At 39.3% G+C, this 72,089-nt stretch overlaps 1 protein-coding gene across 3 annotated transcripts; it reads left to right on the top strand.

Moving 5' to 3' along the window:
• The first annotated feature begins 17,762 nt into the window (after window positions 1–17,762).
• Window positions 17,763–68,366, top strand: U2SURP (U2 snRNP associated SURP domain containing). 3 transcript variants are annotated; one of them, XM_089509101.1, is made up of 27 exons: window positions 17,763–17,866; window positions 22,357–22,404; window positions 24,073–24,171; window positions 24,552–24,666; window positions 25,287–25,420; window positions 26,232–26,299; window positions 30,429–30,523; window positions 30,603–30,635; window positions 30,725–30,807; window positions 32,243–32,408; window positions 35,286–35,497; window positions 36,987–37,030; window positions 41,801–41,905; window positions 42,700–42,766; window positions 43,521–43,684; window positions 44,068–44,230; window positions 44,676–44,755; window positions 45,923–46,010; window positions 48,095–48,217; window positions 49,397–49,556; window positions 51,238–51,333; window positions 51,528–51,594; window positions 52,666–52,828; window positions 56,532–56,642; window positions 58,783–58,901; window positions 63,644–63,820; window positions 66,158–68,366. In XM_089509101.1, the coding sequence occupies exons 1-27, from the start codon at window positions 17,822–17,824 to the stop codon at window positions 66,294–66,296; spliced, it is 2,964 nt and encodes a 987-aa protein (XP_089365227.1). In that variant the 5' UTR covers window positions 17,763–17,821; the 3' UTR covers window positions 66,297–68,366. The 3 variants fall into 3 exon arrangements, with proteins under 3 accessions (XP_089365227.1, XP_089365226.1, XP_089365228.1); XM_089509100.1 differs by having other exon boundaries at window positions 25,284–25,420; XM_089509102.1 differs by lacking the exons at window positions 17,763–17,866; window positions 22,357–22,404; window positions 24,073–24,171; ... (6 more) ...; window positions 32,243–32,408; window positions 36,987–37,030 and having other exon boundaries at window positions 35,363–35,497.
• The last annotated feature ends 3,723 nt before the right edge of the window (window positions 68,367–72,089 follow it).

Genomic DNA, 72,089 nt, shown 5'->3' with positions numbered 1-72,089 from the left:
TTTAAAACAATGCTTAAGAAAATATAGTAATAAGCACTGATGTAATTATTATTTTCCTTCAAGCTGACTCCAATTTCTGATTACTCTATCACAGGGTTTTCTTGGCAAGGTTTATTCAAAGGAAATTTGCCATTGCCTTACACTTAGGTTGAGAGAATGTGACTTGCCCATTTCGATGGCTGTATAGAGATACACCCTGGTGTCATGGAGTCCTAGTTCAGCACTCAAGCCACTACACTATACAGTCTTTCACTGAAGCAATGCTTAAGCAATGTTTTACAATTACATAAGCAACACTTTATCAATATATGAGGCAATGCCCAAGGGAAGTGTGAAAACAATGCTAAGACAAGTCAGTTCCCTGAAATGAAGGCCTGTTACAGACTGCCAAAATAAAGCTGCTTCGGGTCTCTTTGGAGGTATGCTATTTAAATGATGCATGGGTCCTAAGAGTCTGGAGGTCGCGCCAAAGCCACACTCCATTCCTAAGCACTGGAGTGCAGCTTTGGTGCAGCTTCCGGATTCTTAGGATGCATGCATCATTTAAACAGCATACCTCCAAAGAGACCCGAAGCAGCTTTATTTTGGCGGTCTGTAACAGGCTGAAGAAACTCTTCTTGCGAGAATTTTATTGTACAATGCTAAGAAGCCATTATCTCAGTTCATGACTGCTAATGGATTGAAAATTTTGAATATATCCAAATTCAGCAGTATTTCCTTCCAATTTTTCTTTGAAAGGTCTTTAAGAACAGCTACTTGAAGAGCATTGATTATGTTAACAGGAAGATTGAAATGTTTTGCCATTGGTTTGAGGATATTGCCATTTTTAGTATCATACTTGTTTCTGTTTATTCTTTGGCATAGAGAATGTCATGTCTGTCTGGTTTAGACTATAGAGAAGCATTGCTGACAAAGGATGGCATGATATGTATGGATCTGGGGAAGTAGACCAAGTCTACAAATGCTAATCCAAGAACTTCTTTTTCACAGTTAGTCTCAAAGATGCTACAAGATGCCTCTGCAAAGAATGGGATGTATCACATTGGAGGATGAGCAGGTAATTGTACACCTGATATGATGGATGACATTATTAGGACCTATAATGTTACTGCCAGAGAAGATGTGGTGACAAAGTTGGTATCTGGGTTTATGACAGGGTCTTGCCTTGTATTGACATCTATGACTGTTATGTTTCCTGTTGAAGGTGAGTAGTTTAAGGTTGGGAGGCTATCTGTAATTAAGTGGAGGCCTGGCACCTAGAGCATATGAGAGGGAAGTATTCATCTCCAGAAATGGATGTAGTTTGTTGATAATGCATTTCTGTAGCATTGAGAGCTGTAGATGTACTTGTTATGTGGATTGTTCCAAGCTTTGATTGACGGTGGAGTGAAACTTGTTGAAACTGTAGCAGAATTTCTTAAGCGATTCCTTTTCACAAGTCCAAATGATAAATAAATTGACCTCAGGAAAAAAAAGGTTTTCTCAGTACAGGAGATGTTCCAAACCAGTCAAGAAGCTACTTGCATACTGTAGTACAATGTGAATGTTTGTAACATGTGATTAACATATGATATATTTTATTCCAAAAATGAAGTAATTATGAGTGAGTACAAAATGGCAGAATGTGGTGACTAGGTACGTTGTGGCCCCACTGAAAATGGTATTCTTGAATATTTATAGTCTATCCTAGTATGGGATGCTGCTACACAGGGATTCCACAGGAATGGAATTCCACAGCGGAGGGTGTTCTCTGGGATGTTGTGTGTTGAATGTAATTTCTTCAGAAAGTGAGTTTTATCTTTCACATACCTTGGAGTATTGCTGCATAAAGTCTGAGAATTGTATCCCTATATTCAGATGCCCCAAGAATAAGCATTCTAATGCTTGAGATAACTAGCCATTTAGGGTTGCCTGGATAACAAGATACCTGGTCAAGATTCCTGGGATGTGTCCATGTACATACTATAGGAAATTATTGTAACAATTTGTTCCTTATGGTTATTCATCAGTAGGTTTTATAAATAGTTCAGTAAAAAGGGGGAAACAGAGAATGGAATCCTCTGTTCAGTCTTTATTTAGGTGACTCTAGTACTGCTTTTGGGGAATCTGAAGCTGGATGTACAATTACATTTCTTTTTGAGGGGAGGAATCCCCTTGCCTTCATCTGGCTCCAGCTTGTAAATTTGCAAATAAATACACCATGAAGACACTTCAGGTTATAAGTACCTGTCTAACCTAAGGAGACAAGCCATGCAGTGGTGTCACTGCTCAATGTTGGGAAAAGCATTCAACAAAACAGTTGAGAGATTCATTGTAAAACAACATTTGCATGCTTGCATAATTCTCAGTGTTCCCTCCCACAAAGTATGTGTGCGCACACACTTACACCCACGAATAATGCTGTGAGGTAGGTTAAATTGTGCCCAAAGTCACTTGAGCAGTATGACTGAGTGGGAATCTGAACTTGGCCCTCTCCATTCAAGTCTTGACAGCATAACACAGTGGCTTGCATATGATTAAGCTTACCTCTTCTGGGAAGTAATGTGTATCAAGCATAATATCTAAATTTGCATAAATTTGCCTGATATCCCCTGCAGCTTGGAAAAATTACATTTTTGGAATATAGCTCCCAGAATCTCTCTTGTAGGAGCAGCAGCTGGTGGTTTTCATGTCAATTGACATGGTGAATCCAGGTTTTAGTCTGAAGTTTAATGGATCCATTCAAGGTGCTAAACTCTTTGCCCCAATAGATTAACACCATGGATAGCATATTTAAAATTCAGGCTAAAATCTAAATTGGAGGGAGCACCCCACAAAATGGGAATCAACATAACTGCCATTCTGCAGTAGCCCCCCAAAAGGAACTTTCCCAGGTTCTCTTTTTCAAGACAATTTGTTAGTTAAGCTTCTCTGAGTTAACTATCAAGTAAATGTGGTTAGGATCATTGCCAGATACAGCGTTTGCACTATAATTGTCTTACAACCTTTGCCAAGCTGACATTATAGATCAAGGTGCCATTAAATGCTTCTCCCGACACCCTGTTTTCCTGCAAGAATTCTTACTACTTAGATAAATATCTGGCTTAGGCAGGGCACAGATCATTATCTTATTGCTAATTTGACCAAAGGATAAATTTGGTTACAATCTGACAGGAAACCTATCTGCAGAACATGCCAACCTGTAATTTAAATCACCTACCATGGGAAGTTCTGCTAGATAGTATCTGTACTAATGCCTCAATTCAGCCTACACATTAGGCAAGTCAAGCCAGGCTGTATGCATTGTACACAAGACATTCACCCACACCACATCCCTAGGCTTTCCATACTTTGGGATCGTTCACATTCCCTTGTGAATATGACTGTGTTTGCTAACATCTGGACATTCGCTGCAATCTTTGCATCCAAAGAGCTTCAACACTTTGACTTCAGCTAAATCTGTGCAAGATGTGCCAGCCACTCTGTTAATAGATAAGTTGGTAATATGGAGGGACATTCTGTTAGTTTTATATGTACACATAAGTACGACTTACATGAATATACTGCATTTCTTTTTGGACAGAGTACAGTGAGCAATTCACTAGCTCTTCTCACTCCACTCAAAATGTCTCCCTGACAGCCATTAAGCTCTGAGAAGGGCCGCTGTGACTGCTTTGTTGTTGTTGTGTGCTTTCTAGTTGTTTCTAACATATGGCGACCCTAATGCAATCCTGTTACAGGGTTTTCTTGGCAACTTTTTTCAGAGGGGGTTTGCCATTGCTATCTTCTGAGGCTGAGAGAGTGTGACTTGGCCAGGATCACCCAGTGGTTTTTATGGCTACTTGTGGATTTGAACCCTGGTCTCCAGCGACATAGTCCACTGTTCAAACCTCTACACCATGTTGTCTCTTCTAAATATTACACTAGGCTGTAAATCTTACTGAATTCAGTGTGGGACATAGTTCTGAGCAAACAAATATACATAAGATTGTGCTTTATGAGTTGTTTCTTTGGATTTTTTTCCCATTTTTCACCAAGTGGAACATGCTTTCTGGTCTAGTAAACTATTGGCACATAGGCGGGATACAGACCGCCGCTTTGCGGCGGTCTCCCGCCGGCGCCATTTGCTCTGCGCGGGAGCTGCAGCAGCCAAACCGTGCGGCTCCTGTGCGGAGCAAAAAAGAAGCTCCATTTTGGAGCTTCTTTTTGCGGCGCCTTTATGACGTCGCGAGGCACCGCTGGCGCATTCGCGACGTCATAGGCGCCGCGACATGTCTGGACACTATGCGTCCAGTATGTAAACATGGCGGCCCCCATGTGGAAGGGGCGCCGCCATGTTGTACGTATTCTATACGTACTAGGGTTAGGGGGGTGCGGAAGCACCGCCCCTTCCTAACCCTAGTACGTATAGAATACGTACTATATGGCGGTTTGTATCCCGCCAATGTATATCATTAGAGCTAGCTAAATATTAAGGAGTAGAAGTAAAATGGTTCATAGTGCAGACTAGCACATATGAAGTCTTAACAATAATACCTTTCAAATCTGAATTTCTTGCAAACTTAAGTCTAACTGGGGGAAAAATGGCAATAGTTACTTAATTTAACCCCTCCCCCCCCAATTTTCATATATCAAATGGCGGTGAGACTTCTATATGAGTAACAGTTGCATGGTAGCTGATATTACACATTATTTATAATTAACCATGTTTTCTCTCTTTTATAGGCTTTTGGATAACAGCAAGCAAATACATTTTTCCACCTAAGGTGACCTATTTCCAAGAGACGTGTGTACCATTGATATTGATTCTTGTTCATAAAATAGTGAACCTTATTTGATTACTGTTGTATTCAAACCTATTGTTATTTGAGGAAATTTTATAATTTATCAATTAAATATTTAATTCTTTGAATGCTTTCAATCTATATTGTTCAGAAGATGAATTAGTTTCCACACATATCCTTCACATGCAGTTTTGGAGTACAACTCTCAGAATCCATCAGTAGGTACGAGGGAAAGAGTGGAGAGGCTGGAAAAGTTACCTTTTTGGAATACAGCTCCCAGAATCTGCCATCAAAGATTGCCACTGAATGGATGACAAATTGGAAAACAAATACAGGAAGTGCAACCTAGTAGATTCTCCTAGATGTCTTGGGGACCTTTGATGCACTGGCTCTGCATGTTGAAGTGTGTGAGGTACAGTGATAGGATGGTTGCACTCATACATTCTATGGCTCCCAAAAAATCATGCGCATAGACTGTCAAAAATAAAAAATAAAAATCCGCAGCCCGATTTCCCTTGGCAATCCTCCTCCTCCTCCTCCTCCCGATGCTGCCCTCCATGGCCCACTTCTCTCTCCTGGATCCTTCATCATCCTCCTCCTCCTCTTTCCGATGCTTCCCTCCATGGCCCCCTTCTCTCCCCCAGCTCCTGCCTTCTCTTCCTCCTCCTCCCAATGAAGGGAAGGGAATGCTCTGCCCACTGCCCTCCCTCTGACCTAAATCCCTCCCCTGAACTTGACCCGATCATGACCGGGGGCAAGTTCGTATTCGCAGAACCCAGGTTTTTCCAAAAGAGATGGCTTTTGCCCCGATTGCAAATGACCCGTGCTAAGGGGCATTTGCCATGAAACGCTTGTGCATGCCTCGAAATGGATTGTGACAGATTCGGGGTGAATATGAACTTCACATGCAAGGATCGATTCCTGATCCGGGTTAAAACGTAGTCTGAATGGCCCCTAAGTGTCATGGCTCCATTATAAAGAATCCTGGAATTGGTAGATTGGGGAGAATACATAGAACTCTTTAGTGCATCATGAAGAACTACAGTGCCTCACAAAACTATAAATCCTAAAATTCCATAAGACTGAGCTGTGGCAGTTAAAGTGGATTCAAAGTACTATGCTACTGTCAGAACAAAACATGGAGAAACAGAATGGTTCCCAATTGGCAAAGCGGTCAGACAAGGCTGCATCCTATCATCCTACCTATTCAACTTACTCTATATACTCATGTATAAGTCTAGAAATTTTAGTCAAAAAATTGACCCAAAAAACCTGGGCCGACTTATCCACGGGTCAATGTAAGAAATGTACTTTAATAGGAGCCATTATTTCTCTGAATAAAAGGCAAGAGCTTAGTCCATCCTGGGAGCACCAAAAAGAAGCATGAATTCCATCTACTCTCTCTCATCCATCCAGCCTTTAGGATTGGCACAAACAGATATGCCTGCCAAAATTTTCTAAGTTCTTTGACATAATTTTCCTTTGCATCATTCTTTACATCCTTTGTTACATGCCCCTAAGTTTTACCCTCAACTTATCCATGGGTCAAATCAAAATCCATAATTTTGGCCCCCAAACCTGCCCTCGACTTATACATAAGGTCGACTTATAGTCAAGTATATACAGTATATGCAGAACATATTTTAAGGAAAGCAGGCTTGGACACAGAAGAGGGAGGAGTGAAAATAGGAGGAAGAAATGTCAATAATCTGAGATGCTGATGACACCATAAGACTAGCAGAAAAGCTCACAGACCTGGAACAACCATTAAGGAAGATCAAAGAACAAAGTGCAAAAGCAGGCTTACTATTGAACATTAAGAAAACAAAAATAATGACCACAGAGAATTTACACACTTTCAAACTAGATAATGAGGAAATATAAATAGTAAAAGAATTCTCATATATGGGATCAAGCATTGGTCGGAATGGGGACTGCAGCCAGGAAATCAGAAGAAAATTAAGAATGGGGATAGCGGCTATGAAAGCACTAGAAAAGATCCTAAAATGCAAAGACATACAACTTGCACAAAAGTCAGAATCATACAAGCCACTGTATTCCCTATTGCTGTGTATGGGTGTGAGAGCTGGACAGTTAAGAAAGAAGATAGGAGGAAAATCAACTCATTTGAGATGTGGTGCTGGAGAAGAGTGCTGAGGATTCCATGGACAGCCAAAAGGACAAACAAATGGATCCTAGAGCAGATCAAGCCAGAAATATCTCTAGAAGCCAAGATTACAAGACTTAATACTGTCATACTTTGGACACATCATGAGAAGGAATGAATTTTTGGAAAAGGCAATAATGTTGTGAAAGGTAGAAGGAAGTAAAAAAAAGAGGAAGGCCACATGTTAGATGTATGTTACTTTATTAAAGAGACCATGAATATGCGTTTGCAGGAGCTGGGCAGAGCAGTAGAGAACAGGGGGCCTAGAGATGTCTCATTAGCAGTATCACCATGGGTTGAGATCAATATGAAGGCAGTTAACAACAACAACATAGGAAGGGAAAATCACATAGGAAGGGAAAATCTAAAAATAGTCTTCCAAGTGATTATTGATATGGACTTCTGCTTTGGGATGATACCACCATCTTGAAATCTTGAGTCCCTGGAGTGGTGGCTGCCTCTATTTTATTCCATTTTTTTGTTTATTTGTTTTTCACCAATAAAGGCATTCAAGGGGGTTAACCTTAATGAAACACCCTATTGATATTTATTTTTAACCATGATGTGTGTATTAATATGATGTCTTAATGGTCTGTTGACTGTAGATAAAGAAAATGATGGTGAGGATTGAAATACAGAGTTAAAACAAAATTTCATTCAAAACATAACATAAAAAACAAATTAATAAAAACACAGTTAAAGACATAGCTGTTAAAGACATAGCCAGCAGCATCCAATTGGTTCAACGTTCTTCAAAAGCAGACCAGTTTAAATTTTAAAAGTTGGTCTGGGTAAAAAAGTATTTTGGTAGAATATAAGTAGCTAAACTCTTCAAATGACAATAGTTAATACCTCTCTCAAAGTTCTTTTGTGTGGTTTCCTTTGGTTATGTCAGTCAGACAAGAGTGTACGCAAACCTGCTAAAAATTATCCTATCAGCAGAGATCAAGGAAAGGGCATGCCACATATGGGATTTTGTTTGTAGCCTGTGTAGTGGCATCCCTGCCCGGGGTGTCACCTGGTGTGGGGAGCTGGGGCTTCTGGGGGCAAGGGTTCCAGGGGCAGGGCCAAAAGGGCACTCCCTGTACCTTGCTGCCATGGTGCATAGAATGGTGCCATGGCAGCGAGGTGGGGTGTACTTGGCCCTCTCAGCAAGCCCCCCCCCCACCTTTTGAGTCTCACATGGCCACGACCGAGTGGGACCTGGAAGGTGGCTGCTTGCTTCTCCCAGAGTTTACTACCCCACTGGATGACACCCCCCTCTAGGGTGTCACCTGGTGTGGTCTGCATTACCGCACCCCCTAGTGACACCACTGGGGCCATGACGCATTGTACAGTGGGACCTTGGCATCCGTGGGGGATACCAAAATCTGTAGATTCTCGAGTCCCAATGGACTTCATCACACGGGAGGGAAGCATGCTTCTCCCATCATTAAATCGTCATTAAATCATGTGCCCGGGGGGAAGATTATCACATCCTTGTGCATTTTTCCCATTCTTGTCCCATCTGTAAACAGTAATTGACATGTCATTTGGTATTAACGGAAATACCAAAACAGAAACTCCTGTTAATACCAAATGAAAGGTCCATTACTGTTCATAGATGGGACACGAATGGGATAAGCATGTGGGGGTATGATAGTCTTCCCACTAATTGCATGATTAACATGATTTAATGCCGATTTATTGATCGGAGGAAGACACTTGCCTTCTCTGTGTGATAATCTCTGTTGTCCCCAATGGAGATGCATGCATGCGGCTGCACCCCCATTAGGGACAACAGGACTTCAGGTAAGCTCCCGTTGTCACCAATGGTGGTGCATGCACATGGCCACACTGCCATTAGGAAAACGGGACTTTAGGTGAAGTCCCGTTATACCTAATGGCAGTGTGGCCACATGCACACGCCACCACTGGGGACAATGGAGGCTGTCCCTAATGGTGGTGTGGCCAGGTGGATGCATCTCCATTAGGGACAACACACGCTTGCCATCCACAGATGCTCAAATCCATGGATGGCAAGTCCGTGGATACCAAGATCCCACTGTACTACACATTGTACCATGTGAGTGCATTTAATCACAAAAAATGGAGGAGGGTTCAGTTTTGACCTTTGATGGAGAATGTGTTGGATTATAGCAACAAAGCTGAAGGTCTAGACTGGGGTGGGGACTTTGAATTAGGGCAAATTGCTCTGTTGCAGCTCCCATTGTTGTTGTTGTTTTTGCTGTGTGATATTCCTCAACTGCAGCTCCCATTGTTGTTGTTGTCATTTTTGCTATGTGCCTCCAAGTCACTTTTTACTAATGGTGACCCTAAGGTCAACCTATCATTGGCTTTTCTTGGCAAATTTCTTCACAGAGGGGTTTTTCCCGTTTCCTTCCTGAGGCTGAGAGAGTGTGACTAGCCCAAGGTCACCAAGTGGGTTTCCACAGCTGAGTAGGGATTTGAACTCTGGGCTTCCAATGTTCTGTTCTGACACTCAAACCGCTACATCATGTTGATTCTCGTTATGCCCATCATATTGACTTGATCTGATCTGCTGACTTGATCTGACAACATCTGGAGAGCCATGTTTGCCCACCCTGATCTAGGTACGTGGCATTGGCAGGAAATTATAATCTAGTCCCAACAGAAGAATCAAATAAATGTAACAAATGCAGAAGATGGAAGTTTATGTAACTTGGGTATGTGTGGGTGAGTGGAATAAATACATTCATTTACCAAATACAGCTTTAAAGAGCCTTCCTCAAATGGATGCCCTCCAGATTTGTTGGATTACAGCTTCTATCACTCCTAAACAGCATATTGGCCTCTGCTGCATAAGGCTGAGTCATATTTAATGCAGCAATTTCCCCACAATTGCTGTCCTGCTTTATATTGGGAAATTGTACAATTATGACCAATGATATATTCTGACAAGCTAGCTTTCTTTGATTAAAACGTGAAATACAGGAACAGAATAACAATGTTATTTAGCATTTTTTAAAAACTCCATAGCCTAAACCTAGTGTCTCATGAAGCCTCTGTGCGTGATCCATTCCAGGGTCCTGGCAGAGTGTTATCACTCAGTGACTGTGACTTGGCTGATGATGTATACAAGAAATCAGCTGCACCACATTGTGTTATAAATAGCACAAATTTAGGGATCTGCTTCCATAAGAAATCAATTGTTAGAGAGGGATGACCTTTTGGATTCCAGCTACTCCCCTGCCCTGCTTTTCCTCTTCACTGCATGCTGTTTATAATTTGGCACAGATTATGAGAATGCATAGAAGCTGGAGGGGGGAAAACACCAGTTGGTTTTAGATAATGAGGTGGATAATTTAAAAAGATTAATAGAGTACAAATGAATGGATTGCGACCAAAGAGGACAGCAGAAAGCTACATAGCTATGTGCTCATCCTGATTTCTTTCATGCAGAAATTTTTCATTCTCTTGATCTTCCTAAACCAGAAATCTGACCTTGAAGATATTTCTGTCATAGCAGAATAATATATTCACCTACTGCCACTTAGCCTCTTGTTTCTCTGCATGCATTCACAATAGACCTAAATAGTTCATCCTGCTTTGCTTTTGACGTAGGAGTCTGATTGGGCCCGTGTTTGTCTTGGAGCCAGATCAAAAACAGAAGAGCAAAGCAGAGGATAAGAGAGACGATAATGTGTGTCAATTCTGTAGTGAAAAGACAGAGGGGCCACCCAGAAGTGATCAAACAGCTAGTGCAGTGTCCCAATTCCCTTGTTGCTGAAACAAGGATTCTGCAATAACCATATTATACAATAATTCATTAACCCAGACTGACTGGTTTCAAAGATTTTTAACCCTGTTCTTCAGCCAAAAGGATTCCCAGAGTAGCTTAGAGTTCAAGCAAAACCAATACGGTCATTCATCCATTATCAGAAAAATGTAACTATCAAAAACATTAAAAATTATCAAAATGTTTTTAAAAAGTTAAAAACAATATATGCCCTTGGGCTCATGATCTAAAAGACATGATACAAAGGGAACCAAATAGGGGGGAAAGGAGGCAGGAGAGCAAATTTCAGTCAAGGGCTTAAAGTTATTAATTTATGAGGCTCCAGGCAATGGCTTAATTGACCTCCTCTGGCCTGCCTGTGAATTATTTTCAGTAGAGAATGGCATGGTAATATGCAAACATGGTACACCATTAAGCTAGGATTTCAGAGCACCTGTTACCTGCTGGAAATGTGACTCTTCCAAGGAAGGGAGCACTGCAAGGGCTTTCCCTTGCTTGCCTCTGACACTTTGGGTGGGAATTGCATGTCTCCCCAGTATTGATGGATTGTAACTTCTATCAGCCCCCAAACTCTGGAACGACCTGCCGGATGAGATCCGTCAGATAACATCATTAGACAGCTTTAAAAAAGCGGTCAAGACGGATCTCTTCCGGCAGGCATTTCCAGATTAACCATCCCGGCCCAGGTTCCCTGATTCCCTCATTCCTCCCGTGGCCCCATCTTAGTGATGGTTGAGGATTAACAGAGGGACATCAGGGTTTTTAGTTTTTAATTGTTGTTTTTATGCTTTGATATTGTGTTTTAATATGTTATACTGTTTAATATTGTCTTGGGGGGGAGGGATAAAGTGTTTTTAATTGTTATATTTTATATTTTACTGTTGTTAACCACCCGGATTGGTTTGCCATAGGGCGGTATACAAATAAATATTATTATTATTATTATTATTATTATTATTATTATTATTATTATTACAGGAGGGAGCAACTCTGGGCAGTGGGCAAAATGAGAATGTTGTCCCCCCTACAGATTCTGCCCCACTAATGAAATTTTCCTTCTTCTATCCCTTAATTTTTAGCTTGTAAGATTCTGAAAATAGTTCACACCTTGTTGTTTGTTGTGAACTGCCTTTGAGTCATCCTTTAATCATGCTGACCCTGTAGATGACACATCTCCAAGTTTCCCTGTCCTCCACTGCTCTGCTTAAGTCTTGTAGATTTATGCCCATAGTCTCCTACTTGAGTCTATCCATCTTTCTTGTGGTCTCCCTCTCTCTCTAGTGTCCTCCACCTTTCCTAGGATAATTGTCTTTTCTAATGAGTCATGCCTTCTCATGATGTGGCCAAAGTATGATATCCTTAATTTGATCATCTTGGCTTCTGGGGAAATTTCTGGCTTTATCTGCTAAGAACCCACTTGTTTGTCTTTTTGGCTGTCCGTGGGATATCCTTAGCACTTTTCCTCAGCAACACATCTCAAAATAGTTGGTTTTACTCTTATTAGCTTTCTTCACTGTCCAGCTCTTGCATCCATTCAGGGTGATGGGGGATACAATGGCTTAGATGATCCTAACTTTAGTGTTCAGTTGTATATCTTTCCACTTTAGGATCTTGTCTAGTTCTTTGCATTTTCTTTCTTTTTTTACCATAGTAATCTGAGATGTTTTCCAGTAGTATCGGGTTGTCTGCATATCTTAAATTGTTAAATTGTTGAAGTTCTTTTCTCCCGTCTTTATTCCTTCTTCTCCATCTAAACCTGCTCTTCCTATGATATTTCAGTATACATTTTGAACAACTAGAAATCTTCTATTTGCTGTGTTTGCATTCCCTTGTTAACTTTGCCTGCCCCTTTTCTTCAGATCCCTAAACACTATTTCTCAATGCTCAACTGATGTTTTAAGTTTCTGAAATGCTAGGAGTGTGGGGACACAAGGAAAATTTAATTGGGAGGGCAATGCCCTTATTTTACCTCTCTTGTAACTATAACTCTGCCTATCCATTATAGCCATTAGTGATAAATGCTGGGAACTGCAGTCCAGCAACTTCTAGTGGGCTGCTCTTTGCCCATTGTTAGTTAAAATTGCCTTAGGTGGTACTTCTCTAAGTACCTTGGGTACACTAAGTGTCAATGTTTCATATAAAGAGAAAAGAGCATTCTTGGTTGTAGTGACCCAACTATGGCATTCTCTCCCCATGGAGTTGTGACTGCTGCCCACAAGGAAATTATTTTGGCATCAGCTTTAAACCTTTTTATTTACTGGAAGATGTTAATTGGTTTATTTTGTTGTATAGCATGCTGTCGGCTATATTTCAGAGGAAGGAACTGGCAAAAGCAAGTCTGAGTATTCCTTGCCTAAGAAAACCCTATGAAATTCATGGGATCGACAGGCAACTTGAAGGCACACACACACACATAGTGATGTCTTTCTCATGGTTATACCGTTTTAATTATTATCTGCACAATGCCTTGGTATCTATGAAGGCAAAAGGCTGGTTAAAATGATGTTTTAATAAATACATACCATTTAAAAACTGACTATTGTGTGGGTTTTGTTCGCTACAGAAAAACCATGTGTTGTCTACACCCTCTAGTGGTAAAGAGCCTCAAAGGACAAAGCCTTTAATGATTTCTTTCTGGGTTCCTCCAGACAGACAGAGCAAATGTGTTAGGAAGTTGCAGTATTTATTGCTGTAGTTCTCAGGTTTTTTTAAAAAAAGATATCCACAAGTTTCCTGGCAGTACAAACTAAAATAGATTATACAGTTATTCTTACTTTTGGTTATTCCTCCAAAACAATATTTGCTCCACACTGGTCATCTGGAGCCTAATATGTCATACAGTATTAGCAAGGTGGGCCTGTACAAGCAAAGGATAGATGATTACAGCCAACACATGAGGATAAACCTTTTAACAGATTTTCTGTGGAAAGACAAAAGATAAAAGAAATGATGGTAAAGCATGGGAACCTGAAAAATGGAGGCTATCATGAATGAACCTCAACTAAAATTCTGTGAATACTGGAGGGCAGAATAGCAATTTATTAAATCAATACATAAGATAATAAACCTACTGGGTGACCCTGAGCATTTGGCGCTGTCTCGGCCTAAGAGGATGACAATGGCAAATCTCTTCTGAAGAAACGTGCCAAGAAAATCCCATGATAGGTTCACTTTAGGGTTGCCATAAGTTGTGTGTATGGGAGCAGAAGAAAAATTAGCGTTCCTGGGCATGAAATGGCTAGCATCATCTCCCTCTTCAACTCTTTTCCGGCTTAACATCCAGCCTGAAAAAGAGTTCTGGTGAACCAGAAAGCTTACTCTTGATTTTTTTTTTGCCATTTTTGTTGTTGTATGCTTTTAATTAGTTTCCAACTTAAGGGGACTATAAGGCAACTCTACCGGTGTGTGTGTGTGTGTGTTCTTGGCAAAATTTGTGCAGAGGGCATTTGACTTTGCCTCTATCTGTGGCTGAGAGAATATGACTTTCCTCAAGGTCACTCACACATTAAGTTTCCCTGGCTGAGCAAGGATTTGAACCCTGGTCTTCAGAGTGATAGTCCAACACTCAAACCACTATACTGTGGGCCTTTGGTGTCCACTGGGGTTTGGTTCCAGGAACTCCCGTGGATATCAAAATCCGTGGATGTTCAAGTCCTATTAAATACAATGAATAGTAGTGGTGTCTCTTATGTAAAATGGCAAAATCAAGGTTTCCTTTTGGAAGTTATGTTTTTTAAAAACATATTTTCAATCCATGGGGGGTTGACTCTGTAGATGGAGAATCCACAGATACAGAGGGCCAACTGTATAATGCTGGCTCTCTCCCTTTTTAAAACTGCTCTTAATAAAGATTTTATACTAAAATTACAGTACAGTTCTGTAATCATCTCCATTACTGAAGGTGTTATTCACATTTGATCTTGCCAGTGCTTCCAGAAAAAAAGCTATCATTCAGATACGTGGTGCAAAATCTCTCAAGTTTGATGGAGCTTATTCTAAAATGTACACAGGACTGTAGCTTTAGTGTGTGCATATATATACCTGCCTGAATGCCATACTTCCTAATTTAATTTTTTTAATACATGCATCAATTTTATACTATTTGATCCCAGAATAATATGGCAATCTAATTATTTTAGTCTACATTATTCAGTGGTGTGGAGGAATAGCACACTCTCAATTTATGGTCAGGCCTTCGCTAGCAATCAAGACATAAATGATTGCTTTTCGATTCCTATATGATAAAAGATGTTCTGCTCTGCTTTTCTGGAGAGTTTAATAGTGGATTGGCAAATTGTCTCTTTCTTGTGAGTGAGTTTTGTATGAGATAGCCAGGTAAGTCTGTTTGAGCATAAAAAGAAGTGGAGTCTTGCAGCATCTTCAAGACTAATAGATTGATGTTAGCATAAATCACTTCCTCAGATGCACTGATAGAGGACAACATGCATTATTCTAATGTACAGCTGGACACATTTTGCAGTAGGAGAATTAAAAAGTGCAGTAGAAAATAGGCTTTTTTGCATTATCAATCTAATCTGCACTGCAGAAATAATGCAACTTGACACCACTTTAATTATGGCTAAAGGCTATGACATTCTGGGATATATAGTTTGATTTGGATTTCCTGCATGGCAGGGGGTTGGACTGGATGGCCCTTGTGGTCTCTTCCAACTCTTCTATGATTCTATAGTTTTGTGAGATATTTAGTCTTCTCTATCAGAGAGCACTGGTACCACAACAAACTACAAATCACAGGATTCCATAGCATTGAGCTATGGCAGTTAAGGCAGTGTCAAACTGCATTATTTCTGCAGTCCAGATTGGACTATATACTTTAATCAAGAAAAATATTTTTTCTTAAACTTTGTTGTTGTGTGTCTCCATGTTTGACCTATGGTAACCCTAAGGCAAGCCTATCATAGGGTTTTCTTGGCAAGTTTCTTCAGAGGGGGTTTGCCATCCTCTGAGGCTGAGAATGACATGTCTGAGGTCACCCAGTGGGTTTTTAACTCGAGCTGGGAATCGAAGCCTGATCTCCAGAGTCTTAAACTAGATAGGGGAAAAATAGAAAATTAAATTGTCTTGTTACTTCTCAGTCTTTATAACTTTATAGTAATAATATGCTATCAGGATGAACAACCCAACTGCTCCATCTGTCACCAAGGAAGATGCACCTGCCTATGGAACCAGTTGTGTTGCTGCAGGCATTGCCAACTACACCTGGCACACCTTTTGCCCCATGGCTGCAGGGCAGAAGGGCACCCAGAACGCCCTGCTTTTAATCAGCAGTTTTGTAATAACTTTCACCATTACATCCATTTCATCATCATCATCATCATCATCATCATCATCATCATCAATTTGTATTCTGCCTCTCCCTGTATTGGATCGAGGTATTAATTTTATTAATTATATTCTCTTCCTGCTAGCCATCACATTTCAGGGATGCTGCCAATGTATCTTGATTCTGTATCCCTGTCAGACTGCCTGTGTCACATTCTACAATGCATTGCAAAGTCATGCAAAAATAACATACAGGCACTAACCCTAACTGTTGGCACTGGCGCTCCAGCTTCTTCTGCAGTGAGGAAAATAAACCCTGGAGTATAACCTTCATGGCGTAGTGGTTTGTGTGTTGGACTATGACTTTGGAGACCAGGATTCGATTCCCAGCTCAGCCATGAAAATCACTGGGTGCCTTTGGGCAAGTCACACTATCTCAGCCTCAGGGTAAGGCAATAGCAAACCTCCAAGAAAACTCCATGATAGGTTTGCCTTAGGGTCACCATAAGTTGGCAAGGACTTGAAGACACACAACAACAAATAAACCTGTGAATCAGGCTGCATCTGCAGGACAGAAATAATCTGGGTCAATACCACTTTAACTGCCATGGCTCGATGCTATGAAATCCTGGGAATTGTAGTTTATTGTGGCACCAGAGCCATCTGACAGAGAAGGCTCAATGTCTCACAAAACTACAGTTCCCCAAATCCATAGCATTGAGCCACGACAGTTAAAGTGGTATCAAACTGGATTCTTTCTGCAGTCCGGATGCAGCCTCAGTATTTGGCGTCAGAAGAGGCATTCTCTGGCTATGGCTCCACTTCAGAAATAATGCAGTTTGACACTGCTTTATCTGTCATGTTTCAATACTGTGGAATTCTGGGAGCTGTAGTTTTGTGAGACATGTAGCTTTCTCTGTCAGAGAGCTCTGAGAGCCAGTGTGGTTGGACTAGGACTCTGGGAGAGCAGGGTTCGAATTCTGGGTCAGGCATGAAACCCACTGGGTGACCTTGGTCAAGTCACACTCTCTCAGCCTCAGAGGATGGAAATGGCAAACACTCTCTCAAAGAACATGCCAAGAAAACCCCATGATAGTGTTGTTCTAAGTCAGAAACGACTTGAAGGCACACAACACGATAACTGATATATATATATATATATATATATGAAGGAGGAATCAAGTCAAAGAGAATTTTGAAAACTGGATACTTGAAGACAGTTAACAAAGCATGAAGAAGGCGTAAAGCTGGAGTAGAAGTTGAATATTGTTAAGTGTATACACACACACATACAGTATATATATATATATATATATTCAATCAAACAGATTTGTTATAATCATATCCCAACATACTTTGCACCATTCAACTTCTACTCCAGCTTTATATATGTATATTATATGTATGTATATATATATAAAGGAAATAAAAGTCATTCAGTAAATGAGGGGGAAACCCAACAAGATCTGTATGTAGCCTGAAGGGATCAATTCTGTCAGGAGGCTGCCTCATCCTCTTCCTTCCCCCTCCTACTATTTTGTGCCAGGAAAGGAAATGGAGGCGGAGGAGTCACGCTGGCGGCGAGGTCAGAGAGAGCGTCAATCTCGCGCTCGGCTATCGATTTGCCATGCCTCATCAGTCTCCTTTTTTTCCAGCTTGGATTCTTCTCTTCCAAATCGGCAACTCGGCGCTCGATTCCTCGCCGGAGGGCGTCAATCTCGCTCTCGGCTATCGATTGACCGTGCCTCCCCAGTCTCCTTTTTTCCGGCTTGTGTTCTTCTCTTCCGATCGGCCACTCGGCGCTCGATTCCTCGCCTCTCAGGCTCGATCGAGCGGCGGAGAGACAAGATGGCGGACAAGACGCCAGGCGGCTCGCAGAAGGCCAGCGCGAAGGTGAGGCCGCTTTGCCCCGGCCTCGAGGGGAACCAAGGCACCAAGGCCCCTTTGCGTTTGGCGAGGGAAGGTGGCCGCGAGGGGGTTTAGGCACTCGGGGCGTGCCGGGGAAGGAGGTGCGCAGGCGGCTAGGCCTGGACGCGAGGGCGCCGGTTGGCTTTGCGGCCTAGTCGCTCCTCCTCCTTCATTCAATGATGTATGTTCGCCTCCCTGGAATTGGGAAGGCATTTCGTGGTCTCCTTCCGCTTTTGCCCCTTTTATAATCTCGGCTGCTTCCACACTGCAGAAATAATCCAGTTTTGAGAGCGCTTTAACTGCCCTGGCTCAATGCTGGGGGATTCTGGGAAATGTAGTTTTGTGAGACACGTAGCATTAGGCCTCCTGAGATGAAGAGAGAGAGAGAGAGAGAGAGCAAAATAACTGCAGCCCTAGCTTCATTCCTCGGAGTTCTTTAGCCCTATCTCTGGGGGCTGGAAATGCCCATTTAGCCCCCCTTTTCTCAGCACAAGCAGATTAAAGGGCCTTCATCTGGGCCTTTTCAGATCCCACCAAGAATTTTAACCTATTGCGGAGCTTAAAAGTGCCCCACGTTCGCAGACGCCGCGGGTACAGAATCAGGGGGATCCCACAATGGCATTTATGGCAGATGTGTGCTGCAGGAATAATCCAGTTTGAAACCGCTTTAGTTGCCCTGGCTCAGTGCTAAGGAACCCTGGGAATTGTAGTTCATTGTGGCACCAAGAGCTCTTTGACAGAGAAGGCTAAATGTGCCACAAAACTACTATTCCCAGAATTCCCTAGCACCAAGCCAGAGCAGTTAAAGCTGTCTCAAACTGGATTATTCCCGCAGTGTGTTTCAGACCTATGTCAACATCAACGCCAATTTGTGGATTTACGTTTTGTCTTTAATGTGTTACTCTATTGCTTTTCAGTTTTGTTTCTCTCTTAGTAATAATACTACTAATAAAAAACCCCTTTATTTCTACCCCATCCCTTTGTCAGAGTCAGTCAGGGCGGCTTACAGGTTAAAACTTTACACAAGATCCCCATTTCCCACCCTCCCCTAAAACAACAACTAAACAATTACACATTAACATAACTCAATTTTAAAAGTCCACTTAAAACAAGCAGCGTGCCATTAGGTGCCGAAGAAGTAGTCGTAATTCGGTGTGTGGCCGTGTTTTCTGTTCAGGAAAGGCCTGCTGGAGGAGATCTGTCTTGACAGCCCTTTTGAAGCTGTCTATGCTAGCAATGTTAACCCTATTGCTTATGATTTCCACCCACCGCAACCATGCATATATATTCTGGTTGATAACATGGGTTTAAAGGCCTCAGAGGAAGGCAAAGGAAACCCCCTCTGAACAAATCTTGCCAAGAAAATGCCATGATAGGGTTTGCCTTAGGGTCGCCATAAACCAGAAATGGCTTGAAGGCACCAACAACAAACAACCTGTGAAGCAGGCTCCATCTGCACTGCAGAAGTAATCCATGTCGACGCCTCTTTAACTGCTGTGGCTTGATACTAGGGAATCCTAGGAACCGTAGTTTGTTGTGGCCAGAGAAGGCTAAATGTTTCACAAAACTGCAGTTCCCAGAATTCCACAGCCTTGAGGTGTGGCAGTTAAAGTGGTTGCCAAACCTGATTATCTCTGAAGTGTGAAGGCAGCCATGGACTCTTTCTGGCGTTTGTTACAAAAGGTTTACAGGAATGTGAATTCCTCATACTCTTAAAGACCTCTCCAAATCAGCCTAAATGTGGAGTTACTTCAGTTTCAGGGTGGCTGGATGTCCTCTCTGCAAAGGAGGACAAGGCACCGCAAAATGGAAGGCATTCAAGAAAGATGTAGGACATTTCAACATAGAAGCTGAAAATGCTCATAGAAATATAAATTTGAGCTTCTTAGCTGTGCTCAAAATGGAGAACATTTTGGAATTCCTCCTGGACAGAAGGCTGAAATGTAGGACATGTCCTGGAAAAGGAGGACGTCTGATCACCCTGCTCAGATTGTATTTTACTTTCTTTCCTTTGTCTTTATCTTGCAGAGCTCGGTCCTTCCTCTGCGCTGGTTAGCATTTTGTCCTTCTCTGTAAGGTTCTCTTGAGCATAGCATTGATATGTCCTTGTTCTTTATTCTAGTGACTTGGCTGTGTCTTGCCTTTTTAAACAATGGTTTTTGCCATTTGCGATTGATCTGAAGCAACCATAAGGGACCTCAAAGAGGTCACCATCTGCTCTGCTCAGTTCTTGTAAACTCAGGGCCATGGCTTCCTTGACTGAATCAGTCTCCCTGGAGTGCGGTCTCTCTCTTTTCTTTCTGCCTGCCACTTTACCAGATCTCCTTTTCAGATCTTAGGCTGCATTCACACTGCAGAAATAACCCCCTTTGACGCTGCTTTAACTGCCATGGTTCCATCCTTTGGAATCCTGGGAATTCTAGTTTGTTGGGGGCACCAGACCTCCCTCAGAGAAGGAAAAATGTCTCACTCAGTTACAGTCCCCAGAATTCCATAGCATGGAGCCATGGGAATTAAAGTGGTGTCCATGGCAGTTAATGCAGTGTCAGACTGCATTAATTCTGCAGTGTAGATTCAGCTCTCAAAATAGTTTTCCTATATTATAAAGCACATTCTGTTCTTCACAGCATGTGAGTTAGTGATATAAATAGGAAGTTGGTGGGGTAGTTGTCTGAATTGGCAGCTAGATAAAAGATTAGATTCTTATAGAGAAAGCAATTTCATGATTTTAGTTGAAAAGACTTGCACAGAACAGTATTTCAAGGATTTGCATGGTTTCTGCTTTGTGTAGTTAAAAAGGATGCTAATAGTTCATACATAAAAGTTGCTAGTCAACACTGTAGCAAAAAATCAAAAGAGGATTTCCAATACTTGATTTACTGAATGATGTGTCATGTTCATGTCAAATGTGCAAAAATCCCTTGAGGAAAAGAGTGAGTTTCTGTTAATGCCAGATGAAGTTAAACTGAAGGTGGTGGTAAATTGAGGAGCTATCTGATAGTTATTGGTCCAAAACACACTGCAGAAATAATCCATTTAGAGACCTCTTTAACTGCCCTGGCTCATAGCTAGGGAATCTTGGGAATTGTAGTTTATTGTGGCACAAGAGCTGTCTGACAGAGAAGGTTAAATGTCTCACAAAATTACAGTTCCCAGAATTCCGTAGCATTGAGCCAGGGCAGTTAAAGTGGTCTCAAACTGCATTATTTCTGGAGTTTGTTTTGGACCATGGTGGACTATCACTTTTTGCCAAGTACATGATAACATACATACGATAAAGATATTTTAAATGTTGGGTGGGCAGCCTGCGACATGACACAACGTATTTAAAAAGTCCTGTAATTCCTGATGATTAATCATGCTGCTGCTTCAGGCTGATGGGAGCTGGAGTCCCAACAACAGCCATTTGTTTGATTATAGCTCTTATTGTTTGAACAATGCAAATCAAAAATTTGCAAGGAGAGGAATGATTTTTCCCCGTTCTTCTGGCTTGACTTTGATCATTGGTGCTTGTAAAGTGGATGTTGGAAGTCCTAGAGACAGAATATGTTTACAGTCGGCCCTTCTTATACACGGATTTTTTATACACGGATTTAAGCATACACGGATTGAAAATGTTCCAAAAAAGTATAAATTTACCTTGATTTTCCATTTTTTATAAGGGACACCATTTTGCTATGTCATTATATGTAATGGGACTTGAGCATACACGGATTTTGTTATACACGGGTGATCTTGGAACCAAACCCCAGCGTATAACAAGGGTCCACTGTATATGCTGTCACATTCTGACATGTATTACTTGCTGTCATATTCTGTATCTTGCCAGATGAATTCATAGGTTGTCCTATCCCATCATGTTCCATAATCACTAAATACTTATAACGTGTGGTAGGATAAGAGAAAATGTGCCTTTCCTGGATGGCAGTACATTTGCATATGTTGAAAATAACACCAGTGCAAATGAGTATGAGTATTTAGGGTCTTTCAAAGTCTGCTGGTTTAAAGCAGAAGCTAACAGCAGCATTTGACTCCAACATATTTTTGTGTCTTTGCATTATAATAGTGATTGTTTTTAATTAACTACTAAATATTCCTGACTGCTGCAAAATTGTAGTTGTTGAAAGAGCTTTTGGCTTATTTAAGACATGAATGCTGTATTGCCACATTTGGTGACGGTGGCTAAAATTATAAAGTCAGCCAGCAAGTTTTTGTTTCTAATTTGTAGAAAAAAGATTGAGCCTTGCTTTAAATTCTGCTATCTTTATTGCCCAGTAGGATTTTTTAAAACTAATTTTAGAGTTTTAGTGGACTGCTGACTTAAATTCTCCAGATACGTCTGGAATCTAAAACATTTTCATTTTGAGACATCAGTGGATGCAGTCCAAATTAAATCTGCATTTTTATGTATATAAAATGTTGAAAATCAATAAATATTTCCTGAATATAATACTTTTATTTTAAATTATTTTTAGGCCAGAGTGCCAGACACAACCCGTGCCACTTCATCTCCAGAGAGTCACGTAAGTCTTGAATGTATAAAAGTCTAAGTAAAGGTAACTTCCTGTGATCATTTCACTCTGTGAAACTTAAGTCTGTGGACTTATGATTGTTATTTATGAGTTACTCTCTACTGAGGAATTGAGTTATAAATCTATAGGTATACATACAATTTACTTCAGTTCATGCCCCCTCCCAATGGCATTTCACCATTTCTGCATGTTCAGTGTCCTTGCTGTGTTTTGTGTGATGTATAGCCTCTTATGTAACCGAGAGCAAGTTTTGACTAAGCATTTCAATGTGTTGGTAAAACAGAGTTTAAAGCTGTTCATTGGTACAAGTCTTCTTTGGTCGTATTCCTCTGAAACACAGAAGACATTCTTTTCTTAGCAGCTATATGAATATATTGTGTATTTTTTAAATAAGAGACATCTGTGTAGTACTCTGCTCTGTGTCATGGCAGTAGGAGAAATGTGAACTCAAGAGTTCATTTATATGTGTGTATATGTGTCTTCAAGTTGTCTGTAGACTTATGATGACCCCATGAATTTTGTAGGGTTTTCTAGACCATGGACTACTCAGAGGTGGTTTCGCCAGTTCATTTTGAAAGATAGTCTACTGCACCTGGTATTTGTTGGCAGTCTTCCATCTAAGTATTAACCAGAACTGACTCTGCTTAGCTTCCAAGATTAGATGAGATCTGGTGCCTTCATTTATAGTGGTTTACAGGATAGAAGTAAAAACGCAAGATACAGAACAATAAATCAAAATGTCTACAAAATACATCATACTAAAACAAATCTAAATTCCACAGCAGAGGAAAAGTTTCCCCACACTAAGTTGAACATCATTAACTTGAGCAGATGAGCCACCCACTAATAGCATGCATCTCTGTCTGGCCTGGATTTAGTCTGTTTGTTAGAATTTAGATGTCTTTTAAAGCAGTCACAAATTTCATTGGCTTAGAGATTTAATCAGTAAACAAAGTCCCCTTTTGGCCTATTAAATTATTATAATATTACAAGTTGCAAGTTGAATCAATTTTGAGAAAGGTGTGTACGAGAGCAATAGTTGTATATTTTTCGTGTCTCACTTATCTCAAATTTGATATATTGCTGTCCTTTCTTCTTTCATTTAAGAGATCTAGTTGCCTTTCAATAGTTTTCCTGATTAAATGGCATATCTGAATGGTCATTTGGGAACTTCAGATTTCTCTTATCTAAAAGTGATCCCATAGAGTGTTTCAGTGACTTATGTAGTATGTAACACTAGCGCATACATCATACAAATAACAGTGTGGCCCATGAAAACTCAGATGGATTCTGTGTCTCTACCTTGAAACTTTGGAGAGGAGTACCATGAAAAATGACCAAAAGAATTTAGGAACTCACCTTTTTTGGCCTATACAGATCCTCTTTCAAAAGAAGTAGTGACCAGACACTTTCTGTTATGAAAAATGGCTTGTAAAGGTCAGTGAAAGTGAGCCAGATTCCAAAACGCCCATAACTGTAGTGAAAATTGCAGCCAAACATGAGGGGGAAAAATCATTCTCCCTCTCCTGGCTACCTTTGTCAGCAGATGTCTGCTTATTTTTCACTTAAAAGATTATATCATTAAAGTTTTCTGTGATCATTATTTGGTTATTTTCATATCACATTCTTATTACCTGTTAACATTTTTTTCTCCTGTAGCCACTTTTAGAAAGCAAACTTAAAGCATTCAGTATTGGCAAGATGAGCGCTGCCAAGAGGACTTTAAGCAAGAAGGAGCAGGAGGAATTGAAAAAGAAGGTAATGATGTAGGAAACCAATTTAATCAGACAGACATACTCTCTTTATTGTGGCTTATACTAGATTGTTGACAGTAAAACAGCCTTGTAAATAAGACCACAAAATTCTGAAGCGAAGTTCCTGTTTGTGTGGAGTCTGAATGGATGCTGAAAATCACATTTCTCATTACTTTAAGGATCCAAGTAAATGTTACTAATTTAAATCTATAAAGCAAAACATTTTTAGATATAGATTGTTTTTGATGTGGTAAAATTTCAGACAGCTCTCCCACTGCTCTGTTTTACCATATCAAAGGAAGGCAAGCGTATAACAAAATGTATATAATCAATGTGAAAATGGATAACTTACACTAGTAATTTATTTAATATTTTGGTGACCAGGAGGATGAAAAGGCAGCTGCGGAAATTTATGAAGAATTTCTGGCTGCATTTGAAGGAAGTGATGGCAATAAAGTGAAGACCTTTGTCAGAGGAGGAATTGTTAATGCATCCAAAGGTAAGACTGGCTACTACATTTTGTAGAAGTAGTACTTTTTTTCTTTGAATTATTTGTAATGATATAATTTTTTAATCTGTTGCTTTGTCACTGGTGTGCTAGTTAAATTGTTAGGAAACTGATCTTATCCTGCATTGTATGTATTCATGAATATAATTTATTTTTATGTATCATGTATATTGAATATGATGCTCTTTCCTGCTGTATATGCTAACTTGGATTTCATTTGTTAATTTGGGCTTCATTTGGCTAGCATAATGAAAGGAAGACAAAACACATAGTAGCTTGTTGGCATACCTGCAGTTGTGATTCTTCCCTCTTAGAGCCTGGCAGCCTCCCTTTGTAGTGGAGCATGTTTTCAGAAGCAGTTTGTGATATAGTAAGGATTTAATGGTTCCATACATTTAAAACAGGGCTGGCCTATCAGATATTTCTGACATATGCTTTCACTGACCCTGGCCAGTATACCCGCAGTAAGAGATTGCAGGAGTTTCAGTATGGTAATTAATGGCAGGGTGCTGAGTAAAAAAAAATGTTGGTGTATTTAAAGGAGCTCTTTGATTTCTTGCTAGTGTGTTTAGTTAGACATATTCAGTAATCACTGGCCTGTCTTTCAGAAGAACATGAAACGGATGAAAAACGAGGAAAAATCTACAAACCTTCATCACGATTTGCAGATCAAAAAAGTCAACCGAAAGAGTCATCTTCTAATGAGAGACCTCCATCCCTTCTAGTAATAGAAACCAAAAAGCCAGTAAGTTTAGGTTTTTCGAAAAAGTTTTCTGTTGACCTGTTTCTAAAATATATTGGTATATCCAGGTATTTATATATTGCTTTTCAGTGGAACCCCCAAATAGCATGAATGTAAAATTGTATGGCCCAAAATCATTACTTGGTCTTCCATGTGAAATGGCTCAATCTTAATATTTCTCTTTCTTTACACCTATTTTGGCGGTCTTTAATTTAAAATAATATTTCTAGAAAGATGTTTTCAGTCTATATATTAGTATTAGTTGTAAATTATAATTTTTATTAGGGAACTGTCTGCTTTTCACACTTTCATCTAAATTAGGGGTGGGGAACATGTGGCCCTTGTGTTGTTGTTATTGTTCCATATTCTCCAGTAGCCTTGTCAACATATTCAGTGGAGATAGATGGTTGGAATTGCACTCCAACATTTGGAGGGCCATGCATTCTCTATCCCTGGTCTAAAAGTAAGGGAAGTCACCTTCTTACAGCCAATAGATGAAGCTAAGTTCAGGAATTATCCAGGGATTACTTTTCTCCTTTTTGGAAAGAAAAGCAGGGTACAGTAAATTGAATGAATGAAGTTGAGGCACAAGTAACTGACAGAAGTGCTGTCTTTTTCACCACCTGAAATAACTCAGTGCATGCTAATTTCTGTGACATGGCGTTTCTCACATAGCAGTTTATGGGATTAAGTTGTTATATTGTAATATGTTTGCATTTTCATGCTGCTTTTATTTTCCATAATGATATTAAATAATGATACTAGTAAATTATGTTACTATTTTCTATAATGATATTATTCAATCTGTTTTTAGCCTTTGAAGAAGGGGGAAAAAGAAAAGAAGAAGAGCAATTTGGAGCTTTTTAAAGAAGAATTAAAACAGTAAGTAAGTTACTCCATGTAGATGGAATAGGATGTATTGAAATAAATGAGATAATTTCGGAAAATAAAGATGGTGAGAATCCAATTTTCAATATCTATGGATAATTTGTCCTACATTAATGATTTAAATGAAATGAAAATGTTGATACCTTTGGATCCTATTGATAATGTTCCTTGAATCTGGGAATGAGTCTAATGGGTCTGTATGCTATTTATTAATTTTTATACAATGGTTTTGAGAAGTTGCACACTGTTGGAAATGCACAATAATGAAATTTTAGTTTACTTTAATATATTTTTTCCTCTTTGTTTAAAATTAACACTGTAACTGCAGTGCAAGCACCGTAATAGGAAAGCCATCAGTGACTTACATAGAAATATTGAAGCAGATTTCAAAAGTGGTTTATGGACAAAAAAGAGGTTACATTTTGAACCCAAAGGCTAATATATGCAAAAGGCAGAAAATACTACCTTGGAAATTTTGAACTGTTCAGGTGACTGTTACTGAATTTTACTCAGACTTGTTAGTTGAACTTGGTTCTTTCTGAAATCAGTGAAACTTCAGTCACTTCTAATTTGCCCTATTAATTTCAACAGGTTTTTTGTGGGTTTTTCGGGCTATGTGGCCATGCTCTAGAAGAGTATATTCCTGATGTTTTGCCAGCATCTGTGACTGGCATCGTCAGCAGACGTTGGCATAGAAGAGAGCTGAAGATGCCAGCCAAAGATGCTGGCAAAACATCAGGAATAAACTCTTCTACAACATGGCCATATAGCCCGAAAAACCCCACAAAAAACTATGGATGCCGACCATGAAAGCCTTCGACTTCACAATTTCAACAGGGTCTAAATTCCACTAAATTACTTTGGATTTAGTCTACTGCATTTTTGGAGGGGATTTTATATATATAGTAATTGATTTTATATATTCAGTGCGGCATAACAGTTACTAATAAAAACATGAATTCAAAATAATATAGTAAGTAGCTAAAGCCAAAAACAGGTGTTGACTTAGTATCTGAAGTTACAAAGACTAATACATTGTAGGAAGATATTTTGTACAATGTAAATTAGACACAGTAGTATTCAGAAATGAAATGACAATCACTAATAACATATGTATCAGAATTGGTGTTAGTCTGCATGTGGTAGCTGAGAAAAAAGGTTCTATCTCCTGAGCAGGTTTCTAGACCTAGACTAGGGCTAAGGAGCCTGTCGCCCTTTAGATGATGTTGGATTCAAATTTCCATCAGCAGCAACAAATACAGTGGACCCTTGTTATACGCTGGGGTTTGGTTCCAAGATCCCCCGTGTATAACAAAATCCGTGGATGCTCAAGTCCCATTAAATATAATGACATAGCAAAATGGTGTCCCTTATAAAAAGTGGAAAATCAAGGTTTGATATTTGAAATTTATACTTTTTTGAACATTTTCAAACCTTGGATGCTTGAATCCGTGTATAAAAAATCTGTGTATAAGGAGGGCCGACTGTAGTAGAGAATGTTGACTGATTGCATTCCAGCAGTTTCTTGAGAAGTAGAGGCTTAGAGCCAAAACAAATCGCTTTATGGCACAATTTATGGAGTAAGCAACTTCCACACTATTTAGATTGGGAATTAGGGCTTTGGCTGCACAGAAGAAGGAAAAAGCAACAGAGGATGAATCTAACACTTCTGACTCTCTGCAACCCATTATATTGCTATAGTCTTCAGAAGAAGGTGGTTGTAACACTCTGGATGAAGTTACCTTTGGAAGTATAGATGGTAGATTAGTTTTTGACACTCTTGTACTCTCCTCATGTTTGCATATGTGGCTGGTATTAATATTTTACCATCTTCTGAGTTCTGATGACTTTTCAAGCTTCATCACTTTCTCTGTGTAATGCAGTTTACATATTAGCAGAGGATGGGAGGTACGGGGATAATAACCTTAGTTGTGGAGTGTGGCATTTGAAAATAGACTTTGAATATTAAGACTGCGGTGATAGTACTGAATATATGTGATAGTACTATTAGGAAGTTCATCCCATTAAATTCAGTAGGACTTAAAATACTAAGTCCTACTGAATTTAATGGGATTTGCTCGTGTTAGGGGCTCAAGACTCCCCTGAATGTGGAAAAACTGCAAGTAAAAATGCTATTCTTTTTACCTAAGAGAGCACCTCTCTAGGAATCTCCAGGTTCTCCAGTACAACTCTGTGGTCAACATCTGCCAGAAGTTGATCATCGAAGCATGCTGAAGAACCTACAAATGCCTAGAGAAGTGTTTTCTCTAGGAACTTATAGGTTGTTCGGTAAAGCTCTGTCATCAACCTCTGGCATAGTTTGCTGAAGGACCCAGAGATTCCTACAGAGAACCTATGAATCAAAACCACAAATAATTGAATCTGCAAAAATGAAAGCTGCAAATGTGGAGGGTCAACTGTACTGTAAAAATACAATCAACATATTTAGCATTGTACTGTAAGACATGCTGACAGTAACTATTGTGTAGCCTGGATCCTCAGGTAGCATAATTTAAGGAAGTTTATAGAAGAGAAGTTCCCTTTTCCATCTCCCTGACTAATTTATTAATTATTAATTTATAAGTAGTGAGGTCCCCCCTGTAGTAGACCTGTTTAATCTCCAACTACACAACCAAGAGTTTTTTATCTGGAAGCTTAACAAACAATAGATGTCTTGTCATTTACTTGCACCTTAGACCTGTTGGTTCCCTTCTGATGTTGCTGACCTCCAGGGTCCAGCCTAGTACTACACTACGCCTATGATGCTTGTTGTTTTCAGACTGTCTTCTTTATGTTGTCACCCTCTTGTTTTCTAGCAATCAGTAATGACCTATTCTTACATGCCCAGGGCTTCTCCAGATTGAGCATGCTTTTACTTGATTGCCCAGAACTAGGCACCATTTGAGAATAGGTTTTATCCAGAGAAATGTGGGAGCAATTTACATATAGGTCCAGTAAAATTTGGAACATTTTCATTCAGCAGAGCACATCGATCCAAGCGTAATGTGTTTGTAATACCAGGTTTCCACCATCTCCTATGTAGTGGTGTGGAGCCTAGGATTGGCTCCACACCACTGGCTTCCACTTAAAGAGATTCCTTGTGGTGGAGTATAGCCATTGCTCATTGCTATTACTAAGAGTGTCAGAACTAAATACCTTGTGAACTGGGAAACACCTGTGGGAAGACAGAATGGTTCTCAGAAGAACAAATCCATCATTTATTTGAATTGATCTTTGGGATAAATGACAGATCTGTTCTAAGAATTTTGTTCTCTCTGTCTTTTTGTCTTGAATCTGGCATCTTTCCATATCTGGTACAAGCTAAAAGAATGACGTGTAAGCCACACTTCTGCACATATTAGCACATTTTTCAATGCAGCTGTTACTTTAACCATGCTATTCACAGATGTCTCTATAGTTGAGATATGGTAAGCAGCCACATGGTCCTTGACAAACCCTTTTAGGACAAATACTAATACTTAATACCTCATCTGACGTAGGAATCAAATGTGTAGTGCTACAACATCTTCTTTTCTAAAACATCAATTGAACTTTGAATTCTACACAGTTTTTGTACATCTCATATCAGATCCTACGCACATCCTGCAGGAAAACTAAACATTGCTATTTATTATATGTGCTTTCTTGTTTGGCCTGAGAAGGCATCAAATAATGTTGCCTTCAAAACAGGTGGCCATTCCGATTTACATGCCTGCTAGACAGTCACTGTCATTGTACCACATCTTTCTGGTCACTGCTCAAGACTTGTTAAACACATGTTTTCCTCCTACAATATGGGTCATCTTTGAAGAGGTCACTTGAGAGAGGAGAAGAGGGAGGGAGAGGAAATAGTAAAAGAAACTAGGTCACATAATTCATGCATTATTAGATATCACAGTGTTAATGTTTGAAGTGGTTCCCACTCTGGAGCTAATTGCTAACTTGGCAGTATGAAAATTGGAGGATTATTCTGTACTACACATAGTTTTAAGATTATTTTTTTCATCATAAAACATTTTTATATAATGCTAGTATGTATGTTGTTGGCTTTTTAAACAAAAAATTTAAACTGTGGCTATTAGGATTGCAATCAGTTACCACTTTTATAAAATGTCTTCTATAGAATTCAAGAAGAACGTGATGAAAGGCATAAAACGAAAGGTAGATTAAGTCGTTTTGAGCCTCCTCAATCAGATTCAGATGGCCAGCGCCGTTCCAGTAAGTTGTCCTTATTTTTTATGATAATTTTCATTCTACAAAATGTTGGGACTAAATAGGCATACTGTTTCTTCCTTAGTGGATGCGCCTTCAAGAAGAAACAGATCTTCGGGTGGTAATATAGTTTCATAACTATTTAATTATTTTTGGTCAATTTTAAAATATATGGTTTGGATTACATCTTGTTTTCTCTATTTTTAGTACTGGATGACTATGCTCCGGGTTCTCATGATGTAGGAGATCCGAGTACAACAAATTTGTATCTTGGAAACATTAATCCCCAGGTGATAATTATAGCAATTCAGGAGCTTTTAGACTGTTTTTCCTTTACTAACTTAACATTGTTCATACTGCCTTTAGTATACAAATATATTTTACATATTTAGCACAATATTTAAGCATATAATCATTCTGAATTAATAGTCATGAAAAGTTGCTATTCTCAATTTACAGCTAGGTGACTGAGAGTGACTAGTATGAATCTGCTTGAAAGGTGATTTGAATTCTGGACTCATAGCTCCTGCTTAGTTTGCTGGGCTATGCAAATATTATTTATTGCCACTTATTTGTTAATTTTCATAGATAATCCCTGTAAAGAAGCTTCCCAAATGTTAGGTATCTATTTTGCCAATATTCTTCCATATAGATCCAATGAAAAGAGTAGTACAGATGGTGAACAAATTGGATCTGAATATGATTACCTTCCTCCACCACCCTCTCTCCCTTAGTTCCCCCATGTTTTACTAGGTAAACGGCATCCTTATGTCCTGCATGGAAAAGGGAAAAGATCATCTTACCTACTTTCCTTCATGCCTTGTATTTATTTTAAATACAATGTTTTGTGGCCTACCTTACAACTATAAATTCATTCTCTCAGCCACCTGATCTTTCATCCTGCTATGTCTTTGGATGGTTGGTCAGCAGTACTTCCCTTCATAGCCCTGGCTGTTGGAGCAACATATACATAGCAAATTTTGCATTAGAACTTGTCAGTACATTGGATTAAATTGCAGAATAGGTTTTCACACAAATTTGAAGACAAACAAGGCAATGCATTTCTTGCAAGTTGGTAGTTACAATAGGCTTGTATGACTTAGAGCTAATTCTAATCCATGGTACTGTGCTATAAGAACCACCATCCAAGATATTTCTTGCTCATGCGTGGTCTCCTTATGTAAAATTACAGTGTATCCAAATGTGGGTTATCAAAATGGTAAAAGGTCTGGAAACCAAAGCTAAACAGTTGAGGAGTTGTGTACATTTAATTTGGAGAAGGGACAGTTGAGTGGTGATATGATAGCTCTCTTTAAAGAACTAAAGCACCTTCATGTAGAAAATTTAGCAAGCTTGTTTTCTGCTGCTTCAGAGAATAGGGCCCAAATCATGGTATTCAAGTGATAACAGTGGAGATTTCACCTTAATGTTAGGAAGAAATACCTGATGGTAAGAGGTGTTTAGCAGTGGAATACTTTTGTAAAATGGTGGTCTCTCCATTGTCACAGGTTTTTAAACAAAAACTAGATGGCCACATCTTCAGGTTGCTTTAGTGGTGGATCCTTGCACTGCCTGGGGATGGTGTGGATGGCTATTGAGGTCCTGTCTAGCTATGTGGTTCTATGATAAATAAGCCTCTGTTGCTTCTCTTTTGTCAATAGGCTAAAGGAAAAAGTTGGGCAATGCTGAGAAATACCTCATTCTGATTTGTTCTGTTTCGTATAGATGAATGAAGAGATGTTATGTCAGGAATTTGGACGCTTTGGACCTCTGGCAAGTGTCAAGATTATGTGGCCAAGAACAGATGAAGAAAGAGCAAGGGAGAGGAATTGTGGATTTGTTGCCTTCATGAACAGGAGAGATGCTGAACGTGCATTAAAGAACTTAAATGGTAATAGGTGATTTAAATTTCTTGGGAAGATCATTGGAAGAAGCAATATATTTGTCAGTGGAAAAGATTTTGGGGCGGGGGGAATCTCCTGTCAGGTGTTCTTGGATTATTTTTCCACTGTGAGGCTAACATGAGAGAACCTTGATTAGGTAATCTCAAGCATGGCTGCACAAAATAAAGATCTGTTTGTTAACCTCTTTTCCCCTCGTGCATACAAACTAATTAAAGAACACTAGAAGTTCATATTGTAATGTATTTCAAGGTGATCAAAGGAAGGACGTCAGAGAACAACAATTACAGTTATCTGCAGAGCCTAGACACTTCACAAACATACAGCCTAAATCCTCTGGATAGTCCCAACTGGAATAGTCCCATCAAAACTAGAGTACTTAGCTAGGTCTTTATTTGACCACTCAACAATTGAGTCAGTGGCCTACAGTACTTTAGTTGGACTAAATAACAGGATTTAGGCCATTGGGGGTGTGTATGTCTTTGTTTGTTTTAAACCACACCTTGCAGTTGAAAAAGCTGTCTGAATTTTCTGTCAAGGAGTGAATATGTAGCTGTTAATGTTGTAGTAGTGGAAATGGTAATGTGACAACAGATGGAATTATGTGGCCAATGGGGAGGAAAGCTAAAAAAATGAATTTCAACACAGAGAAATGTAAGGTACTGCACTTATGGTATGAAAATGAAATGCATAGATATAGGATGGGGGACACCTGGCTTAATTAGACTATGTGTGAAAGGGATATAGGAGTCCTAGTAGACCACAAGTTGAACATGAGTCAACAGTGTGATGCAGCAGCTAAAAAAGCCAATGAGATTTTAGTGGCATCAATAGATATATAATGTCTAACTCAAGGGAAGTAATTGTGCCACTTTATTCTGCTTTGGTAAGGCCCCACCTAGAATACTGTGTCCAGTTATGGGCACCACGATTCAAAAAGGATGTTGAGAAGCTGGAGCGTGTTTAGAGGAGGGTGACTACAATGGTGAAGGGTTTGGAAACCATGCCCTATGAGGAATGACTTAGGGAGCTGGGGATGTTTAGCCTGGAGAAGAGAAAGTTAAGAGGTGATATGTTAGCCCTGTTTAAATATTTGAAAGGATGGCATATTGAAGATGGAGCAAGCTTGCTTTCTGCTGTTACATAGAATAGCTCCTGGAACAATGGATGCAAGCTACAGGAAAAGAGATTCTCCCTCAACATTAGGAGGAACTTCCTGACAGTAAGAGCTGTTTGACTGTGGAACACACTCTCTCAGAGAGTGGTGGAGCCTCCTTCTTTGGAGTTCTTTAAACAGAGGCTGGATTGCCATCTGTCGGGTATGCTTTGATTGAGAGAACTTCAACAGGGAGAAATGTAAGGTACTGCACTTACAGTGTAAAAATAAAATGCACAGATATAGGATGGGGGACACCTGGCTGAACAAGACTACGTGTGAAAGGGATCTGGGAGTCCAAGTAGACTACAAGTTGAACATGATCAACAAGGCCAATGCAATTTTAGGCTGCATCAATAGAAGTATAGTGTCTAGATCAAGAGAAGTAATAGTGCCACTCTATTCTGCTCTGGTCAGGCCCCACATGGAATATTGCGTCCAATTCTGGGCACCACAGTTTAAAAAGGATGTTGAAAAACTGGAACGTGTCCAAAGGAGGACAGCTAAAATGGTGAAAGGACTGGAAACCATGTCCTATGAGGAACGTCTTAAGGAGTTGGGGATGTTTAGCCTGGAGAAGAGAAGGTTAAGAGGTGATATGATAGCCCTGTTTAAATACTTGAAGTGATGTCATACTGAGGAGGGAGCTGACTTGTTTCTGCTGCTCCAGAGACTAGGACCCGGAGCAATGGATGCAAGCTACAGGAAAAGAGATTCCACCTCAATTTTAGGAAGAACTTCCTGACAGTAAGGGCTGTTTGACAGTGGAACACACTCCCTTGGAATGTAGTGGAGTCTCCCTCCTTGGAGGTCTTTAAACAGAGGCTGGATGGCCATCTGTCAGGGATGCTTTGACTGAGAGTTCCTGCATGGCAGGGGGTTGGACTGGATGGCCCTAGTGGTCTCTTCCAACTCTATGATTCTATGATTACATTAGAGTTCCTACATGGCAAGGGGTTGGATTGTGTGGCCCTTGTTGTCTCTTCCAACTCTATGATTCTATGAATGCTGAGAGCTGCAGTTCAACAACATTCGGAGGGCCATTGTTTCCCACCCAAGGTCTATAAATAGGTCATGACATGCACAAGTGGGACTGAGGAGGTACTGGTAAGCCCCCTGTGGTTGTCTGTATCTACCTATTGTCATTTTTAGAGATTATTTGCTTTAAAACAATTGAAATGTGCTCTCTTTTCATTTGGCAATAACAGAGCTTGTAAATGGCAGTGGTAATGCTAACAAATTGTTAAACATTTCAGCAAATTTGGAGGTACAATTCAGGAGTTCCTCCTAGGCTCTGGACAATGACAATGATTATCATTTTTAAAATAATTGAATCATATGGAATGTAAAGCATTCTAGTTATAAAAAAGTTTGTGAGGCTGCAAACAGAACAATATTTCTTTAAGACGTAAAATATTGCAGTGTATTAGTTTTTGAGGCCTGTGGTGCTTTAATTATTTAGGAAGTGCACAGTATGCTTTGCAGGCTTTTAAATCTTGTTTTCTAAAGTAGAAGAAGCATACACTTAATAGAATCTGTGAGTGTGGGATTGGAGGAGAGAATTTGCATTTTGCCAGCAGGCAATATTATTTCTCTTTGATATGGATACATGTGGCTAAAGTAAAATTCTAGTGAGCTAAATATTTGCTGAAATACTGATACTGTTAACAACATACTTGTTTCTAATCCAATGCAATCTTTTATTTACCAGGGAAGATGATCATGTCTTTTGAAATGAAATTAGGCTGGGGAAAAGCTGTTCCTATTCCTCCACATCCTATATACATTCCTCCTTCAATGATGGAGCATACTCTCCCACCACCTCCTTCAGGACTGCCATTTAATGCTCAGCCCAGAGAGAGGTTGAAGAATCCTAATGCACCAATGTTGCCACCACCAAAAAACAAAGAGGATTTTGAGAAGGTAAAAAGTTACTCAGGGCCATACCTCATCCTATAAATGCTTAATCTATGGTAGCCTTTGAAATTGTTTTATAGTGTTACATTATCCAGTTATTAGATAAACCAAATTATTCCCTGCCTTAGATTAAGGAACCTCTTTCCTGAGGTATTGTCTTGGTGTTGTTAGGCTGCAGAAATGGACCTTATTTTTAATTGGACTTTATAATCTGGCCATCACATGTTTTTCCCCCTCCACACTCCCTGGTTTTTTTTCTCCTATGTCCCCCCTTTTGTTAGCTGCCAGATTTGCAGTAACCAAATTATTTCATTTTATACGTTACAATTTAAATGCAGGCAGATAAATTGACACCAGAATGAGCTCACAAATAATTTCTATACAGAAAGTTATTTCAGACATTCAGTCAATAGTTGAGCATAGCTATCAGAATGTCAGGCTATTTGAAAGCATATTAATTAGCCTACCAGTAAATGGTAAGTATCTCAAACACAAATAATAATAATATAAAATGACATGTGTTGTAAGACCTGGAAACTGAGGACCAGTATAAATATGACACTCTTGATTGACTCAGAAGCAGGCTGCAGGTTTGTTTGTATACTCCCACCTCTTTCCTTATTTGGAGTTCAAATTACCATTACTGGCTGTAACCATGATTAAAAACTGTGTTTACCTTAATATTAATAGTGGTTAAAGCTACATGGGTGCCTTGCTCTAATCAGGTTCTGAAACCTGGAGCCCAAGTCAGATTCAGATCCTGGTTAAGAAGAGAGCACTTTTTGGATTTAACTTCTGTCACTGTTTGTCCATATGCAGTGCTTAACTGGTTAAAGCCAACGGTGGAGGCTGGGAGAATTTGGTCTGCAGAAGGGAGGGTGTGGAGAGTAGAAACACAACCTGATCACTTAAACATAATCACAGATGTTAGCTTGTGCAGGATTGAAATAGTAAATGGAAGGAAACATTTCCCCCATCATTGGCCTTCATATGACAAGTCCCTTCCTTTCTCATGCATACAGTGGGCTTGTCTGGGCCCAGTGGGGTTTTAGCTTTTTAAAGCAGCTTTTTGATGCTGGGAAGCTGTTTCCAAACCTCAAGAGATAATTTGAAAACAGCTACTTGGTGCAGTAGAGGGGAATTGCTGTTTGATAAGTAAAGCCCTTTTGTATCCATAGGTCCTTCTGCTTGCCCCTCTGGATTGGGGCCATTGCATAGTACCTATTTAGTGCATTGATGTGCATTCTTCCTTTGGACTTTTCAAAGGAATGGTTTTATAATTTGAAATTTGTGAACCTTTTGTAGTTCACTGCACACAGCCCTTTGCTTTTTATGTACAGTAATTGCGTAGTGTATAACTCCGCAGCAGAGTTTGCCTGCAAAACTTGTGATAGATGTGTAGTATTTTCAATGCATATGTATTTTTTTTTGCTTGTTACTTGTTAACAATACTCACATATTCTATGTTTATTATCTGATGTGACTTCATATACAGACTCTGTCGCAAGCCATAGTCAAAGTGGTTATCCCAACAGAAAGGTACATGTTTTTCTTTATTATTACTGCTCTAAATATAGCAAATATCCCCTTTGGAATTTTACAGAAATTGTGATGTTGAGGAAGAGTTTGGGTTTGACTGAGCAATGGTTGATTTATACATTTTAGGTTTGAACTGAGAATTTGGGGGTTTGTTGTCTGTATTGCAAGCTGTGCCTCACTTGACTGTCAAGTATTTTAGGTCAAATGAAGAATTAGATGGATTACATTGCAGTTTAGCATGTGCACACAAGGCCTAGTGTATTTTTGTAAAATTCTGGATGGCATTCAACTTGTCTACAGGTTAGTATTTTAATTGATTATGGTAATACTTCCTCACTGTGCTAAATAGGCTGGAGATACAGTATCCATTAGTTCTTAAATGTACAAATGATAAGAAACACAGCATGTTTTGCTTTTTCTTGGGGGTTTAATGGAAGCTGTCAATTGTCAATCACTTGCAGATTTGAGATTATTGAAGGTAGGATAAAAGGTAGGATATTTCTGTAATTATTATTTGAATGCTGTAACATTTTCATTCTCCAGATTAGGACTCTTTCACATACTGCATATATGGAAACAGAGCAGATAGCCACATAGTCTAGTAGTCTTCTAGTATAGGTGATGTAAGTTAGAGTTAATACAGAGATAGAGCAGTGTAATCGCTAGGTATGCCCTTGCTCAGTCAAGCATAAAACTTTTCTCAGACATGGCAACTCAAATACTTGTTTAAAATATATGAGCACCAAAGAATTCCAAATTCTCTTTGACATTGGCCTTGGTGAGCAACACCAGCTGAACTGTCTGCGGCAGCGGGGGACCAGGAAAACATCATGGGATGGATTGGGAAAGTATACAGTTTTTGACCAGACTTTGGTACGATCAGCTCCAATTAATGTGGTTTTATTATAACTGAAAGACTTTTTTGTTGGCCAACTTAATGTTTGAGGTTTTAAAACTATCATACTTTCATAATACACTGTTTTTTGTCATGAACATTCACAGTACTTTTGTAGCAAGGATATATGTTTTCAAGATAGTAGAGCAAATATATTTCCTGTTCTATATCCACTATTTACATAGAGGAGTTAATAGTTCTAGTGATGTGGGAGAGTTTAGGTGAGCCAGTAGAACATGTTTGAAAACCTTTGCTAAGATTTTTGTTCCAACTGAAAATAGTGGTGTTGTTTCATTTTGCAGAAAGTTGTATTCTGGTTTTACTCACTGCAGCATTTTAATAGTATGAGTAGATAGCAGCAAAGTACAAGTAACTGTAATTTGAAAATACCACTGAATTAAAAATCTTCAGCCCCAATTGCATGGATATGAAGAAATCTTGCTAAATTGTTCATTCTTCATAAGCAGAGTTTGTTAGCCTTTCTCACTTCCATTTGGAGAAGTGGATTAAAAAGTGAAAAATGAATTCAAAAGTATTTTTTTAAAATCTGGGTTTCCACATTCTGTGTAAATGTGGAATGCCAAAGTATCAGTTTAGAATTACTGAATTGAAGTCGTCCAGAAATGTTAAATTTGTCACCTGCCAAAAAACTTTGCTTTTTGAAGCACTGTAGATAGTACATTCCCCATTATAATTTTTTAAAAAAGTAACTGTGATTGAGAGTACCTGAATGGCAGGGGGTTGGACTGGATGGCCCTTGTGGTCTCTTCCAACTCTATGATTCTATGATTCTATAGTTCACTTACAGCACAGTAAGTGAACTCAGTGTAACTCCTCCTGGGTTTTATGAGTCTTCATACTCTGGCCTAGTAAGTGTGTTTAGTATTGCAACCTTAGTGGACTTTTTGGACTTAGTGGACATTATCTTTGATTTTAATAATGATAAGTTCCTTCGTTGTTTGCCTTCAAGTCATTTTCTTAGTAAGATTTATTCACAGACAATTTGCCATTGTCTTCACGCGAGGCTGAGTGTGACTTGCCCAGGGTCACCCAGTGAGGTACCCATGGTCAGTCTCCCAGTGTGGTAGTCCAGTATTTAAACCATTACACCATGCTGGCTCTCACTATGTACTTTTATATTTATTTAAATTGATAGGCTGCTTGGTGATCAATTCTTTACTTGTCCAGTTTTGAAAAATAAAAACAGCAACCGGCAAACAACAATACAATAAAAATACAGTACGACAAAATGCAGTATTAAATCAGCACTGGATAAGAGTGTTAAAAATCAGCAGATACTATAATAATAATGTTACAGTAAATATAAAAGTTTTAAGCTAAGTAATAAGCTAAGTACTGTAAATAATAAACGGCTAAATAAAGCTATTAAAGCTATTTAAAAGACTTGGGAAGATAAAGTTCTTAATACCATTGTTATTTCTACAGTATGTGTCTTCAAGTCGTTTCTGACTTATGGCGACCCTAAGGTGAACCTGTCATGGGTTGTTGTTGTTTTTTGCAAGATTTGGTCAGAGGAGGTTTGTCATGGTCTTCCTTCCCCTGAGGCTGAGAGCATGTGACATGCCCAAGGCCATCCAGTGGGTTTCATAGCCAGCTGGGAATGGACCCTGGTCTCCAAAGTTGTAGTCCAACACTTAAAGCACTACACCACCTTAAACCTGTAAACTACCAACAGGACTTTAAAATAGCCCAGAAATAGTTCTGGGAAAGGTAGTTGTGGCAACTAGGGTGAGACTAAAGAAAAGCTCCTTGTGCGCCTTGCAGTTTGCTGTACTTCTCCTGGCAGGATGGCCTCAGATGGTTTTGTGCTGTAGGTAGCAACATATGGGAAGAAGTGACCTTTCAAGTGCCAATGTTGGGAGCTGTGAGAAGCTTTTAAAGTCAAAACCAGAAATAACTGATTTGCTTTGGTATTCTCAAATACAGTTCGTGTATGTTCAAATGTTATTTCTACCTCTGGAAAACTGCAGTGAATAAAATGACTATTGAATTATTTGGAATGTTTTGAGCAATACTTCTAGAAAATTATAAAGGACTGACTTAAGTATACTAGTCTTAGGATGCTTCTAGTAGTTACAGCTTGCTTCAGCTGTGCAGGAATAGTCATATTGATCACAGTAGGAAACTTATCCTTTAGTGTTTGTGTACTTTATCAGATAACAGATATGCTTTGCCTGCAAATAGTTAATATAAAGTTCTCAAGTGAAATGTTACGCACATAAAAAAGATTTAAGCTGGATATAAAATTTAAAAGAACTGTAGTTTTAAGATACTAGGACATAATTTTTGTGTAGGCCTTTTGAATGTGGCAAAGCATTGGAGGGGAAATGGACTGCTTGTATTCTAGCATTTGTTGCATGTTGTGAAGTTCACTTTTGCTATACAGTTGAGCGCCCCAATCCACTGAGGCCCTTTTCATATGCATAAGAGGGCACATGCACCATTGGCTTTAAAAATCAGTTATTTACTACCTCCCCTACTGTATAGCATCATAGACTTCTATTTGAATTCTTGAGAGCATAGATTGCACTTTGCAAAGGAGTATAGAATATTGGTGTTCAGTTAAGTTTCCTTAAAAATCTCAAACTCATTTGTATGACTCTTCTGTGTGGGCTTCTCTGGATTGGGGTGTAAATGGCTTGCTTCCTAAGATAAGTTAATTAAAGGAAATTCACAGAAGGAAAGTTTCTGTTCCTTCCTCCCCTCTACTGTCAGCTACGTTTCTCAGAAAAACCTTCCGAGGTTTGGGGAGTCCCCGAGAACAGTGTGGGTGGAGTTCAAGGGTCTGCTGTGGGAAGGGGAATTTAGCTGATTTGGCTGATTTCATCTTTTCCCATTACCACTTCTGCCCTGTCCCACATTATTGAGGAGGGCCCTCCACAAAAACCTTTGGAGGCTGCATGTACTGTAGCTGCCGGGGTAGAGTGTTGATGGGGATGGGAAACTTTCTCTGTTAACTTCCTTAACTTACATCATTCAAGTCAATATATTAAATGTGCAAAACCTTAAAATAAGAACAATTTGTAATTATGTTGTAGTATTTGATTTTTGAAGTTTCTTTTCAGTAGACTTAGATGTTTGAATGCAATCTGAAATGCTTACTTGTGAAACTTTGACTCATTGTATTCTCTAAAGAAGTGTAACTGTATAGGAGTCTGACTTGTGGCTCATAAATTCTAATTAAATGGAGTGTTGTCATTAATGACAACTTCCTGCTCCTCAGTTTTAAATATTCACATGGTGAAATTGTTCTTCCTAATTCTGTATTTATTTAAAAGTATAATTATTTTTATTCTGCTCCCAAATAGAGTTCCCATTGGTTTCACATTCATGGGACTGATTATGATCAGGATCTAATCCACTCAGACGTTAGCAGTGCTGCAGCTTTGGTTGCCCCCAGCCTGCTTCCTGTCTTCCTCATTGTATTTTGATTGTTTATCTCTGCAAACATGACTGTGCATCAGGGCTAGATTTTTTTCCGGCCAATATTTATCTTTTTTTATGAAGTATTTTAATTAATGTTAAATAATTTTGAGCACAAGTTCATTTAGTTTAGAAATAGTTAATATACAATTTGCATAACATTTCCTTAAACAAAATTAACTAATTATTTTTGATTGGAAATATATATGATGTGAGCCATAGAGCTCTCTTGCATCAGAGTTTATCATTAAAGACTCATTCTTTAGTTTAATTTTTGTCCTCTCTAATGGTTAGAACACTGCTCCAGAATTCTTTAAATCTTTTTAACTGTGCAGCAAAAATAATCTTCATTTATTAATATCTTAGGTGGAGTTTAGTTTGTATAGTGTTAGGTCTGAATCAATTTTTCTTTAACTGTGTTGTTGTTGTAGGAATTTGCTTGCGCTGATACATCGAATGATAGAATTTGTGGTGCGTGAAGGACCTATGTTTGAAGCTATGATTATGAACAGAGAAATCAACAATCCAATGTTTAGGTAGTTATTCTTATTTCTCTAGTTCTACATGTTATTGTATGTTGTGTGTAAGTTATTTCAAGTATTGTCATGCAATGATGTATGTAGTTCAAAATGATATGCAGTCGCCCCTCTGTTTTTGCAGGGAATCCATTCTGGACCACCCTGCCCATGAAAACAAAAAATCGCCAATATTCAATTACTTTTTGCTTGAATGGCAGCGCGCGCCCATGGGCGCATGCCCCATTTTGTCCCCCTCCATTTGCTGCCCGTGAATGGGTGAAGGACACAGACTCCAAGTCTGTGAAAACAGAGGGGCGACTGTATTTACAAAGCTGAAGATAAGGTAGAACCAGACTGCACCTAGTCTCTTAGATAATAGACAACATTATGCTAAAATAAAATCCCTAGATACTTGTAGAAAGAAATTCTAGGTTAGTATTTTTCTTAAGAATTCAAAGACATAGCAGTGTTAGTCTGGAAAATCAGTATAAAGGGATCTTGTAGCACCTTTGAGGCTAACTGAAAGAAAGAAGCTGGTAGTATGAGCTTTCATAGATTAGGCTCAAATCTACAAAAGCTCATGCTACCAGCTTCTTTCTTTCAGTTCATTTCAAAGGTGCAACAATGTCCCTTTGCATACTGATTTTTACTAAGAATAGTTTTTTATTTGAAGGTATTTTTCTTTTTTCAAATTGAAAAAATATTCAAATTGGTACAGTGAAGATTCTGACAGGAATGTTTTTAGTAGCAGATTTCAGGTGCTGTTCTTTCTTGCATTCACATTTTGATTCCACGCTTTGCTTTTTGTCTAGGTTTTTGTTTGAGAATCAGACTCCAGCCCATGTATACTATAGGTGGAAGCTTTATTCAATTTTACAGGTAAGAAGTGTTTTAATAGTGATTTCTAATTTTATAAACACTAAAATATTTTGACTGGTATCCTGTTAGGGACATATGCAAGTTTAAGTCCAACATAATGCATGTGTATGCTCTTTTGGTCACTGTGAAGATTGGCTTTTTGTTCCTTCCTCTGCTGTGATCAAAGCACCCCCACCCCCAGACCCACTGTTTCACTGTCTTAGCCCCTTACTCTGCCATGACCATTCAGTGGCTAGTGGAAAGTAAGGGAGAGCAAAGAAGCATCTGTCTATGTCTCCATAGCCAGATGCAGAATGATGACATCATCCTTTGAGACCTCTGGAAGAGCCCGGCAGATTATGTTGTCAGTTTGTGTCTGTGGGGACTTAGCCCTCAAATGCTGTGATTCTTTTGCTTTTCATCAGCCATGGAATGCAGCGACACAATGAGTTGTGATAGTGATAAGAGGGAAGCCATGGTGTAGTTCTGCCTATGGAACTGTTACATTACATTTGGTGATGTAGGCTCTTGGTCACTGTATTAGACTGTCTGCTTCTGAAGAAATGATTTCTGCCAGTTCCTACCTGCTGCAGCCCCAAGTAGCAGTTCTCCCAACCCTCCAGAAAGGCATTGGGGGTGGCACTATGTAATCTTGGGAAAGGGGACCAAGAAAAACCCATCACTACAATCCCCCCCCTCAAGTTGTAGCCCTAGTTCCCTTTGTGGAAGGACATGCCCATTTTTCTTGTAATCCTGTTTTGTTTCTACTGTTTAGGGTGATGCTCCAACCAAATGGAGAACAGAAGACTTTCGTATGTTTAAAAATGGCTCATTTTGGAGACCACCTCCTTTAAATCCTTATCTTCATGGGATGTCAGAGGAACAAGAGCCAGAAGCCTTTGTAGAGGAGCCTAGCAAGAAGGGTGCACTTAAGGAGGAGTAAGCATCTTTGAAGAGCCCAATATAACATTTTCCCCCTAGACCCACTGTGGTTAGAAGCAGCTGATGCAGAAATTCCATTGTGTGAAGAGCTCTAGTCATTTCTTTTCTTTTCTTTTTGTGGAAAGTCTCTTAACTAATGTTTCTACTAAGTAATGCTACTTAGTAATGCTACGTAATTCTACTAAGCATCTTTTTTCTACCACTATGCAAAACATTGAAGAAAAATGCCAATTTTAGCATGTTTGTATAAAATGTGAAAATATATTGCAGATTGTTCTAGATTATTTTGCTCCTTAAATATAATGTACAATAGGGCTCACTTATAAATATGCAGAACAGGTGTTACAAAGTTTTCTAAAAATTTGAAACTGGAATTTTAGACAGAGGGACAAATTAGAGGAAATCCTGCGTGGGTTAACACCGCGTAAGAATGATATTGGAGATGCAATGGTTTTCTGTCTTAATAATGCTGAAGCTGCTGAAGAAATTGTAGACTGCATTGCTGAGTCACTGTCCATCCTGAAAACTCCACTTCCCAAAAAGGTATGATTGATCTCTCTGGTTTCTGTGTGTTATATAACATTTCTGTATGATTTTTCAAATTATTGGTTGACAACTGGCAATAAATTAACTCTCATTCACTTCAAGGGGATAATTTACTTCGGTACCCAAATTATAGTACTGTAGTTGCAGAAACCAAACAGAAATTCAACTTGTAGACATTCAATTTTGTCTCCTGCAAAGTTGTAAACATTGTGTCAGCTTTCAGCCATTTACTGTGTAATTTCCCCCCTATAAACATAAATAGTTGTGAAGCACAAAAAATATCCCAACAAATCTATTAACTTTTCCTACCGGTATTCTGTTATTCTTTAAAATGGCAGTATCTACTGATGTTGCATGAATTTGAAGCTGTCTTAATGGCATACGGTACTGTTCATTATAAAGCAGACTAACATTGGTAACTTTACTTTGATCATGTTTGCAGATTGCAAGATTATATTTGGTTTCTGATGTGCTGTACAATTCATCTGCAAAAGTTGCCAATGCTTCATATTACAGGAAATTGTAAGTGTTAAAGCATTAAACTCTTTCAAAATTAATAATGGTAGACCTAAATATTGCGTATAGTATTTGACAGACTGTATGTCCCCATAGGACCCTACCTGAGCCCCTTCTTTCAGCCCCACCACCTTCACAGGTATGATAGTGGGGAGATGAGATAGCACCTTCTTGATGGTTGTTGTTAGGCCCTGGAACTCTCTTCCTAGAGATCTAGAATGATCCTCTCCTTGTTATCACTACCCTGGCAGGCAAATACTTTTTTATTGCAACAGATTTTTGGAAATTTTTAAAAGAAGGGCCTTTTAAGATGATGCTGTACTTTTTAAAGTGCACTGTCTTGAAAACATTTTGATCATATATTTGTGTATTTTAAATTGTTTGTAATGTAGCAATATTTTAATTCCATATTAATGTTGATCTTTTGTAGGTTGTAACTATAGTAGTAGTAGTAGTAGTAGTAGTAATAACCACAACAGCAAATATAATAGTAGCAACATTAGCAGCTACTGTATTAGTCTTCAGGAGCTACCATAGTCAGCCATATGATTATTGCAGAGTGATAGAAAAGGTGTTTCTGACTCCTCTGATCAACCTAGGCTGCATCTGCACTGCAGAAATAATCCACGTTAACACCACTAACTGCCATGGCTCAATGCTATGGAATTCTTGGATTTGTCATTTCGGGAGATATGTAGCCTTCTCTGTCAGAGAGCTCTGGTGTCATAACAAACTGCAATTCCCAGAATTCGCTAAGAATTGAGTCAAGACAGTTAAACTGATGTCAGACTGGATTATTTGTGTAGTATGGTTGCAAACCTAATCTGTGTAACTGTCCTGTATAGCATATGGTCAAGATCAGTTGACAAAGTACAACTTAGTATTGTTCTGTGTGTGCTTGTGCGCGCGTGCGCACACACACACACACACACAATTTTTGTGTGTGTGTGTGTGTGTGTGTATTTCATGCTTCTAAAATATAGTAGTAAACTTTTGCACTTTTTGTAACTATTTTATAGTGTTAAAGATTTATTCATAGATTAAATTTCAGATGTTCTCCCCATAGGTTCAGAGCCTCTTTCTGTGACTGAAAAATTAGGGAAATGTTTTTGCAGCTCTAGTGTAGAACATGTGACTTATGCAAAGTCTAATGTATGGAAACTGTCTTTTCAGTTTTGAGACAAAATTATGTCAGATATTCTCTGATCTGAATGCTACCTACCGGACAATTCAAGGCCATCTACAGTCTGAAAACTTTAAGGTATGTATATGTTTTATATTGAAGTGTCATTTGGAGAAGATGGAGAATTCATATACAGTATTTAATGACATGCATTATTGCCCTTTAATGAGCCATAAAGATATAAAACAAAAAGAATTTACTTTAAAGTAACAGAATGAGAAATAACAGCATAAAATATATTGTTAGTAGAAGGCCTGGTAGAATATGCTCACTGTTAGGTGCCAGAGTATACATATTGATATCAGTGTCAGGTAAAATCTCTGCAGAGATATTTTTTTATAAGGAAGTAGCACAAATGAGAAGACTCCCAGAGGGAATTTAGACTGTAAAGTGGAAAATTCTTCAGCAGAACACAAATGGACTTACAGTGCAATTCTGTATGTGCCAGCTCAGAAATATGTCTCGCTCAGTTCAGTGATGCGTACTGTCAAGTAAGTTAGGGCTGGAACAAATGGCCCAAATATGCCTCCTTCAGGGCGTCATTAGTGCACAGTGTTTAGACACGGCATGTTGCAATGACGCCTCGAGCCGCCTAGAAGCTAGGTGACTGCGCAGATGTGGGTGGCTTCAAGGTGTTCTGATGGCACAGCATTTTTACTCTGTATGTTGCTGAAGCAACTGGAAGCTGCCATGAGGCTGTGGTGGCGCAGCGAAAGCACTCATTTTTGCTAGCTGAAGAAAGAGGGGATCTTTTCTGTTCCTTTTTTGACCATGTTGAAGGTGGATTGGGGCCACTGCGTGTGGTTGCCATGGCCCCAATCTGTCTTCGGGAGGGCCGGCTTCAGGCCGCCCCTTCAGAGCCATCTGTTTCGGCCCTTAGTTTAGGAATTCAAGCTTAACAGAAAAAATATTAATGCATTTGAAAAGGCGGTGAATGGCTCCAGTAAAATGAGGAAAATTAAGACATTCTTGTATATAAAATGACTTCAAAATGACAGTTAGAGATAAGACTATCTTCAAGCAGAGAGCAACTGCAGGAAGAATGGGGGAACCCCCCCCCCATCCATGCCACTCTGGTGTGCTGCAGTGTTACATGTGGAAGCGGTGTAATGTCAGTTCTGATCACCATGGTGGCTGAATTTTAGACTTTTATTTGTCTTTTGGGGGCTGGGGTGAATTGGAGGCAGATAAACTATCCATGTGGTGTTTGGGCTGATTTTGGGGTGAAAACCAGCACAAACATTTCAAACAGTTGGGGAGGAGAAGTTCTAAAGGGTTTCAGAGGCTACACTTTGTTGTCCCAATGGCTGCATGCAGCCCATTTAGTCTGCATGGGCCATATTTTTCCCATCCACCTTATAGTAGGAATGAAGTTGCTGACCATTTGAAGAAGCAACCTGGTCACGCAGGTTATTTATTTGTTTCACACTGGATTGTTAATTTATTTAGAGTACAGTGCGTCCTCGCCTTACGCAGGGGATCCGTTCCGGATCCCTCTGCATAAGGCGAATTCCGCCTATGCTCGAGCCCCATTGGAAACAATGGGGCTCGTGCGCAGCGGTGCAACGGCACGGGCGCGTGCGGGGCGCAACGGGCGCGCGCACCCAATCAATTGAATGGGACGCGCCACCCCTTCCGCCCCGTGCGTGCGCCGCGGCTTGAGCGCGTATGCTCAAGGCCGCGTATGGCGCGCCCGCGTATGGCGCGGGCGCACTGTATTTATACCCTGCTCTTGAGCTAAAAAGATTCCCAGGGTGACTGTGATGCACAGATGAGGCATGGATCGTTCAAAATTAAACCTCCTTGATTTCCCACATTTCAGACATCAAGTTTGTTCTGTCCCCTTTTTAAAATTTGCAAAAGATGTCTTATGAGTTACTTTATGTTAAGTTGAATTAAAGTTGTTAGAGATTTCTTAAAGCAAACCAAATGTTCTACTCAGCTTGCTTTCAGAAGATGTGAATAGTGTAATTCTACATTCAGTTTCTATTACATTCTATGTGGATTTTATTATTTGTTATGGTTTTACACCAGAAATTTAAAAGTCTATGTAAGTAGTCTCTGAAGGGCACAGTGCTGAATATATGTATAGCCTCACTCTTTATATTCTCTTGTTAAAGTACTTCCCAATACAAATGACTAGCATTGTTTACTACTTTTAGCAACGGGTAATGACATGCTTCAGAGCATGGGAAGACTGGGCGATTTATCCAGAACCATTTTTGATCAAACTGCAGAATATTTTCTTGGGGCTTGTAAATATTATTGAAGAAAAGGAAATAGAGGTAAGTGTGAGATAAGACAGTTATTGATACTATTGATGTGGAAGCAAACAAGAGAACCTCGGGCCTTAGAGGTAAGGAAAAAATAATGACAACAGCTTATACACACATTTTAGGATACAAGGGCTCTTTTGTTTCCCAGACGAAACTATCCTTTGATATGAGGTTGCATAAGCAGGTTGTTTTCCTAATATGAATGTTAACATTGTCCATACCTTTGCCTTTGAACTAGCTCATTTACCAGTTACGTATTGGAAATTACTTGGAACCTGAAGCACGTGCATTGCCTGTTTATCAGTATTCAGGTGTGTGTGAATGAGAAGGAGAGATAATTTTAAAGTATCAAAATGTAAAATAATAGTCTCTTATCTCTTCCATGTTGTGTGGCTTCAGTTGGACTAAAAGACATTATTTTATAAGGGTATTTGTTTCAAGTATTTGGAATTTTCTCCAGATGTTGTGAGAGCCAAAAATTTGTCATCTGTGGGCCCTACGAAAGTGTGTAGCACATACAAGCATTGCTATATATTTTCACCACAGGAAATGAATTCTCTGCATAGTTACAGAATCTGAGAAAAATGTTTTACATTTGTGGCCACAGAGTAATTTCAAATCAGTTGTAAATGTTCAGCTGCTTGGCATACTTTATTTTAGCTTGTTCATGCATTCATGAACAGAACAATTTTTTCTGCATGTGGATCCACTCATACAGCTCTGTGTGTATAATATAAATAATAATAAATAAAAGTTTTATTTTTATACCGCCTTTCTTCAAATCAGGGCGGTGCACAACAAGATTATAGAATACAATATACAAAGCAAGTACAGAACAAGTACAAAATACAAAAGACCATATCACAATAAAAACCTAGACATATTAACTTTGATGCTAACATATATGCAGCACCATAAACAAGATAGTCTGGAACATCACCTCATGATTGTGGAAATCAGCCACAGGTGCTCATGTCACATTGTACATTAGGGTGCAAGTAGACTTAGATCCTTTCTTGTATGGAATTGCTAGATTTATGACTTGGCCAGAATCAGTAGATAACTGTTGTTTTTGGACATTTGTATGAATGAACAACACTATGCTGGAAAAAGTATGTGAAATGAAGCAGTAAACAAGGAAAGAACTAAGGTTATAAAGCTAACGCTAAATGTATGGTTTGTGTACAGGAAGTACCTGATGACCTTGATGGAGCTCCCATCATTGAGGAAGAGCTTGATGGTGCTCCTCTAGAAGATGTGGATGGAATTCCTATTGATGTTGCTCCCATTGATGACCTTGATGGAGTTCCTATTAAGACTCTTGATGATGACCTTGATGGTGTACCTTGTAAGACATGCCTAAATTTAGTGTCTAATTAGAATCCTACTGTACCATTTGCATTTATTGTACAAATAGATGCATCATGCATTATGATTGATATTTAAATGCAGTATTTGTCAAAAAGAGCTTCTTGTCTTTCCACCTAAACCCACCCTTCAATTTTCTTTTTCTGTTCCTGTTGACAACACTTCTATTCAACCGGTTCATAAAGCCCTCAATCTTGGTTTCATTCTTTAATCTCTGTCCAGCATTCAGCTGCATGTATTATCACATACGCTCGCCACTTTGACCATGTTTCTCCTCTTTTTCCTCCCTTCATTGGCTCCCCTTCCCCTTCCGCATCTGGTACAAGCTTTTGTTGTTGACTTTCAAAGCCCTCCATGGAATGGCCCCTCCTTATTTATCTGAACTTCTTTCTCCTTACATTCCCACTTGTACCCTCCGTTCTGGTATTCAAGGTCTCCTGTCCCAGCCTAGGATTGCCACTGCCCCATCCCAGATTCGTCCCTTCTTATTTGCTGCCCCTCACTCCTGGAGCCTTCTTCCCCCACATGCGCACCTCATCACGTGTGCACCTAACCAGTTTCAAAATTGAGTTAAAGACTATATTGTTTAGAGAAGCATTCCCAGAGGTGAGCCCCTCTCTGCCCCAGGATGTTTGAACTATCCATTAAGAAGCCGAGCTCTCCCTCCAGTCCATCTCCCTTGGTCCAGGCCTCAGAGGTAGAGAAGAACTGCTGGATTTCATCCCCCTCTCTACCACCATTCCCTTCTCCTTTGTGTCATGTATTTTTAGATTGTAAGCCTGAGGTCAGGGAACCATCTAATTAAAGATTGTATGTACAGCACTGTGTAAATTTACAGTGCTATATAAATAAAGGTTAATAATAATAATAATAATAATAATAATAATACTTTCAGTTAGAAATTTACCTTTAGAAAAGCAGAAGATTTGATATCTCTGGGTTGATACTAGTCAATTTTGTAGAAGCATGACCTGTATTTTTTTTTATATCACTTGTTCATAATCATTATAAGCTCTTTAATATATGCTTATTTTGAATACATCCTAAAACTGTTGTGATGTCAAAAAGTTTTTAAAAATCTGATCCAGTGACTCTCTTTTTATGGGCTAGCTCTAATGTGATAAAAGCTCAGTTCAATGTTGAGGCCTCTAATGCCATCTGGGCTTAATTTCTGTTTTTGTGGAGTGAATCTTCTGTCTATATTCCAAAATGGCATGATTCTAGGAAGAATCTTTCTGAGTCCTTTTCTGAATGTGCTCAGGGTGGCAGTTGTAATTTAGGGGCAAAACAGAGTAGCAATAAGAGCTGGGTTGGGGGCATTTAGATGTCACATGCTTTGATGCCGGCCCCATGTTATTGGGAAGCTACATGGCTGACCACACGTGCGGTGGCTTCACAGCATTTTGGTGGTTACATGCGCTGTGCTGCCAAAATGCTGAAAAGCCATGGTGGTAGCAATGGTGGCCTTTTTCCACCCAGAAAAGAAGCAGCATTTTGTGGGTGCTTTTGGGGGTGGAAAAACACCAGATCAGGGCACAGTTGCTGTGGCCCTGATCCAGCGCACAAAAGAGAGGCATGACGCCACTCCTTTAAGACCATCTGTTTTGGTCCTTAGCTAACTTTTGAAATTTATGTAATTGCTTAAACCATCTTTTCAACAGTGGATGCTACTGAAGAGTCTAAAAAGAATGAACCTATTTTCAAAGTTGCCCCTTCAAAGTGGGAAGCAGTGGATGAATCTGCACTCGAATCACAAGGTTAGAGTTGTATTTACATTGTATTGTTCCTTTTAATGTAGCTGTTTCATTTCAATTGTTAACATAGCATTTCATTCCAAGTATTAATGAAACAGTAGTTTAGACATTCAAAAGACATTAAGTACTGCTCTTACTCTGTGATCAGAGAATTGGTATGTATGTATGTTTGTAAACATTTTTTTCTTTTTCCTTAGCGGTAACAACATCTAAATGGGAACTGTTTGACCAGCATGAAGAATCAGAAGAGGAGGAAAATCTGAAGTAAGAATTGAAAAGTTTGGGTTTATTTTATCAGCCACTTGAACTGAAAGCTTCATAGAAGAATATAGGTGGTGTTACAAATGGCATGGAAGTGTAACATTTTCATGCTTCAGTCATATGTGGGAATTTGCAGTCCCCCCCCCACCATGAAATAAATTGTCACTATTAGCAGATGGACAGAAGCATTTTATTACTGTTTCTGTAGCCTATGAAAGACCAATCCCATTGATTTCAGTGGCATTTCCAAGAATGGAGTTTAGGATGAATTTAAATGTGTATACCATTTTCTGGAAATGAATTCTGCAATCTCTCCTCCTGTTAAATGCAAATTTCACATACTAATTAATTGGATACCAAAATGATTGAGGGAGAGGGTAGAAGTCCTAAGTTTTGTCACTATGTGGTGTGAAAAATGCCACTTTCAGACAATTCTTAATGACATCACTGGGATAGGGAGTGTAGAGATTTTAAATCATCCCAACTACCTTGTAATTGAACTTGGGAAGGGCAGGATATGCATTAATAAGTCTTTCTTCTTTTATACATCTTACTTCTGTTGATTTCAACAATCAGGGAGGTTAAAATCTTTACATCCCTGTGAAATATAGGAAAGTGGCTATTCATGTTTTCTATAATTTCATCATTGCATTCTTTCTTTCTATAATTTCATTTTTACAGGTATTAGAGCAGGAAATGAAATAAATTACAATTAAATTAAACAATTCATATTCTTATAACCTATGAATTGTAAACCACATCATCTTAGATATGCATACTAATGCTAATAGTTATATGTCCATCTCTGTTCTTCCTTAGACTGATACTTTTCCTATAAATTGTATTCTTCCTATTTCTCATATATCTAGCTCATATTTATGGTGTGTGTGTGAGAGAGAGACAGAAAGCGTGTGAATGTAAGTTAATACATTTGTGTGTGTGCATGTATGACCCTTGACTTGTAAGCCAGCAAATCACTTGGCCTACAGAACATAATACTAGCTTTACTGGGAAATGGTTTGTGTTGCAAATCTTTCTCTGTAGAGTAATTTGAATGAAATTCATGTTTTAAAGCCAAGAAGAAGAGAGTGAAGATGAGGAAGATACTCAGAGTTCTAAGTCAGAAGAGCATCACTTGTACTCCAACCCTATCAGAGAAGAAATGTCTGATTCAAAGTCTTCAAGCAAATACTCAGAAATGAGTGAGGAAAAGCGTGCCAAACTCAGAGAGATTGAGGTAGGAGCATGTGTGTGTGAGAAAGACAAGAAATGGTGGTACAGATTTTGCTTTATCATAGTCTAGTACAGTTATTTCAGATAGTGAGAGTCCAAGAGATAAGAGTTTCAGAGTCAGTGTCTCCTTTCAGGGAGACAAAAAGGAGTCTGTTAGAATTAATGGCACTAAACCGATCGGAACAAAAAAACATTCTGAGCCATAAATTTAATTTGCGTATCCATACACGTGCCTCAACAGATAGCATCCCTGTTTCTAGATGGAGATGGGATTCGAAACACAATTTGGGGCACCTAAGATTGTTCTTAAAAATTTTGTTTGAACTGCCTCGAAGGTTGTAAAGCTATTGAAAGTACAAATCTCAGAACCGTATAATAGTTGTGCTAAGATCTTTAGCAACAAAGACTTGGAGAGCTACTGGAATGTATTGGCCTCCCTTATTATAATAGAAAGAACATAAGGCTTTAATGCTTCTTTGTGTATTCATTACAGCATTTTTCTGGTGTAATTTGGTAGATCCCTTGTCATGAAATGTGATTCCCAGATATTTATAAGTGGACACCTGTTCTATGGAGTGATCATCTAGGGTTCACTTGTATCGGAGATGGCTCCTTGAGAAGACCATTACTTTGGTCTTATTATAATTAATTTTTAGGGCATCATTTGTACAATAAGTTGCTAAAGCTCTTAGAAGTCTGTTCGATCCTACTTTTGTGATGGACATTAGAACAACATCGTCTGCATAGACAAGAATTGATAGAGGCTTATTTGACAGTCGGGGCATGTGCTGATATTTCTGATAGGGTTAAAATCATGGAGTTAATATAAAAATTGAAAAGAGTAGGTGCTAGAATGCAATTCTGTCTGACTCCATTCGATGTGAAAAATAGGTCTTGTTGTATTGCCTTAGCTATTACAACGTATTACTACTCGAGAATTCTCGTGTAGTTTACGAATTAATATTAGCAGTTATTTATTAATCTTGGTGGTCTCAAACTTTTTCCATAATCTATCTCTTGATATAAGATCAAATGCTGATTTAAAATCGACAAATGCAGTAAACAGTGTGCCCCTAGCCGAAGCAACATACTTTTCAGAAAGATGTTTAAGGACCAGGGCATGGTCAATTGCCGAACGGTTTTTCCTAAAGCCAGCTTGCTCTTCCCTGATGATATCTTCCTCCTCAAGCCATTCTTGGAGCTTATCCAGTAGGTGTAGAGCATACATTTTGCTTATGATATTGTGAAGGCTAATAGGCCTATAGTTTCCAGGATCATTTTTATCTCCCTTTTTATATATTGGTACAATAATAGCAAGGCCCCAGTCCTCAGGGATGTATGTAGTATGATCTATGGCAGTGAAAAGGGATGCAAGAACAGGAGTCCACCATTCAATATTAGATTTAAACACTTCGGAGGGTATGTTGTCATTTCCCAGGGCCTTACCTGGGATGATTCTTGTTATCAGGCTTCTTATTTCCTGGTTGGAAACTGGTAGCCATTTTGGAAGCTCTTCAATATCAATGGGGAAATGATTTTGTTTGTATCAGGATTGCTATAAAATTGTTCCCAACAATTGACAGGAATTGAATAAGTCATACTTACTGTCCTTGGCCAGCCACTAGTTACAATTTTCCAAAAAGTAGATGTATAAATAAAGCATAATAATAATAATAATAATAATAATAATAATGTATCTTTATTATTCACTGCTGTTATTAAAGTACACCAAGAATTTTTGAGGGGTGTTGCTTTTTTATTTTTATCAGTTTCTTATATTTTTTTCTTTAATGCAAACCATTCAGATGGAATTGTTTGTAAATTTTTTTGTCTATAAATTTTATAGTTTTCCACCAGGATCTGTTTCATGTTAATGCAGTCCTGGTTGAACCAAGTTTTATTTTTTGTATTCTGATTTAAGGGCCTTAGGGCATATTGGTCGAGTTAGCAAGTTTTTAATGGTTAAACTTAGTTGTTGAAAGGGTTCAAATATGTCATTTGGGGATTCTGTTTCCAGTATTGAGTTTCGTAAGGAGAGACATTTTACAGAATTTAAGATAGTTTTTAGATTGCTTTCAACCTTAGGGAACCACTTAATACCGATGGGTCTCAATTCTAATTTGCCTTCTGGAGGGGCACTCCGCTCTGCAAAATCAACTTGTGAAACACATTTTCTTGCTTGGAAAGGGGATATGACTGTGGTTTTGAACTAATATGTCTTGAATGTGGTGCTCTATTACAAAATATAATAGAGTTGTTTGCGAGGTGCTGGCAGCCTACTCATTGTTGTGTGTTTACCTGATTGTGCAGTCCTATCCTTACTTTTTATCCTTACTTTTTATAAACTATCATTTGTTTATACTCTCCAATCTGCCTGTACATGAACCTATGGTATAAAACTAAGTTAAGTTTTAAATTGGAATTTTGTAATTGTGCTGGCCAAATGGCTGTCATAAAGTTATTATAATATAATATAAGAAATGGTGGTACAAAAATCAGTTTGATAAATGCAACTTATCACTGAGTTTAGTAGAATGGGTTGACCATTATGATAGTGCTACTTTCATTTATTTTCACTTGATTTTAATAGGGTTTTATTTATTATATTTAAGTTTTGCTTGTATTTGCTAATTTGTGCCGTGTAGGTTTAAAACTGGCATTAGCTCTGTCTTCACAGTTTCACCATTGGAAAATCAACACACTTGCAAAGAACAGCTAGAGAGCATGTGCTGAGAACTGTAGAGGGTCAGGGAAACTAACAGGCATCAGTAGGGTTGGACTGCCTCAGGTCCCCAACTAGGAGAAAATTGGAATATAAATTAAATGAATAAAGACTTGGGAAGATCAAGGAGTACTATGTAAATGTAATCCTATGCTATTTATTTTGCCTAACTATTTTGTGGAGCTTTTATTTGTGTTCCTGCTAAGATTTAAATAATAATAATTTTTGCCTTTTCCCAAACATGTTGCTCCCCCAAAAGTCTTTAGTTTTTTAGTGTTTGAAGACATTTATTTATTGCTTAAAATATTTTATCCCACTCTTTTGTTCTAAGATCTCAGGTTGGCAAACAGATAAACAATCTGAACAATTTAAATAATTCCAGGGACTGCTTCGTGACTGCATTGGTGAAAGGGAGAAGTGGATGAGCCCAAGGCTTTTTCTTGTAGTGATAAAATCATAGTTTAATGATGGGTCACAAGTAGGCTGTTGGCAGTAATTCATCTGTTAACAAGTTAATATTGTACTGTGTTTACATATTTTCATGGAACACTTTTTTAATATGTGAGTGTTTTTTAAAAGCTAGTGTGCACATGATCTGTGGGTCTTTTAGAGGATCAAGGGTCAAATTGTATTGCTATATATTCAATAAAGAGGAAACCCCATCACCCTTGTATAAATTGGGCAGAAAAAAAATCTCTAAAATGTCAGCTTCTCAAATTTGAAAGAAAATTGTCAGAAGTCAGTTGTCATCCTCCACTGTTCATGAGGAGTGGATTGAGTTTCAATATGAGGGAAGGGCTAGTTCTAGATTAATTGTACCAATCAGTTGTTTTGAATGGTCTTCATTGAAGATGTCTGAACTGTATGCCTAAGGGTTTTTAGAAAAGAAATTAAAACCCATAATCTTGTAGATGTTACAAATTTAACACATTTGTCTATCATACTTTTTAAAATACTGTACATTGTTTCATGTCTCTCTTCATAGCTGAAGGTAATGAAATTTCAAGATGAATTAGAATCTGGAAAAAGACCCAAAAAACAAGGCCAGAGTCTTCAAGAACAGGTTGAACACTATCGTGACAAATTGCTCCAGAGGGTAAGAGTACTACTTTGGGGGTTTTTCAAGGTTAATTTGAAAATTTCAGCTCATGTGTTAACAGTGAAGAAACTTGCTTAGACTTAATGCTAAACTACACTTTAATCTAATTTGCATGAGCAGTGGTAGTTGTCAGTCTTGCACATACCCCTGCTCTGTTGAGATAATTGAGAAATCCAGTGCTAAAGCCATTGTGATGCTGGTGCCTGTCACAGAATGCCTTTCACACCTTCCAACTCCACTGGCAGCGTAGAGATGCTCAAAGGCCAGCTTCAGAAGGTTTGCCAATTTTCTAGAATATCTTTTTGGGGTGTTTAGCAGATTGCAGTGAGATTGAATTTAATAAGGAACATTTAGTCTAAAAGTGGCAAGATTGCTTCTGGTCTTATTGCAGCCACACCAGAGGATGCTAGGCAATCGTTTAAATGAAGTGTTTACACCTATTTATGCATATTACACTAAACTATAGTTTATATCTGAATAGTTTTTGAATTTATAAGCATAGGAAACAGACTTATACAGTGGGAGATTTCTGGTCTAACAAAATAGTCTCCCGAGTTTCATCCAGGAGTTTTTCCTGTCCTTACCTGGAGATCCTGAAGATAGAATGTGGGACTTACTAGATGCAAATCATGTGCAAATCACCGAGTTGTATTTTTTGCCACATAGAGCAGGAGAATATTGTGTGGCCAATGGATGGCATGTTGCTCTTGGGAAAGCACTGGGGCTGCTGAGGCCCCACCAGTCTCCTAAACAGCTGGAAATCGTTAACAACTGCTACAAAATGGCCTGAGGGCACTACTTTGTTACTGAACACTGTTTGCAGGGGGTCCCCATTCCAGTACAGGTCCAAATCAGTGAAAAATGTAACTGCAAATCATTTCTGGTTTTATAGAATGGTGATGATGTGGCTCATACTGGGGTGGGAGGACTTAAAATAGCCCCTAACTCTCCATAGATCACCACCCAAATATAGAAGATGCTTCAGTCTCTGTAATTTTTAGGTAGGGCACGGAAAGACTTTCTGATTCTCTGGAGAGTCTTTGTCAGTCATTGTAAACACACAGTTGACATCATTAAACATAAGGCCAGCTTTCTGCACTCCTCATTTCATAGGTTGCAGGTTATGTACTGGCACCATTCAAAATGCTAGTTATGACATGGTTTAGGTTCAGACTAACTGAGAGACTATGGGCCTGAACAGACTGGCCAAAATAAAGCTGCTTCGGGTCACTTTGAAGGTATGCTATTTAAATGATGCATGCGTCCTAAGAGGCCGGAAGTTATGCCAAAGTTATGCTCCAGTCCTAAGGACTGGAGCATAGCTTTGGTACAGCTTCTGGCCTCTTAAGATGCACATATCATTTAAACAGCATGCCTCCAAAGTGACTTGAAGCAGCTTTATTTTGGCCTGTCTGTTTGGGTCCTATGTCTTCCCATATGAACCTGATCCTCAGAAGAGGCCCTTCCACCACCTTCACAGGTATGGTTGTTGGGAGTCCTTAGGCTCTGGAACTCGAGGCTAGCATGGTCCCATCCTTGCTGTTCTTCTGTGAACAGATGAAGAAGTTTTTATTCAGACAAACGTTTAGAACTGAAGGTTTTAAGGAAAAGGCTTGTGAGAGGGTTCTGTGTTGTTTTAAATTGTAGTGTTTGAATTGCTTTTTCTTCTTTTTAAACATGTTTTAAATTGTTTTGAAAGACATAGCTGTCTTAGTTTGGAAAACCTGTATGAAAAGGAATCTTATAGGACCTTTGAGACCAGTTGTGCGAAAGAAGTTGTAGCATACGCTTTTATAGACTTGGTCTGCTTCCAAGTAGACCATGTCTATGAAAGCTTAAGCTGCAATGTCTTTCGCACATTTAATCTCAAAAGTATTGCAAGATCTCTTTGCATACTTAAATAATTTTAATATTGTTAATAATTTAATTTTGCTTTAATGTTGACTTTTTGTATGCGTTAACTATTTTGGAATCCTTCAGTTTGTCAACTACTTTGAAACGGAAATCATGGGGAAAAGGCTGTATATAAATGATGATGACAATGATGATGATGATATGTTGAAATGTCTCTGGGTTTGGAAGGACTTGAATTGTGCATCCTAAATTGTCTGAAGTGCTTGATTACTTTTAAATCTAGGAGAAAGAAAAGGAAATGGAGAGGGAAAGGGAAAGAGACAAGAAGGACAAAGATAAATCTGAATCCAGATCAAAAGAGAAAAAAGAAAAAGAAGAATTTACACCAACAAGGAAAGAGAGGTATAAAATTTAAGAAAATTAGATATCCCCTTCTTGAACTCAGCTTGTGCAAGTAACTGAAACAATCACACCTCTGCTTCCACTTCCTTTCCTGTGTTCTCCTGAGTCAGAACGTAGATTTCCAGGAGTTCTGTCATGAAATAGATTATCTAGATCAGTTTCAGTCTGACTTCAGGCATGGCTATGGCATAGATAGTTTTGGTCAACTTATTTGAATGGCCTACACTGGGAACTGGAGAGCAGTGTGTTCCTGATAGTTTTGCTTCACTTCTCAGTGCCTTTAAATACCATCAACCTTGGTATCTTTCTGGGTCACCTCTCTAGTATGGGACTTGGTGGCCCTGTGTTGCAGCAGTTCTAGGAGGGGTGAAATCAGAAGCTGATCCTGGGGAATTCCTATTTGATGCCCTGGTTGTTTGCATGTGGTATCCCTCAGAGCTTGGGTGTGTCTATAATTTTGGGGTTCAGTTTCAGCAGTATGCTGATAACCACCCAACTCTGTCTTTCCTTAACATGTAAATCTATGGAGGATATTTTGGGCTAAACCAGTGTCTGCTGTCAGTAATGGACTAGATGAGGGTGAACAAATTTAAGCTTAGACTAGACAAGACAGAACTTTCTCTGGTCAGCCAAAAAGCAGACCAGGAAATAGGGTTTAACCTTGTGCTGAATGGAGTTACATTGTTCCTGAAATCTCAGTTTGTAGCTTGGATGTTCTTCTGTATTCATATCTGAGCCTGGGTGCCCAGATTTCAGTGGTGGCCACTGAGTGCATGGGTGCAGTTAGTGTGCTAATTGTGTCAATTTCTGGAGATGTCAGATCGGATCACAATAACTCATGCCTTGATTACCTTCCATTTGGATTAGTTTGTTGTTGTGTGCCTTCAAGTTGTTTCTAACTTATGGTGACCTTAAGGTGAACCTATCATTGGGTTTTCTTGGCAAATTTCTTCAGAGTGTATTTGCCATTGCCATTCTCTGAGTGTGACTTGTCTAAGGTCACCCAGTGGGTTTACATGGCTGAGCTGGGATTCGAACCCCGGTCTCCAGAGTTGTAGTCCAATACTTAGACCACTGCACTCCACCAGCCCCATTGGATTACAGTAACACACTATATGGGTCTGCCTTTGGAAACTGTTTGTAAATCTCTGTGTCCAAAATACTGCTGCTAGACTGCTCACTTCAACTGACTATAGTAAGCACATAATTCCCTTGTTGAAACAACATGATCAGCTACCAGTCCATTTCCAGGTACTATTCAAAGTATGTACATGACCTATAAAGCCCTGTATAGTAGCTTGCATGGAACCTGTCTGAAAGACCCTACCTCCCTATGTCAGCCTTCGTGAATCTTGAGATGATGATGATGATGATTAAGCTTTATTTATATAGCACTGTAAATTTACACAGCACTGTACATACAATTAAAATAGATAAATCTGCCTATGGCGTACATTCTACACAAATAATTAAATAATACATATTAATTCATGTTAACATTCAATAAAATAGGGCAGACAACCATTTAAAACAACATCAGATAACAATCATGCAGTGCCTGGGAATGGTTCCCTGAACAGTATAGTCTTCAACTCGGTTTTGAAGCAGGTTAAAGAGGTGATAACTCGTACTCATGGGGGAAGGAAGTTCCAAGAGTGAGGGGCAGCAAGCGAAAAGGGACGGATCCGGGACGGGGCAGTGAAGATTCTAGGCTGGGACAGCAGACCCTGACTACCAGAACAGAGGGCACAAGTGGGAAGGTAAGGAGAAAGAAGCTCGGATAAATAAGGAGGGATAGCCCATGCAGGGCTTTAAAAGTCAACAACAGAAGTTTGTAACGAATACAGAAAGGGAGGGGGAGCCAATGGAGGGATGACAATAAAAGAGAGATGTGATCTTCAGGGGAGGCTTTCTCTCTCTGATCTTCATCACAGGTATGGTTGTTGATGACATGAGAGAGATAGAGCATTCTTGGTAGCTGCTCCCATTCTAAAAATCCCTTCCAAAGGAACTGGGTTGGCCCAGTCTGAACTCTTTTTACTGGCAGGCAAAGACCTTTTTATTTAAATAGGCCTTTGGATATAGCAAAATCTGGATATAGTAAAAAGGTATAACTGGATATAGCAAAAGGGTCTTCAGTGAGGTGTGATACTATTATCTTATTTTTTTACTTTTTACTATTTTTTACTAGAATTGTTTAAAGATTTTAAATCTTTGTACCATACATTGTTTATTTGTGTTCTGTTTTAAGCTAAAGTCCAACTGCCATGGATCCCATATTGGGGAAAAAGTAGGATATAAATAAAATTAAATTTAAAAAAATAAGAATAAAAAATAAATTTAAAATTGAAGTAAATTTTAAAAAAGAGTTTAAGCACTATAGGAAAGGAACCTATCTTTTAACACTTTATAAATCACCATGTACATTGACAGTGTTTTACCCTTACAAACAGCTTACATTTTATAATCTGATTATTTTACTGATGTCTTCAGTTTTTGTATTTTACTTCTAGAACTTCAGCCTTAGTCATATAATGCTTAGAAATTAGTTTTACAATGATGGGTGAGTTATTAGAATTCCTAAAATGCTTTTTTGCAGAAAAAAATAGAACAGTAATACACAAGTATAAATACTTTAAATATTTAAAGTAATTGCTTTTTAAAGGCTTAATTTGACAGGATAAAATGATGAAAAAACTCTTCTGTCCACACATCAGTTTACTCACAACATAATTGAAAAACAGCCACAGCAAGAAGTTAAATTTAATGGCTAGTTCCATTGAATTAATTGCATTTTTGTAATATTTCATTGATTCAGTGGGTCTACTCTAGTAGGGGGCGGCGGTTTGCTTTAAGCCACTGTCACCCTTTTAAAATATTGGTCATGCAACAAACCTCATTCCATCAAAACCTATTATGAAAATTCTATTAGGATCACCTTGAAATATTTGCCATACATCTATATGCGTTCCATGTTTCTGATTTTTTGGTAGGTATTGTAACATATATACTCATGTATAAGTCAACCTCATGTGTAAGTCGAGGACAGACCTGGGCCCAAAATTTTGAATTTTGATATGACCTGTGGATAAGTTGAGGGTAAAACTTGGGGCTCAGCCTGGGGTTCCTCAGGTCCGTTCCATGGCGAAGTGAAAGTACCAGCATTGTGTCAGGGGGCACCTACTCCTGACAGCTGCGGCCACAATTTTTCCACCTCAGGCATTCAAAAATGTCTTTTACCACTCTACTCAGAGAAGGAGATGATTCCTTTTTTGATAGACTCTGCTACAGAATGTCACAGGAAAATGTAAAAGAAGCACTGCCCCCGGTGGTGGTTCTTTGGCATGTCTCTGCATTGGTGCAGAGAGTAGAGGTGACTCTTTTACGGTAGGGTTTCCTTGGGCAGACTTTTCACCACCTGCCTGCCCTTGGTTGTCTATTCCTTATCTTCTCTTCTTCCTCTCCACTCTCTTTCAGAAGACACGGAGGCTGGGTGTGGACAACTGGGTGGGTGAGGAATCATTCTTCATCTTTCTTGTCACCACCACTCTTATTTTGCTCCTTGCTTCTGTGAGGTTTGGGCATTGTCCGGTAATACAGAACCTGGTACTGATCACTCACTCTTTTCTCCCCTCAACTGGCCTTCTTCTCTTGACAGGATCTCTCTACCATGGCTGGAAGAGTGGCTGGTTTTTGTCTTTTGCTTACTTTTTCTAGCTCCTCTCCACTGTAGACAGGGTGGTTGGATGGTGGTGAGGCCCAGGAGACAGCAGGCAAAAGATGAGAAGCCAATTTCTCTTTCAGCTTCAGTGGAGGGGTCTGGCAGAAGGAGTGAGCAAAGAAACAATGTAGTGACAAGGAAGATTTGGGGTATCCACAGCTGGCTCGCTTTTTCCCAGTAGATAAGACCCCCACATCCTATAGTTTGGGTTATGCTCCTCCCACGCACTCCTGCTAGACAGGAAGTAAAAAGAGAGACCTTCTGGTGACACCACGTGGGTGGAGCTAATCCTAGAAGGCCAGTCTTGTCCTGCCTATCACTTCAGTAGAATGTGTTTGCTGTTGCTCTGCAAGTTCTTCACTACAGCCACTTCAGTCCTTTACTTCTCTTTGTTTCTCTTGCTGCCTTGAAAGCATGAAGAAAGATTTAATATGGCAAGTGCTCCTAGGATTGGAGAAAGGTCTTGGCTTTGTCGATGACTCTCCCTCTCCTCCAAAGCTGCCCCCTTTCATGGTGGGAGCACGGGATTTCTGCAAACAGCTTGGTGGGTGAGGAAGTTCCCAAAATCTTCTTATCACTGCTGCTGTTTCTTAGTTAAATGCTTCCACCAGATCTCACTGCCATGGCTGGAGAAGTGGCTCGTTTCTCATCTTTTGCCAGCTTTCTCCAGCTTCTCTTCACCATCCATCCCAAGAGTGAGAGAGAGAGAGGGGGGGGGGTTACCTTTGGCTCTCCATAAGTCGGAAAAAATGACTTGAAGGCACACAACAGCAACATATACAGCAATTAGTTGATTTAAATTTCAAACTTTATTTAGACGTGCAGATTTCACTAGCTTTATTTCTTTGGGTGCTTTGCAAAACTTAACTCTCATTGCTGTGAGTATATGCATAAGTGGCTTATTTGAATATTTATAGATTTTTAGTGTTCTTCACTTTTCAAATGGGTGGAGAACCGTTTTGATATGATGAGATGACAGATACCTTTGCATAGATGTTCATGTTTTCTGTTCTTGCAAAAGGAAAAGGCGGCACAGCACATCTCCCAGTCCATCCCGTAGCTGTGGAAGTAGGCGAGCGAAATCGCCATCACCAAAATCAGAACGCTCAGAGCGATCTGAAAGGTCACACAAAGAGAGCTCACGTTCCAGGTCTTCTCACAAGGATTCTCCCAGAGATGCCAGTAAAAAAGCCAAAAGGTAAAGCAGATTGTTTGCCAAAACGCCTTTTATTATCCCAAGAGTTTGTTACATTCACATTTATAATTCCTTTCTTAGATTTTTATTTTCTTATGGAATGACATGCTTTTGTGCAGTCCTTTACATTTCTGCTGAGACATCAGGTCCTTTGTTTTCATTTACCAATTACCAGTTTGACTGAGAAACCAAGTTAATACAGATATTCTGAGTGCTGTGCAAAAGGCCACTCCATAGTCTTAAAAGTTCCACTTTATTTGTTGCTAATTGTCCATTGATAATTTTAGTTGTCATTGTTTAAAGTCCCTGATCATCTGTTGTTTTGAAAAGGGTTGTCCTCAATGTTATCTACCAGTAGATGTCACCGATAAGTGCCTAAGTAGGAGCACCATTCAGTGAATTTGGTAGGGTGACTGAGATGAGAAAAGGAAAATCAAACTATTCATCCCAGAACTGGAGATGGAGGAACACAGCCATGCTGTGATTTGGACAGAGGATTGCAAGCATTCAGATAAAAAACTTCCATTAAGAAACCAGAGGCTCCTAATGATTAGAGTTCTGACCAAGACCAGTGGGATAATAGTAAACTTAACAGTTAGAAGGAACTGAGACATATTGTATAACGAATAACAAAGTGAAGAAAGGTCACTTTTTTGAAACTAGGGTAAAAAAATGTTTATTGGAGAGGCAGCTGAAAGTAAAAATAGAATTGTGGGAAGATGTTCTAGTAGAAGAGGTTTGTAAGGGGGATGATTCAGGGAAAGAAAAGTGAAAGTGAAATAAACATGTTAATCTTTGCAAATAATAGTATCATGAAATCCTAAAATTCTAGCGTTAGAAGGAACCTCCAAGGATCATTTAGTGCAATGGTCCCCAAACTTTGGTCCTCCAGGTATTCTGGACTTCAGCTGTGAAAGCTCCAGCCAGCTTGACCAACATTCAGGAATTCTGGTAACTGAAATCCAAAACTTCTGGAACACCACAGTTTGGGAATCACTGATTTAGTGGTATCCTCTGCCAGTGCAGGAATTAACAACTAAAGCATCCCTGGCATGGGTATTCACAGATTTTATTAGCAGCATACAGATTATTTTTCAACACATTAGGTTGAAAGAATTTAATAGAATGATTCAGTAGGCTCATGGGAATGACATAATTTTGATAATGAACTAATAATCCCTGAATTCATGTAGACACAGCACCAGAGGAGCTCTGTGATGTCACCCGCTTTGTGGTGTGGCGTGTGGCATCACACTGGCCTGGGGGCGGAGACAGGGCATGCATCTTGTGGACACCACGCCCCGACTCCACCATCAGGCCAGCCTTAATAGCTGGTGTGTACAGCCCCTTCGTCTACATTAATAGAAGCATAATTTCCAAGTTTAGGGAAGTAATAGTTCCGCTATATTATGTGTTGATCGAACATTGAGTATTGAGTTCCATTCTGGGTGTCTCATTCTAAGAAGGATATAGACAAGTTGGAGCAGGTTCAGAGAAGGGCAGGAAAGATGACAAGATAAACGGAGAACAAAATGTATGAAGAGGAGTTGAAAGAACTGGGCAGGTTCAGTTTGGTGAAGAGAGGACTGAGGATTGACAAGACTGGACTCTTTAATACATTAAGGGCTGGCTGTCACAGAGGAGGGGCAGACCTGTTCTCTGCTGCTTCAGAGGAAAGAACCAGGTGTAGTGGTTTTAAGTTACAGGAGGGTATATTTCAATTGTACTTCAGAATGAACTTCTTGACAATAAGAGCAGTTTGGCAGTGTAACCAATTTCCTAGAGAGGTGTTGGGATCTTCATTGGATGTCTTCAAAAAGAGGCTGGGCAGCTACCTGCTAGGGCAGTGATGGTGAACCTTTTAGAGGCTGAGTGCCCAAACTGCAACCCAAAACCCACTTATTTATTGCAAAGTGCCATGTCCCTCTGGCTTTCCAGTAACAAACTCTGGCAAACTGTGCTGGGGCAATGGCACATGTGCCCACAGAGAGGGCTCTGAGTGCCCCCTCTGGCATGCGTGCCATAGGTTCGCCATCACTGTGCTAGGGTGTGCTTTAGCTGGAAATCCTCCATTGAACAGGGAGTTTCATGAGGTCCCTTCCAGCTCTGTGATTCTGTGAATTGGAATGCAGTAAAAAGATATGAATAATATGCATATTTTATTTTTGATCATCTTTAAAATTTATTCCTGAGTGCCATAGTACAGTTGATTATACTTAGAAAAGATTACATCAGACCCAACATGGTTTAATTGCTCTTCAAATCAGTAAGAATGTGGATCACTACTGGCTGAAAGAAATAAAATGAAAAATCTAGTGACATCAACAAATTTATTTCTAGGTCACCATCTGGCTCAAGAACACCCAAAAGATCAAGAAGATCACGATCAAGGTCGCCTAAAAAGTCAGGGAAAAAATCCAGATCTCAGTCCCGCTCTCCACACAGATCTCACAAGAAATCAAAGAAAAGCAAACACTGACATACCCTTTATTTTTATGATGCTGTCACTTACTGGAAATGCGGTTTTGGTTTTGTGCCTGAACAGTCTGTTTAACAAAACGAAACAAAACAAAAAGCATTCCTAATCTTTTTTTTGTGAATGCACGTGTATACTCATGAGTAACTGCATTGGTAGACCTGTCATTGTTTTATATTGTACAAATACCTTCATTGTGGCTACTTCCCAAAATGAGATTTTGTGTTTAGAAACTTCATCGGAAATGTGTGTAACTGATCTGCTGGCAGTAGTGATATTTTGTTTTAGAATGTTGTGAATTAAGGGGAAAAACACTATTGTTCCCCCTCATCCCCTTTTTTGTAGCTTTGACAACTTCGAATTAGATTTCAAATAAAATCTGAAAAGAAAATGAAAAAAAAATATGGTGGTTTCTTATCCCCCCTGGCCGTACTTTCCCAACACAAGGCTGCAAAAGCAAGTCTTGAGCATAATTCTTCCATCTGATGATTAGGTTAAAAAGTTCTTGGGTATATTGGGAGGTATCACATGACTATACCATTTGACTGAATTTTTGCTTAATTCAGAACATGGTAACAGTTTTGCAGTAGAGATAATGTGCTTTATTTTTGTTCTGTACTGTAGCTTGGTCATAGCCTGCAGGCATAGTGAGAGCCCGTTTTCTCTGCCTGCCCTAATCTCTGACCACTATGCCTTCACAATGACGAATAAGTCAAGCTACAGAACAAAATTTAAAGCACATTATCTCTACTGCAAAGCTTTATTAACAAAATATACTGTAAAGGGAAAATACATTGTGGGTTTTAGGAGCCTGGAATCAAAATTTAGGCTTTTCTTATTTGGCCTTTTCTCTTTGTCCTTGTGAATTTCTTGAGCCATTGATAACAGCATCATACTAATGAATATTAGACTAGGCTGAAATTTTAACCCAGTGTGTGAGGGCAATGCTAGTACACATTTCTGAAAATGGAAAGGCTGATCTGTATTGTACACACTTTACATGCATGCAGTTCTTTTTCTTGCATTTCACATGTGATACTTGAGGGTTCCTGTCTGAAATACCCAGTCTCTCATGGGAATGTTGCAAGATATGCAATTCTTCACTTAATGTGAAAACTATCTCAGTTAGCATCTTTGGTGAAATGGTACCGAGGCCAGAGTATTAAGTGTGTTGGTTTCTTTTTATGAAAGCAGTGAAAAACAGAAGCGATAATTCCTGTCAACAAATACTGTAGAATGATCATAACTTTAAAAACACACATAATAAATTGTCTTTATAAAATGGCTTTTATCCTGGAAGGTGACCTTGTAAATGCATTTTTGTATTGAATTCATCCTTTGGCTGTGAAAATTGTCAAAAAAGAGTAGCAGAAAATAGATTTTTTAAACTTGTATCTTTTTTTAATATACTTGTATTCCTCTCCCCTTCTCCTCCCATGATTTTGGATGCCATTTTGTTTTAAACATGCTTTTCTCTTTTGGCATTGATACAACACAGCACCTCCTCTGGGTCACTTAACTTTTTTTCCATGAAAGAAAAGTCACAAAAGTTCACTGTTTGTTTCCTGGAGGAGTGGGCAGATTGTAATAAAAATGCAAAGTATAAAGGGACCTGGACTCTGGTGAAGTTTTCTTTTTGTATATAATCATGCAATGTAGAAAGAGTTAGGTACTCTGTTTTGCCATATGGGATTTTAAAGCGTCACAAGAGGCTTCAAATTTGCACACACTGCAGGGCAATGAAATACAGAAGTGTCCCTCCCTCTTTTATTAATGGGATCCAGACATCCTTTGTTTCTGTGTCTAAATGTGATTCTGCTGATTTAAAGCTAAACCCAATGTGAGGGTGGTGATAGCATCTGTATTTTATTCTTTCCTCTCAGCCAGCTGTCCATGATGCTGAAAAAAATTCCCTGGATAGTTTCCCAGCACTCCGGAACAGGATTTTAGGTTGCATCAAGTGCTACAGGAGGGGGAGGGTAATCCATTTTCACTAGAGGAAATATGCCATTCAGTGATGCCCATCATCTAGTAAAATATGTCTAACCTAACCAATAAATTGAGCAAAAAAATAAAAACGTAAAAAAAGTAAAATTTTAAGAAGTTCTGTTTTATTTATTTGCTGCCTTCTACGTGCTTTATGCTTTCAGGTCATAAAGCTATTTAAATAGCTTGAAAACACATAAAGCTAAAAATAAAAGGCACAAAACAGAATGATCTCAGACTGATGGTAGTCTTTTTGGAAATGGCCTTGTATGAATTGCCTGGCTCTTCATTTCTTATCTGCCCCTTCCCTTTGTGTGCATAGATAGTCATCCCTAGGAAAACCACAGAGCAGTTGCCCTAGCTGAACTCACTTGTCAGAAGCTATTTCTGTATTTATATTAAATATTACACATTTATTTCCCTTTTTCTTCAAAGAAGCACATGAGTCCTCCCCCCCCCCCCCCCCCCCGCTGTTGTTTTAATCACTATAATCTTGTAAAGTACATTGGGCTTGGAGGAAAGTGATACAAGCCTTGCTGGGGGGAAGTGTTTACCCAGTTGCAAAACCTCACTGTCTCAGAATTCGTCTAAATTTTTGCACTGTCACAAGCTTCCAAGTTTATATAAGATCCAGGATACCTGTCCTATATGAGACCCATGGCCCATCAACACAGAAGGATGATACTGAAAAGGCTAAAAAATAATATATACATTGTTAATGGGGGATGGTTTTTCTGTGGTGTTTGCATCCATGAAGTGATTCATGGCATGGTATGATCTGTGCTGACCATGACCTGAAGGTTACAGATGACTGAAACATGTCTTGGGGCTTTTTCCTGAATCCTTATAAAATAATTGCCCTTCACTATTTTAATGTTCACCCAAGCATGGAAAAATAGCTGTTGCTTTCTTCCACAGTCTTTGGAATTGATGGTGATTCCATGTGGATGTCTGGGATGCCTTGGATTGTATGGACTCTGTTATTGTGAATATGGTTTAGGCCACTCTTGTGATCTCCATAATGAAAGGAAGATTTGTTCATACATTATCTGGACGGTCTTTGGTCTTGTCCTTCTGGAAACAGTGTGAGCTTACATATGTTGGTAATTTAGAGGAAGACATTCTTGAGCACTTCCAGGGGGGAAAAAACAACACTTGGGTGCCCTCTAAACTATCTAGTCTGTGAGCTGCTTTTTGCTGACGATGCTGCCCTCATCGCCCGTACAGAAGCAGCTCTGCAGCGCCTAACATCTTGTTTTGCAACAGCTGCAGAGCTCTTTGGACTGGAAGTCAGTCTGAAGAAAACGGAAGTTCTCTACCAGCCGGCACCACAGGAAGAACACTACCATCCCCACATCACTGTAGGCACATCTGTGCTTAAGCCCGTCCAGCAGTTCACCTACCTGGAAAGCATCATCTCCTCAGACGCCAAGATTGATAAAGAGATTGATCACAGACTGGCAAAGGCATATAGTGCATTCAGAAGGCTTCACAAAAGAGTCTGGAGTAACAAACACTTGAGGCGAAGCACAAAAATCAGTGTGTATAGAGCTATTGTACTGTCTATTCTCCTCTATGGGTCTGAAACATGGGTCACCTATTGCCAACACCTATGACTTCTTGAACGCTTTCATCAGCGCTGTTTACGCACAATTCTAAATATACACTGGACTGACTATGTGACAAATGTTGCTGTCCTTGAGCAAGCAGGGATCACAAGCATTGAGGCCATGCTATTGAGGATGCAGCTGCGCTGGGCAGGACACGTTTCTAGGATGAAGGACCATTGCCTCCCAAAAATAGTATTCTACAGTGAACTCGCCATGGGTCAGTGTAAGAGGGGTGCCCCAAAGAAGAGATGCAAGGACTCCCTGAAACAACATCTCAGACTTGGCCAAATTAATCACCAACAATGGTCTGCCCTGGCCTTGCATCGGGAGGCATGGAGTCGCACTATCCATGATGCTGCAGCCTTTTTCGAAAGCTCACACCGAATGAGTCTCGAAGAGAAACGACAACGCAGAAAGAACCACAACCCAGAAACATCACCCAAGAAGACTTTCCGCTGTGCTTTCTACAACCGGACTTGTTTATCCCGGATTGGCCTTTTTAGGCATCAACGCGCTTGTACAAAGCGTGGGATGAGTCCTTCCTGAATCTTCATTCACGAAGAAAAGCCAGAGAGAGTATGTAGAGAGATCTTGTAGCACCTTTGAGACTAAATGAAAGAAGCTGGTAGCATGAACCTTCGTGGACTTAAGTCTACTTCCTCAGATCCATTTGGAGGAAGTAGACTTAAGTCTACAAAAGCTCATGCTGCCAACTTCTTTCTTTCAGTTAGTATCAAAAGTGTTACAAGATCTCTCTACATACTGCTACATACTAACACGGCTGTGTCTTTATGGTGAAATTAGATGTTGCATTCACAATACAATGCTGGAGGAAATGGATGGCTGGGCAACTGCTGCTATTGTTCTGGATAATATTTGGTCAGAGTTCAGTGTGGCACTGGCAACAGAGTCAGCCACTTTGTCCAGTTTTATGAAGATTCTATGCAGGATGGTCTGATTGATTAATTAGGCCTTGAATTTGTTCCGTTTGCAGCAAAGATATTCTGGCAAAGATGGTGGGGGCTTTCAAGGATTAAGACTGTTTCCTCAATGCTCTTCCAAAGAGCTAGATCAGAGTTTCTTTTTCAGTTATTTCTGTCTTGAGTGCTGCTGGAGTTACTCCTAGTCCTAATCTGGAGTAAGATATTTTTTCTTGGTGTTACTCCTACTCTTGTAAAAACCTCTTACTCCTTACTCCTACTCTCCAACTTGTAAGTTTCTCTCTTTGCCCCCCAGTGCAATATAATAAAAAACTTTTTTTTTGTGTGTTTGCATATACAATATAATAACAGGAATAAGGAGTAACAAAATATATTGCTAAGTTCATATAAACCAGTGCTCTCTTTTGTCCTCATTTTTTGGTGGTGTGTTTGCTGACTACCAGTGAGAGAGACATTGAAGATGTCCAAAAAAGTAACTTTTCCAAACTGCCTCCTACATTTTTTGAGGCATTGTAGGTTCACTTGGGGAAACTGTTCTAGAAAATGTAGTGACTGTGCTTGTGGTGACAGGGTTTGGATGAGTTCCTTTTTTGGACTACAACTCTCACAGTCTCACAGCCACCATGGCTGGTGTCATAATGGCTGACTGGTGGAGTTTGAGAGTTTTAGTAAAAGTAACATTTCCAGGCTGTCTGGAGATAGGAGACTACCAAATATATTGATTGATACGTACAGCAAAATGGCAAGGCTCTGAGTAGGCAAGCAGCCTTGAAGGAACCAGCATCTGATTCCTCTGAGAAACAGAGAAGTGTGTTCTTAGTCTGCCTTCCATGTGTAAATTTAACACCTTTTCTCTCTCTTTGTCTAGAGGGGAGAGAAGAGAGAGCGTGAAGAAGAGTTAGCCCCTTTTCTCCATTTATGAGAACAACTGTCCTTGTTTTGTTGTATGAACTGGGTAGTGAGATTACTAGAGCAATTCACTTAACCTTTTTCTTTTCTTTTCTTTGGGAGAATAAATGAAGGAAATCCTAAGGCATAAGAAAGAAGGGCCTAAAAGGTCAGCAGCCAGAATCCCAGAGTGCAGGGAGAGATTTGCAGAACCGTTAGAAAAAGCTTTTCCTTTTTACTAGTTTGCTCCAATACAGGTAGAACTGCATTGGTATGGTATGGTCTATCATCTGGTGGTCAGAATCAAAATGCACTATATATTACTTTATCAGCTTAGCACTTCATGTTGGGCAACAGCTAAGGAAATTGGA

This window comes from Sceloporus occidentalis, unplaced genomic scaffold, assembly GCF_023333645.1.
Source record: "Sceloporus occidentalis isolate IW3139 unplaced genomic scaffold, rSceOcc1.0.p SCAF_2, whole genome shotgun sequence".
In the NCBI taxonomy this organism is placed as follows: Eukaryota; Metazoa; Chordata; class Lepidosauria; order Squamata; family Phrynosomatidae; genus Sceloporus; species Sceloporus occidentalis.
Note: the sequence above shows the minus strand (reverse complement) of the source record. Positions and strands in the feature narration are given on the sequence as shown.

Coding starts and splice junctions, on each gene's coding strand:
- U2SURP (XM_089509100.1), top strand. CDS start 17,822: ATGGCGGACAAGACGCCAGGCGGCTCGCAGAAGGCCAGCGCGAAG. Junction 32,409..35,285: donor TGCATTAAAGAACTTAAATG/GTAATAGGTGAT, acceptor TTTATTTACCAG/GGAAGATGATCATGTCTTTT. Junction 44,756..45,922: donor GCTTCATATTACAGGAAATT/GTAAGTGTTAAA, acceptor CTGTCTTTTCAG/TTTTGAGACAAAATTATGTC.